At 34.4% G+C, this 72089-nt stretch overlaps 3 protein-coding genes and 2 long non-coding RNA genes across 5 annotated transcripts; 3 read left to right on the top strand and 2 right to left on the bottom strand.

Moving 5' to 3' along the window:
• The first annotated feature begins 7640 nt into the window (after window positions 1–7640).
• LOC123273567 lies at window positions 7641–13533 on the top strand. Its single transcript, XM_044741008.1, has 5 exons — window positions 7641–7860; window positions 7986–8522; window positions 8567–9064; window positions 9155–9310; window positions 13157–13533. The coding sequence occupies exons 1-5, from the start codon at window positions 7641–7643 to the stop codon at window positions 13531–13533; spliced, it is 1788 nt and encodes a 595-aa protein (XP_044596943.1).
• Window positions 13534–21194: 7661 nt separating this feature from the next.
• LOC123273622 lies at window positions 21195–24120 on the top strand. The gene is made up of 4 exons (XM_044741055.1): window positions 21195–22028; window positions 22096–22548; window positions 22613–22933; window positions 23003–24120. Exons 1-4 carry the CDS (start codon window positions 21728–21730, stop codon window positions 24091–24093), a joined length of 2166 nt encoding a protein of 721 aa, XP_044596990.1. The 5' UTR covers window positions 21195–21727; the 3' UTR covers window positions 24094–24120.
• Window positions 24121–24189: 69 nt separating this feature from the next.
• LOC123273628 lies at window positions 24190–36882 on the bottom strand. The gene is made up of 3 exons (XR_006511342.1): window positions 36872–36882; window positions 30473–30478; window positions 24190–24745 (listed from the first exon to the last, which is right to left on the bottom strand). It is a non-coding gene; the product is annotated as an uncharacterized LOC123273628 (long non-coding RNA).
• An 8398-nt stretch (window positions 36883–45280) lies between these two features.
• LOC123273629 lies at window positions 45281–47855 on the bottom strand. The gene is made up of 3 exons (XR_006511343.1): window positions 47843–47855; window positions 46942–46946; window positions 45281–45366 (listed from the first exon to the last, which is right to left on the bottom strand). It is a non-coding gene; the product is annotated as an uncharacterized LOC123273629 (long non-coding RNA).
• Window positions 47856–50839: 2984 nt separating this feature from the next.
• On the top strand, window positions 50840–54625 carry LOC123273568 (the record flags this gene model as incomplete). Its single annotated transcript, XM_044741009.1, has 5 exons — window positions 50840–51338; window positions 51440–52444; window positions 52532–53389; window positions 53480–53652; window positions 53870–54625. Coding segments are annotated over exons 1-5 (3291 nt in total), but the record flags the coding sequence as incomplete, so codon positions are not given.
• Window positions 54626–72089: the final 17464 nt, after the last annotated feature.

A 72089-nucleotide genomic window follows, 5' to 3' on the forward strand; every position in this document is an offset into this window, starting at 1 on the left:
ATTCTTAAAATTACTCGAAATAAATTCAGAAGGATTTAACAGAAAAAATAACAATTTATTTAACAAAATATACGTCGGAGGTCGATATTAACTTTTAACAAAATTATTAAAACGTTTCTCTTAATTTTAATCCCAATTAAAAAAATTTTAAACCAAATTTAAAACGTCGTCACCTCAATTTTATTTCTCACACTCTCATTCATACATCGGCAATCACATAGTGTGCTATGCTAAATAACAGCATTACAAAAAAAAAAAATAATCGTAAATCGTTGAATCCTCGCGTATTATTTTGTTAATCAAAATTTTTTACAAAATTACAACGTTGACTCGAAACGCTGGATTCAACACTGAACAAGAACGTCGGCTTACCAAGCAATTGAGCGTCGTCCTCATCGTAGCAGCTCGGAAAAGCTTCATGCGGTCGACTCGATAAATAAATTATTAAAAAAAAATAAATACTTCAATACAATTTATCAATTAATTTCAAGTGAACAAAATCGCGACAATACTTCGAAATTAACTTTAGGTTGTGGAGCGCTCAAAAGCGCGTCCGAATCCGTCAACAGTCCAGCCTTGAATCCTCTTCCTCATAGAGAAGTACCCGCTTCTTCCTTCGTTGAAGTTGGTGGCGCTAATCTTCATTTTCATTGGAATTGATCCCCGTCGATAGTTGATCTAGGTCCGTATAACAGTCAACGGACCTCCACGACAGTCTTCAGTCACCTCTGCTCCTGCAGTACTGACTAACCAACTGTCATCGATGGTGATCGTCGTATTGGAACGTGCGGCAATGCAGCGTCGATTGTCCTCAGACCTCTCGGGTGCTTACGCCGCTCGGTGCCTCGCTCGCTTCGGTACTCGCTTATTATCGTCGTAGCTCTATCCTTATCGCTCCAATGCATAGCCTCGTACTCGCTCTGACTCCCTCTGTCTTCGTTACTCGCCCAGCGTTACGTATTTATACAAAATAATTCATAAAAATTAGTAAAATTTTCATTCATTCACACATAACATTCACGACGTTGGATTCGAGCCTGGAAGGCTATAATACCCCAAGTATTGGGCGTCAAATAAAAATCTACCACGTTACAATATATATACATATATATATATATATATATATATATATATATATATATATATATATATATATATATATATATATATATATATATATATATATATATATATTGTGACATGGGAAAAATTTTCTAAAATTTGAAATTACGAGTTTTAAAATTATTAGGTTGGCTAAGCTGAGGAAAAGCAGAGATTCGATGCGCCTGTGTCGCCCCAAGCAGCCTCCCGATCAGAATGACAAGCTCGAGGTAAAATTAGTAAAAGAAAACGCGCCGAATTTAAATTGAAAATTTAAATAAAAAGAATACCGGAATGAGTGTGAACTATTGTTGAATGTATGAGTGAGTGAGACTAGACTATAGCGATCAGACGACCCGCGAATTTCTACGAGCCATCGACGATCAACGCGACATCTGGCCGCGAGGATGGAACGACGAGAAAATTTGAATGGACCAATGACGACGGAGAGCGATCAACAACAAGTATGCGAGGTGCCATCTGAACACGAGGCTGATCACTAATCGAAGTATCGACCAATCAACGATCACCCAGAGGAACAAACGCAACCACGACTGACTACGGCCGGCTGGAAAATGTCGTGAGCTGTTTGTGCCGCGCAGATTTTTGGTTGCGCAGAAGAAAAGAACACATGTTGCCGAGGAAGCAGCCATTTTTATGCTATTCTGATCTGGACGCCGTGACTGTGGCATCGTGCAGTTCTCTTTTTGATTATTTTTTGCTGTTAATTTTTTTTTTAAATTTGTCGCTGACGTGAGTACAATTGTGTACATTATTGTGCAATATTTTGCCGAGTTGTTTTGGACACTACGACCCCAGACACGCCATCACCGAGACATCGACGCTCTTCCGTCAGTTTTGCAGCCAACTTTGCCTACTTAGCCAGCATCGCCCGAAACGTCTACGGTAGCTGCAGGGTAAGTCTGGTCGCTGTCTTTATTAGCCCCAGGGTGTCATCACCGCGAATTTCGTCGTGTTAAAATAATTTGTTTATAATTCGAGTTGCACGGAATTAGATAAATTCCGTGCGGTATTTTTGAAGCTTAGTGACGACACTCTGCGGCACGGTACCGTTGAGTCGCGTGTTTGTGTGTGTGTGGAATTTTTGGTCAGGATTATAAGTACTGTTTACCTACCTCGAGCTTCAAATACCCGACAAAGCGGATTAGTAAATTGCTTTGGAAAATAAGTTGACTAATTTGAATACTACGCATAATTTGATTTTTTTTTCTTGTCACTGTTGAACAATTTGGCGATTTGAATTATTTTTGGATAATTTTGAGATCTTTATTAGGTTTTTGCGATTGAATTTATTATATTCTCTAGAAATTTGTGTATTAAAAATTTTGCGATTGAAATTATTGGTTGAATTTTGCGATTGAAATTATTATTTTTTTTAAAAAAAAGAAAGAAAACTTCTTAAATAAATTATGCGGTTGCGATTTTTGATAAAGTTTTGCGATTGAGATTTTTTTATTAAATTTGGCGATTGAAATTTTTGATAAAATTTTGCGATTGAAATTTTTGATAAATTTTGCGATTAAAATAATTATTTCCTTTTTAATTTTTGAATAAATTTGGCGAGTTGAATTAATTATTTGTTTTGAAAATTTTTGAATAAATTTGGCGAGTTGAATTCATTAATATTTGTTTTTTAAAGAAAAGACTTTGTAATTTTTTTTTGGTTACTCGAATACTTTTTTTTTGTAATTTGTTTTATTTTGAAATGTTGAATCATTGCGTTAGCACTAGTTTGCGTTAGAATTATTTTTGCGTTAAAATAATTTTTGTTATTAATGCGACATTGCTGACAGAATATATTTGTTGTTGAATAAACCGTTGCTGGATTAGAAGTGCACGCCTCAATTATTTTTTTTAATTGTTGTTGCTCTGACTGACCGATCCCATCGTCCAATTTCAATTTCTTTGTCCGTCGAATGCCGTTATTCGATTTTTGAATCTCTTCACCACCGACCCGCCACCCAACGAAGATCAACAGCGATATCGACCCGTGGAACATTGTTCCTGGCGCCCAACCAAATCTACGAACCAGGTAGGCCAATTAATTTTTGTTGACCTGATCCGGTCCTGTCGACGCCAGTGCCGGAAAAGGCATCACAATATATATATATATATATATATATATATATATATATATATATATATATATATATATATATATATATATATATATATATATATATATATATATATATATATATTTATAATATATATTGAGACACTGCAAAATGTCCCGATTTTATCAGCCTGGCAAATTACTACCCGAAATTTCCTCGACACTAGCTAAATTAATGTGTAGCCCCCGTGACGTCACAAGACGACACGAGGAGGGGAAAATCTTACATTTTTTTTTACAAATATAAATAATGCTGTGAAGCGGGAAAGAATAGGAGTTACGGTAATTATTACGTAGAATGGAATGGTTGCACCAGATGTTCTGCTTTGGATGGCAGGACAGCTCTGAGAAGCGCCCAATCACGTTCGACGTTGGTTCAATAGGCTGGTCGTCCGTGATCCTGGACCCTCTGGGCTCAATCCTTTCCTACCAATATCCTATTACGTGAATGTGGAACGCTTCACGTAATAATTATTGTAACTCCTATTCTTTCCCGCTTCACAGCATTATTTATATTTGAAAAAATGCAAAAATTTATATAAATATAAATAATGCTGTGAAGCGGGAAAGAATAGGGGTTACGGTAATTATTACGTGAAGCGTTCCACATTCACGTAACAGGATATTGGTAGGAAAGGATTGAGAAAGGAATGTGGAGAGGATCATTTTAATGTGAGTTTATAGAATATGCAAGAAAAAATTATTAGATAGCTCGGACTGGGATTCGAACCCAGAACCTTCCGAAGACATGTCGGCTACTCTACTATTTGAGCTATCCGGTCTATACTAAATTTCCTTTCGCTTATTCTATATACATTAAGCCACACCGACTATCTTTCGGTAAGCATTTTTACAAATATAAATAATGCTGTGAAGTGGGAAAAAATAGGAGTTACGGTAATTATTACGTGAAGCGTTCCACATTCACGTAACAGGATATTGGTAAGAAAGGATTGAGAAAGGAGTGTGGAGAGGATCATTTTAATGTGAGTTTATAGAATATGCAAGAAAAAATTATTAGATAGCTCGGACTGGGATTCGAACCCAGAACCTTCCGAAGACATGTCGGCTACTCTACCATTTGTTCAATTATTTATAACACTAAGTTTAATTATTCTATCCCTATGAATATTTTGTTAAATTACGTAACTGAAATACCAAAAGTTTATATTATAAATGCTTATTTTGTGTAATAAAGTTAAGTTTATTGTTATCACCGCTATACACTATTACTAAACTACCACTATTCACCTATCTATTTACTACGACTATCTATCTAAAACCTGCCAAAGGGTCAATCAAAGACGAAGGGTCATCGTTGCAGTTAAAATTTGTAAGTAAGTAAAATAAATTAACTGGCACGCGTGAGAACTCCTGTCTCAAACAAATAAAATCATCTAAAGACAAAGACACTCATTGGTTCACGGGAGCGGAATATCCCAGAGCAGCGAATCCTAATTTTTAGAAGTTTAGGTGATTATTTCTTATCCGAGAGGTTTAATGGTCTAAATAATTAAATTTTTAAATTAAGCAAAAATTTAGTGTTTAAATATATATCTTCTAATATATAAAATTCTCGTGTCACAGTTTTCGTTGCCATACTCCTCCGAAACGGCTTGACCGATTTTGATGAAATTTTTTGCGCTTATCCGGTATCTATGAGAATCGGCCAACATCTATTTTTCATCCCCCTAAATGTTAGGGGTAGTCCACCCCTAAATTTTTTTTTTATTTTTTAGACAAAATTTTTAATTTCTATTTTTTTATGATACAACATACAAAAATACATACAATCCTCAATTTTCACCCTTCTACGATCAACCCTTATTTTTTAATAGCCATTTTAGTAATTTAATCATTTTTCCTCTCCGGTCGAAAACTGATCAATCGTCATTTAAATAGTTATCCCCGCCAGATGTCTACAGGTATCACTTTTGACCCAGTCAACAGCACGGAGTAGGGATGAGAACGAAGCCGGTCTCCTTTCTTTCTCACTCCCTACACAGTTGTCGGCCATCATTATTGTTTATGCATCAAGTGTAGTAGTAACGTTGACAATTATTACTTTGCTATCTCAGTGTAACTCTCATATTAACTTTTAATCATTCCTATTTTATCAATAATAATTAAATTATCGATTTTGAGTGTATTTTGCACGATTAGTTAATCAAGTGATTTTATAACTTCAAAAGTACTCAACACGTGACACGAGCTTCCAATAACAACGGATTTTGTGTTGTAAGTATACTTTTTTTTATTTATATCGAAAATGTTGTTGATCTTATGAAAATGTAATTTTAATTTAATTTTATTACAAAAATGTAATTGAACAATTAAGATTTCCATAGTTTCCAAAAAATCAATCATTATGAATCTCTATTTTGAAATGTCAATGGAAATATTGGTTGTATGAAAAAATTATAAGAGACAATGTTTTCATAAAATTTAATTTTTTGCTTTTGTTTGAAAAATTTTTCCATAAAACTTATATTTTTGTTATAATCTCATAAATTAAAACTAATCATTTCAAAACTGCGGCAAAAATCCTGGCCCTAATTATACTTTTAACATTTTTCATCATTAAATAATTTCATTAATTCTATTTATGTATGTTTTGTACAGTGAGCAATGCCAAGAAAACGCAAAGGGGCTGATTTGAGCCGCAGTACAAGTAAAGCTCGAAACTTGCGAAATAGCAGATCCGAAAGAACAGAAGAACAAATCCAGCAACAAAATACTGATGCACGTGTCAGAATGGCGCAATTGCATCAAGAAGAGCCAGAAGATACACGAGCTGAACGCAATGAAGTCAGAAGATTAGAACAACGACAATCACGCCGTTTCACAGTCAATAGACGAAGAACAAATGACCAACAACGACAACAGGTACATCGAGCATTTATATCTGATTCATTCCTGCGTCTAGCATTCCAGTATGAGCCCGATATTGAATATTATGCTCATTCAAGAGTGGTAATTGGTGCTACGGACAAGGAATGTCCGCATTGTCATGCTCTGAAATTCAAAAATTAGCCAGCTGGGATGTGTTGCGCGTCAGGAAAAGTGCAACTACCTGTAATTGAAACACCACCTGAACCATTGAACGGCTTACTTATCGGCACGGATCCAGATTCTAACGTATTCCTGAAGTCAATTCGAAGATTCAATTCATACTTTCAAATGACATCGTTTGGAGCAACAGAAATTGTTCGAAATACTAATGCAAATGGTCAACAATTCAATTCTACATTCAAAATCAGAGGCCAAGTTTATCATAAAATGGGCTCACTGCTGCCAATGCCAAACGAACCACATAAATTCTTACAAATCTACTTTATGGGCGGCGAGGATTCCGGAAGCGCACTTGCCAATCGCATGAATGCACGTTGTGATTATAATAACCTTGATTCACTTTATGCCAGGCGCATCGTCAGCGAGCTAGATGCTCTTTTGAACGAGCACAACGAGTTGTTGAAAATATTCAAATCACATATGCACCAATTACAAAGCGATAATTACGCTATCGTCATTAATCCTGATAAAACACCAGCTGGAGAGCATATTCGTAGATTTAATGCACCCGTTGTTGATGATGTTGCTGGAATCATGGTTGGCGATTGTACAGCTGCACGAGAAATTGTGATTCGTAGAAGAAATAATAATCTTCAGTTCATTGCTGACACACATCGTTCATATGACGCTCTCCAATATCCGCTAATATTCTGGAAGGGACAAGACGGATATTGCATAAACATAAAACAACGAGATGCCGTATCAGTTACTTCATTGATTATTAATTTGATCATTAATCATTTAAAGAAACAATTTAATTATTGAACGTAATAAATTTAAATTAATTTTTATGACCAAATATTACAGGAGCTGAAACAAACAAGAACGTTAGCTCAAAGGATTATTATGCGTACCGATTAATGATTAGACGTGGCCTGGACAACGTCATTTTACGATGTCGTGAGCTTTGTCAACAATTCATGGTCGACATGTACGCGAAGATTGAGAGCGAACGACTACGATACTTACGATATAATCAACAAAAGCTGCGTGCGGAAGAGTACATTCATTTGCGAGACGCTATCAACAACAACGCCGACGTCGCCGAATTGGTAACCATGTCATTTTACCATCATCGTACGTAGGCAGTCTACGTCATATGCAAGAATATGAACAGGATGCTCTGACTTTCGTGCGCGAATATGGACGACCATGTTTATTTATCACGTTCACTTGTAATCCAAAATGGCCAGAGATTACATCTTTGCTACTGCCTGGCCAAAATGCAATACATCGCCATGACATTACAGCACGTGTGTTCAGACAAAAGTTGAAGTCTTTAATAAGTTTCATTACTAAATCACATGTATTTGGTCTCACACGTTGCTGGATGTATTCGGTTGAGTGGCAAAAGCGAGGATTACCTCATGCACACATTTTGGTTTGGTTCATCGACAAAATCCGTTCTGAAGAAATCGATAGTATCATTTCTGCGGAAATTCCAGATCCATCCACTGACCAACTGCTGTTTGATATTGTTACAACAAACATGATTCATGGTCCATGTGGTACTCTTAATAGTTCATCGCCTTGCATGGCTGATGGAAAATGTACTAAAAATTTCCCTAAAGATTTTACCAATGATACGGTCACAAATGTCGACGGATACCCAATATATCGTCGAAGAAATCCTGAAAATGGCGGACAATCATTTATTAAAATATCATCAACACAGACATTGATATTGACAATCGTTGGGTGGTGCCATATTCGCCTCTGCTGAGCAAGACATATAATGCTCATATTAATGTTGAGTTCTGCAGTTCTGTGAAGAGCATCAAATACATTTGCAAGTGTGTCCATAAAGGCAGTGATATGGCTGTGTTTAGAGTGGAAAATACTAATGTGAATGCTCCTCCAGTGAATAAAAACGATGAAATAACGCTCTACCAAATTGGTCGGTACATCAGCTCCAATGAAGCTGCTTGGCGTATCTTTGGTTTTCCAATTCATGAACGGGATCCAGCAGTTGTTCAGTTAGCCATCCATCTTGAAAACGGTCAGCGTGTATTTTTCACGAACGAGACAGCGATTGATCGTGCAATAAATCCACCTAAAACTACACTCACTGCATTTTTTGAATTGTGTAATCGTGCGGATGATTTTGGTGCCTTTGCACGAACATTACACTATTCACAAGTACCACGCTATTTCACATGGACTCAAACAAAAACATGGATGCCCCGCAAGCAAGGCTCACCAGTTGCTGCATGTCTCAATTTATTTAAATCAAACGCCTTGGGCGATTATTTACAGTCAATCCAAGACACACGGAGTGCTTTTATCTTCGACTGTTGTTGGTTAATGTTACTGGCCCATTATCATTTCAAGATATACCTAAAGTGAATGGGCAACAATATCCATCGTATAAAGATGCATGCCTTGCATTCGGCTTGCTGGAAGACGACAACCAGTGGGAATGCATGCTTGCTGAAGCTGCATTGAACTGTACAGCAATACAAATTCGTCTACTATTCGCTATAGTGTTGACTACATGTTTCCCAGCCCGAGCACAGATATTATGGAAAAATCACAAAGATTCAATGACTGATGATATATTGCATCAACATCGTATACGGTGCCACAATCTAACCATAACATTCAGCGACGAAATGTACAATGAAGCATTGATTGCTATTGAGGATCTTTGCATTGTCATTGCCAACTTACCACTTAGTAATTTCGGTATGAATTCGCCAAATCGAACTGCATCTGATTTAATGAATACTGAAATGAATCGTGAACTGCAGTACAGTACTGTAGAAATGGCAGCGATTGTTGCCCGCAATGTCCCACTAATGAATGAGGAATAAAGAACCATTTATGATCGCATTATGCTTGCAGTTTCAGCTGGACAAGGTGGGTTCTTCTTTTTGGATGCATCGGGTGGAACTGGCAAAACATTCGTTATTTCACTAATTCTTGCTGAAATACGATCAAATAATGGCATCGCATTGGCCGTTGCATCATCGGGCATTGCAGCAACTTTATTGGATGGAGGTAGAACAGCTCATTCAGTATTTAAGCTGCCACTCAATATTCAGAATAACCCTGACGCAGTATGCAACATTAAGAAACAATCGTCCATGGCCACTGTGCTGAAACGGTGTAAAATTATTATTTGGGATGAATGTACTATGGCACACAAACATTCACTTGAGGCGTTGAACAGGACATTGAAATATATTAAAAACAGTGACAAACTCTTTGGCGGAACTCTGTTGGTCCTTTCAGGTGATTTCAGACAAACACTTCCAGTCATTCCACGTTCAACATACGCTGATGAGATCAACGCTTGCTTAAAATCATCTCCATTGTGGCGTAATGTTGAAAAATTACAGCTAAAAATAAATATGTGCGTTCAAATGCTTCAAGATCCATCCGCTGAAACATTTTCGACACAACTCTTAGATATCGCTGATGGAAAAGTTGCTATAGATGAAACTGGATACGTAAAATTACCGACCGATTTCTGCACAATCGCTGAATCGCAAGATACTCTCATTTAACAAATATTTTCCGATTTACACACACAGTACATAAATCATGAGTGGCTTGCAGAAAGAGCAATTTTAGCGGCAAAAAATGTAGACGTTGACAATTTAAATCTGAAGATACAAATTTTGTTGCCAGGGAACTTGGTATCATATAAATCTATTGATACAGTTTGCGACGACAGCGAAGCAGTAAATTTTCCCACAGAGTTTTTGAACTCACTGGATTTGCCAGGCATGCCACCGCATAATTTACAATTAAAGGTTGGATCTCCAATTATCTTGCTTCGTAATTTGAACCCGCCCCGGCTGTGCAACGGTACGCGATTAGTCATTCAAAAATTAATGAAAAACGTGATCGAAGCCAGGATTTTAAATGGCAAGTTCAGAGGTGAAAATATACTCATACCACGGATTCCTATTATACCTACAGATGTGCCAATTCAATTCACACGTATTCAGTTTCCGATTAGATTGGCATTTGCAATGACTATCAACAAATTCCAAGGTCAAACGATGTCTGTTTGTGGATTAGATTTGAGAACACCATGTTTTTCACACGGACAATTATACGTGGCATGCTCTCGAGTGGGTAAACCATCCAGTTTATTTGTGTTAGCTAAAGATGGACTAACAAAAAATATTGTTTACGCTATAGCATTAAGAGATTGATATTGTTTAATAGTGTTACTGTCGTAATTGTTTAATTAATGATATATAATTTTAAGGAATAAATTATAATAACTTAAAAATAATGTTTGCCTTTTGTTATTTTTATATTCCCTTATCGTTCACAGTGCTCCATGCTTATTTCACGCATATACCACATTCTTACATACATAAAATATACACATTCTAACATACATACATACTTACAATAAGTAAGCTATTTTTTGTCTACACTAGACATTACTAGGAAATTATTCATATGGCAAAACAACGTTTGCCGGGTCAGCTAGTCTAATATATAAAATTCTCGTGTCACGATGTTCGTTCCCATACTCCTCCGAAACGGCTCGACCGATTCTCATGAAATTTTTCATGCATTTTTAGTAAGCCTGAGAATCGGCTACTATCTATTTTTCTAACCACTAAGTGATAAAGGGTGTTCACCCCAAAAATTTTTTTTTTATTTTTTTGATAAATTTTTTTTTTTTTTATTATTTTATTATGTGGCATCGAAAAATACATACAACTCTCAATATGCACTTTTTTATCACCAACTCTTGCTTTTTAATAGTCATTTTCATAATTTTATCATTTTCTATCCCGCTCGATAACATCAATTATTATCACTTAGTAAGTTATCTCCTCCATGTGTCTACCGGTGTCACTTCTCACCCTGTAAACAGCACGGAGTAGGGATATTACCTCTACAGTTTTCGGCTATTATTAGTGTTTATGCTTCAAGCGTAGTAGTTCAACATTTTTACTATCTCAGTGTAACTCTTATATCAAATATATTCTCGAGTAACTTTATTATTTATTTATTAATAACTAATATTATTGAATATAATAAATTATTAATAACTAATAAAATTATTAATTTTGAGTGTAAATCGCACGATCAGTTAATTAAGTGACTTACATAACCTCTGAAATACTCAACACGTGTCACGAGTTCCCGCAAACAACGGCTATTGAGTAGTAAGTATAAATTATTTTTTACGTTTATTATAAAATCAAAAATTATTCTTTCTTATTGTGACGGGTGGGCCTACCCTCCCGTCAATATTATGATGTTCTATATATATTTTCTATGAATCGATAAGCCAACTTGCCCACGTGAATTAGACCCCGAGTTTTCTGCGTATTCTCAGCCTAACTCTGATTACTGAGAATCGCTCCTTGCTCGTGGTGCTTACGAGACACTTTTTCGTGGGAACTGAGTAGACAGGCACGGTTATACAGGAAGCACTTTCAGTGCAATAATACTAATTTATGATGATTAAGGAATACCAAAGCAGTTCCCCGGTCCAGCGCGCGGAACGTTAGGAGTTCCGCGTAGCAATATGGGTGTTCGGCGGCACCCGCGACCGGCCGCCTCCGGAGAGAATCGAGGCAGTCTTTTGTAATCCGTCAACCGTTAGGTTTGTCCGAATCTATGTTGAGTCCGAACTGTCCAGCATCGTAATTAATTGTCTCCTAAGACTCTCATTCTTGTTGCTGTCCCATCTCTCTCAGATATAGAAACAGTAGTATTGCACTAAATAGATCATTGTATTGGATTAGATTTGCTTTCATAGATAGAATTAAGTTGTAAAAGAGACTCTCAGGGCCATTTCGGGTAACTCCCATGCCTTGGGGACGCTCAATAAACAATTAGTACCATAATTCACCGGTATTCTTCATTCACTCAGTAACCCACCCCCTCCCAACACACAAATATATTTTCAGTGAGACGCTGAGCTAGTCCGGAGGTCTGTTTACGTGACAGGTAAATAACCAGGGGTAGGCTCACACGTAACGAAAAAATTGGCGCCCAACGTGGTTGTCGCCCAGCTAAGTGAATTGAGTAAAGTGAATTGTGTGGAAAATTTAGTGGTGAGTACCCAGAAATCGGAAAAACTGAGAACTCTAGAAAATACCCGGGTATAAAAGTAAGAATTATTGAAGAAATTTAAAAGTTAATTGAAAAAAGAAGATAATTGAAAATGAAAAAGTGAGTTGAAATAAAGAAGATAATTGAAAATAGGAAAAGTGAATTGGAAAAAAAGAAGATAATTGAAATTGAAAAAAGTGAATTGAAATAACGAAGATAATTGAAATTGAAAAGTGAATTGGAAAAAGAAGATAATTGAAAATGAAAAAGTGAATTGAAATAAAGAAGATAATTGAAATTGAAACAGTAAATTTAAATAAAGAAGAATAATTGAAATAGGAAAAGTGAATTGAAACAAGAAAAATAAGAGAAATAGAAAAAGTAATCCAGAAAAAGAAGAATAATTGAAAATAGGAAAAGTGAATTGAAACAAGAAAAATAAGTGAAATAGAAAAAGTAATCCAGAAAAAGAAGAATAATTGAAAATAGGAAAAGTGAATTGAAACAAGAAAAATGAGTGAAATAGAAAAAATAATCCAGAAAAAGAAGAATAATTGAAAATATGAAAAGTGAATTGAGATAAGGAAAATAAGTGAAATAGGAAAAGGAATCAAGAAAAAGAAGAATAATTGACATAGAAAAAAAGTGATATAATAAGGAAAGTTATTGAAATAGGAAATTGATTGAAATAGGAAGAATTGAAATAAAGTGCAATTAAGAAATAAGGTAACTGAAATAAGAAAAGTAATTAAAACAAGTGTCCCCGAGGAAATAAGGAATTCAGTGAAACAAGAAAATAAATTGAAAAAGAGAGAGAGAGAGGTCAAACATGTGTCTCCAGAAGTGAAAGAAATAAAGAAATAGAAGGAGTTACTACAAAGAAGAGGAACACAAGCCACGCAGAGGATAAATTAACGGCCAGCGACGAAAGAAAACGTTACCGAAAGGGCTCCAAGGAAAAAGGAAGATCGATCAATCATTCGGAAAGGGCACCGAAGAGTAGTAAATTAGCGTCCAGATCTTCAGGCGTCGCAGTAGGAAGCATGAGGACGGTCATGAAGACAGCTCGGACAATTAAAGGGGTCATAGAAAAGTTGCGACAAAATTCTGGGCATACCGAAGACTTCTTCGCAATATTAAATCGGCTAACAAAATTACTGCAGGAAGAGAATGAGAGCACAGCATAATTTGGGGCACGATTAGAAAGTATGAGAAGCCAAGCAGCCAACAAAATTGACAGGTGTAGATCAAGAGAGGACATAGTTCACCGCAGAAAAAGAGAGCACGCTAGAATCAGGTTGGCAACGTACGGGGAAGAGTTACAGGTCGAAGAGTCAATAAAACAGCCCAACAAGGAGACAATCGGAAAAGAACCACTAGTATTCACCGTTACGAATGATGCAGCCAATATTGACCAAGGTGGCCGAAAATGATATAGATGCGGAGAGGTAGGGCATTTCATACGTAATTGCTCAGTTCAAAACGAAAGACGACAGCAGGTACGGCGAGGATCATACAACCCTCGAGGAACCGGACAGCTGTATGACGGTAACAACAGCCGCAATAACGCCAGTAATTGCGACAATAGAAGATCATATGGTAATAATTACTACGTCAATAATGATCAAGCCGGTCGAGGATATCAAGGTAACTACAGGAGACAAGAAAGAGGCAAAAATTACCAGAACAGAAGATGTCAGGGACAGCAACAACCTGCAGATAGCCGAAGAGATGGATCAATAGGCCCACTGTATCAACAGCAACCATGGCAACAGGATCAACGATCACCCCGAAATCAGCAGCAACAACATCGACAGCCAATATCAAACAGCAACAAAAACAGCGACTACCTCAGAAACAGTGGCAGCAACAACCGCAACAGAGACAGCATCAGCGGAACTATTAACAGACTTGGTCAAAAAGGACACCTCTTTAAAAAATTCAACGAATGAGTACATATCCTACCGTAGATTTATTTATCATGAAATATGAGAATACAAAGAGAGAGAATCATTTTTGCGTCTGTATTACTTCTCCAAACGTGCTGACAGTGTTTCTTTCAATACGTCTGTAAAGCTAGAATAGTCAAATAAGCAGAATCACTAAAATTTTTGCTAAAAATTCAGTGCTTTTTAAGCGCTAATTTAGTGCTGCAAAATCAAATTTTACGCCCAAATAGAATGATCAAAAATTATAAAAATGCTAGCTTATATGTAAGCTAGCATTGTACTCCCGGTTATAACGCTTCTGGTGTTTAGCGGAATTCCGCGTTAGCATTAATAATTTAGCGCTCATTGAGTGCTGACAGTATACATAAAAGAATTGCAGAAAAAAAAATTTTTTTCGATTTTAAGAAATATTTTAGAAAACTGCTAGCTTATATGTAAGCTAGCATTGTACTGCCGGTTATAAGACTTATAGTGCTAAGTGAAACCAAGTGTTAGCAGTAATAATTAAGTGCTCATTGAGTGCTACATATATATGTAAGAGAAATGAATATATGCTTTAAATATATGCAAAAGAAATAGAAAGAGAATTTTTTTTTTATTTTCGAATCGATAATAGAAAACTGTTAGAATATAATTATTTTAACAGTCTACTCTTAGCTGTTACACTAATAGTGCTAAGCAGAAATAGGCGTTAGTATCAATATTTTAGTAACTCTCAACAGTAATTTTTTTTTTGATTATCGAAAACTGCTTGCTTATAATTAAGCTAGCAGTGGTCTGCTGGTTATAATGCTCATAGTGCTAAGTAGAACCAAGTGAACAGTAATAATTAAGTGCTCATTGAGTGCTTCTAATATATGCAAGAGAAATGAAGATAAAATTTCTTTTCGATTTTGGAATCGATTATAGAAAACTGCTAGCTTACAAATAATCTAACAGTCTACTGCTAGCTGTAACACTAATAGTGTATAGCAGAAAAAAATGTAAGCATTAATAATTTAGTGCTCATTGAGTGCTTCAAATATATACAAGAGAAATAAGGAGAAAATTTTTTTTCGATAATAGAAAATTGCTAGCTTATAATTAAGCTAGTATTGTTCTGCTGGTTATAACACTCATAGTTATAAGTGGAATCAAGTGTAAGCATCAATAATTAAGTGCTTATTGAGTGCTTTAAATATATGCAAGAGAAATATAGAAAATTTTTTTTGATTTTGGAATCGATTATAGAAAACGGTTAGCTTATACCCTGGCGGATCTGAAATACCGTAGAGTTACGGTATTATACGGTAAAAATACGGTCGATATACTGTATGGCTACCGTAGATTACAGTAGCATTCTACTTGCACGGTAGAAACCGTAAAACACCGTAACGTACAGTAAATATCGGTGAAAATACGGTATAGAACGGTAAAATTACGGTATAGAACGGTAAAATTGCGGTAGGGTACGGTGAAAATACGGTTGAATACATACTTCTGAACTTTCTGCACTACCGTATTCCAATGGTACCCTACCGTCAAATATACCTTATTTTAGCGATAAGGTACCGTACAATTACAGTACATTACCGTACAATTATGGTACTTTAGCGTACAAAAACAGTACTTTTTTACCGGATAATTATAGTATCTTACTAACAATTACGGTATTTTACCGTACAATCACGGTATCTTACCGTACAATAACGGTAAATTACTGTACAATCACGGTACTTTGCCATACAATCTCCGTAATTTACGGTGTCATACTGTATTACAGTAAATCACTGTACGTACCGTACCCTACCGTAAATTTGCCGTACATTACCGTACTCTACCGTACTTTGGATCCGTCAGGGTAATTAATCTAACAGTCTTCTGCTAGCTGTAACAGGTGTTATCAGCAATATTTTAGTAATCCTCAGCAGTAATTTTTTTTTGATTATAGAAAACTGCTAGCTTATAACTAAGCTAGCATTGTTCTGCTGGTTATACCGCTCATAGTGCTAAATGGAACCAAGTGTTAGCAGTAATAATTAAGTGCTCATTGAGTGCTTCAAATATATGCAAGAGAAATAAAGAGAAAATTTTTTTTTCAATTTGGAAATCGATCATAGAAGAGTGCTAGCTGATAATTAATCTTACAGTCTACTGCTACACGGAAAGAACAAAATTACATTAGATATCCTCTCATTTCATACTCAATGATATCCGTGGTGAAAAAAAATTTCAGATAGTAGCAAATACGATCTAGATTAGACTAAATTATTTTTGGATTATACTTAGTGTAATCTCCGATCTTACCCATTCATTTTTCTTATTTTACCGCGTAAGATTAGACTGAATATAATCCGTAAAAATATCTCGTATCATTTGAATTATACTACGTAGAAATTTGGGTCATACCCTGCGCGTGAAGTGCTGTCTTTAATTTGTGAGTTATAGTCTATCAGCATATTGAACATTAATAAAATATAATCATTGAATTATGTTAGTGAGTAACCATTCATCTTTTTTGCTTTGTAAAAATATTTTCTTGCCGTTACAATTATCCTATATAATGAAATTGATGATTGAACTGAAGTTAGTTTTGTTTCGAAAATCTTGAAAATCTCAAAAGAATGGTTACTGACTCCTTATTGGTTAGGATTCAAGCACACGTGTATGCGTGCAATATGAATTTTTAGTTACAATTACAAGGTATGTGAATATAGTGTACAAGACGTATGTTTTCACGTTTATACTTGTGACAACAAGATCTACCCTATTTATAGTCAGGCTTGAGTTTTATATTGCTCATATTTCGTTTTTCAATATTTATTTTTGTGCTTTACCAATTATTATGGCAGAGTTATCGTGGGTATAATCCAAATTTTTACCGAGCATAATTCAAATTATACTCGGTAAAAATACTATATTATATATGGGATATTTTTCCGGACTATACCCAGTGTAATCTTACGCGGTATAACAAGAAAAATTGCTGGGTAAAATCGGATAGTACACCAAAAGTTTTTTGCCTATCATCTTAAAAGCTTCTCTAAGGCATAAAAAAAATTCCCTTCAAAGCGCAGCTTGATATCTCAATTCTTCATGAAGCTCAATGAATTTTCATTTTCCCATTTAAATAACACGTAAAAAAATTTTATTTACGTTTTCATTCGGTAAAACTACGAAAAAAAATTTTTTTTTGTATTTTTCGTCAATTATTCTTGTAGGAAATTTAATTCTCTACAAAAAAGTACTGAAGTAGTTTTTTCGTAATCTTAACGAGTAAAAAGTTATTAAGCTTTCAATACTTGCAATAAAAAAAAATTCAATCAGATATGATTTTAAAATCCATGTTGTATCACATTTTCTGTTTCAAAGTATTTGATTATGTAATTTAAATTTTTTTTTTTTAAAACATGGTATACAGTCTGATATTGGTAATTCAGTCTGGAACAGTGACAACAAATGATAATTTAATATATCGGTTTATTTATTTGAACCACATGTAAAATGCACTGAAGGAGAATACCAGACTTTGTAAATACTCTAACCACTGCTTAAAAAAATTTAACTAGATAATTTACTTTTAGCACTCTCTTGCGGCCTACATGAAGATATATAGTAAATTAAATTTTTTGTTGGCAATTAGTTTTTACCCTAACCTAGCTACATTTTAATAATTATGTCTTATAAGTTACATAAACTAAAATAAGAAAAAACCAAAAAATTAAATCAGTCTCAAAAATTATATTGGTTGTAAGTTTATTAGCAATTTCTTTATAGTCAAGCTTATTTACTTAAATATGTGATGATTCCTTAGATAAGGCAGTTTTACGCACGAACTCTACCTGTTTATTTATCATTTTTTTTTTTTTAATGATTAAATTCAAAAATAAAAGAATCAATTCACGAAGGACTTCTATTTACGTACTCCTGCAAAGTTTCATGATTTTTCATTCGGTCGAAAAGTGTCCCAGCATCATGTTCAAAATTTAAATATTCACCTGTCCTACAAGTTCTTAAATAAAAAAATTAACTTCAGTATACATCCGGAAGTACTAGCTTGCTCTTGATTCAGATTCCGTAATGAAATTCAAGTTCAATTTTAAAAAATCACTACTGATAGGAAAAAATATCCAAATTGTAATGAGAGAAATTATTCATAATTCTTAGTTAATACTTTACCAAAAGACATGTGTTAATTATATTAGAAACAGTTTAGTTTAATAAATTTTGAAATAAATACATGCAGTTACCAAAAAAGTTTTCGAAAAGTTGCTTTGAAACTATCTTCGTTTAAATTATCTTTTGTGCAAGTATATAAAGCTCAATAACTTTTTACTCGTTAAGATTACGAAGAAACTACCTTAGTACTTTTTTGTAGAGAATTTAATTTCCTACAAGAATAATTGACGTAAAATACAAAAAAAAATTTTTTTCGTAGTTTTACCGAATGAAAACGTAAATAAAATTTTTTTACGTGTTATTTAAATGGGAAAATGAAAATTCATTGAGCTTCATGAAGAATTGAGATATCAAGCGATGATATCCGTACGTCTGTGTGTGTGTGTGTGTGTGTGTGTGTGTGTGTGTGTTTTTTCTTTTCTTTTTTTTTGTAGGGGGGGGAATCCTTTTTACGGATTCTAGGCATAGCTGTTTGGCCTGGATATGTGGCGACTCGACGCAGCGTCATACTAATTCGACACTAACGCCCCTACCCACTAAACCCTAAACCCCTTTTCCTTCTTTCCTCTAATCCCTCATGGAAACCGCCGTCAGGCATTACTTCGTGAAGGGAGGATCTAGCTACTGCTCTTCCTTCTGGTGGCTAAGGTGTTAACTATCTTCCTTCTATCTTCTGCTATTTGCTCTTTTTCTTTCGGTGGAACGCAAGTCTTTAAGGACTTCTGTTGCAAACGTGTTGGTAGCGTTCCAGGCAGCTTCTGATGACAACATTGCTTCTACTAGTGAATCTGGTTGCATTCTCTGGTTCAGGATCCTCTCCAGTTCTTCACGCTGTGGATCGAAACGAGGACATACAAAGAAGACGTGCTCCGCGTCTTCAGCAGCTCCTGGGCAGGACGGGCACTCCGAAGAGTCATCGTGCTTAAAGCGGTGTAGATACTCTCGAAAACACCCATGTCCCGACAATGTGTGTGTGTGTGTGTGTGTGTGTATGTATGTAACCCTTTTATTATAAATTTTGAACGGCTTGACCGATTTCATCGCGGTTGGTGTTATTCGAAAGGTCTTCGCCAAACTTAGATTTCTTGTAAGTTAGAACCGATTCGGACCAGTAGATTTCGTGAAATCGCAAAAAAAATGGAAAAAAAAGTTCTTTTTTTCATTTTTTTTAAATATCTCCGATTTGGCTGAACCGATCGACCTCAAAAACTAATCAGCTCTTAAACTTGAAAACCCGCATCGATCGCCACCAAAAGCGTCAAAATCGGTTGATGCGTTCGTGAGATATCGTTATCGAAAAAAGTGTTTTTTTGTAATAACTGCGAAATTTTTCATCAGATCAATTTTTTTGTTCAGAATTATTTATAGAGCTCAAAAAACTACATCGATTGCCGCCAATCGCGTGCAAATCGGTTAATTAAAAAAATTGTGTTTTATCGAACTTTGATAAGATTTTTGAGCTCGAAGAGCTCAAAAGCATAGGAAAGCTATCTCTCTAAGCTCGGAGAGCTCAAATAATACATTAACTTGTGATGGCCTTCAGGGTCAACCGTTTTCCTAATCTCTTTTTCTTTGTAAGTAAACGTTTATTTGTATCATTTCAAATAATAAATATTATAAACCAACTATCGAAGATATGATCTCAAGGTTTATATTAGTATTGATGACTGATTGAATTATTACATACTGTGTTTGCTTTTATGAGTTTATTATTTATGATTTAAAAATTTTGCGTTTACAAACAAAACTTTCAAACGTACCTGGAAAAAAATTTTTTCATGAAATTTGAAAAAATTTCGTAGAATTTCATAAAATTACATCAAACGCTTCAAAGATTGCATAAAAATTTCCCATAAGTATAAGGAAACATTTTATAAAATTGTATTAACTCTGACAAAATTGTACGTATTCTCGTAAAATTTTATCAACTCTCACAAAATTTATGAAAGTTCATAAAGTTTTATGAAATAATTGTCGAGACGTGAGGAATTATTAGCATGGGGTTTACACATATTTAATATGATTTGAAAATTATCTTTTGATCTTGAATAAAATTTTTTATTTTTTTATAAAAATTCATGAAATTTTATAAAGAAATATAAAATTTCATAGCAAAACTTTTGAAACCATTATAAAAATTTGTAAAATATTATAAAACTTCATAAAACTTAGAAATTTGTATGTAATTTCATCAAATATTTTGTAATCTTAGAAAATTTTATAAACATTAATACTTCGTTTCAGATGAAATTTTACAGAATTTTTATAAAATTTTATACAAATATTTGTAAAAATGCTTACCGTAAGATGGACGGTGTGGCTTAATGTATATATACCTTAATGTATATACCGGATATATATGGGGTATTCCATGTCAAATCGACCACTTTTGAACTCGACCCCTTCAGATTTCGCTGAAACTTTTTCATTTTTTTCTACCCTTTGAAAAACGCTTTTGAGAATTTTTTCAAATTTTTTTGACCAACCCAAAAAAAGTTATGAATTTTTAAAAAAAAATGGCTCTTTTATTTTCAAATAGCCATAACTTTTTTTGACATTGACTTTTGGGTACTTTTTTTTTTTTTTAAATTTTTGTTTTTGAATGAACTTTTTGAAAAATTACACAAAAAAAATTAAATATGTTAAATTTAACGAAATAATCGGATTTTTCGAATAAAATCGTGATTTTTTCAAATCACGTCGAGTTTTTTTTTTTTTTTTTATTTTTCAAAAAAAACTTCAATTAATTTGACAACTATTTCCGTGAAGCCTGGAATGGGCCAAATTTTTTTTTATTTTTTTTTTAATTGAAAAAAAAAATGTCAAATTTTCAAAAATTGACAAAATTTTTTTTTTTCGTAAAAATTACTTCTTTAACTAAATAAGTCCTATTAATCGATTTTAAGGTATTATATTGTCCACTAATAAGCTTAGTCTGCGATTATGCTGCCTACGATTCAAATTTTAATACATCAATTCGATCGATAATCTAGAATATGATAAAAATAGCTTTACCCATAGTCAATTAAGCAGATGTTACACGGTAGTATGATTTCATTTGTAAGTGAAACTTTTGCAGTTTAATATTTTAACTAACCTATAAATCTGTTGTGCAATCTATTGTTTAATGGAAGATTCTAGTTGGTGCATTTGTTAAATAAAAAAATTATTCCTCTTCTTTATACACACTTTTCTGTTTTAATCTTTCTTGAAGGATCAGTTATTTAAATAATATTAAAATCTCTATTTGATAAAATAAATTTATCTAAACATTATGGAGTCAAAAACGCAAATCTCTCGGTGTTGTAATCCATTCAAGTTAAAACCACATAATAAAACAAGTGGTTTACGTCATGCGACTGATAGTGTAAAATTATTGTTAAGTTTAGATGATTGTAGTTTACTATGTAGTTCGTGTCGAAAAAAAGCTTCCGAATTAGTTAATCAACAAACGAACACTGTTGATGTAAATGATCATGAAGGCAATAACTCTAGTGACAGTAATGAATCTAATGATCAGTCCGACAATGATAGCAATACAACTGCCACAGATCTCCCTTTATCTACATCATTCCGTAAGTTATTTAATTATTTATACTCAAATACTTTTCTAGCAACTATATGTTTTATTATATTTTTAAGGTTCTTTGTCCTTCAGTAGCGAACCCCAAGGTTCTCAATCAACATCTGCATCCCAGGTTAGCGCTGCAACTCAACTACCCATAATAAACCAAGCCTTACAACTGTTAAATCAATCACCAATTCCATCAAGAAAATTGAATAATAATCGATTTCTGAACAACAAAATAAATCGAATATCTGACAGCTTGAAAAAAGTTTTGCTCTCTTCAACCGATGAAGAGTCGATCGATGATGATGCTGCAAATTTTCGCTCTTTAATTGAAAAGTTACACGACAAATTCAACGATAAAGACACAGAAAAATCTGTAAAAATACAAATTTTAACATTGCTACCTGAAAATTGGAGTGAAAGACATATCTGTGAAGTTATGAATACATCAAGACATTGGTCAAGGGTGGCTAAAAATTTGGTTGAAGAAAAAGGTATACTGTCAACACCTGAGTCAAAATTAGGTATGTATAGCATAAAATCAAAACCAACTAAAAACTTAATTACTTAACATTTTTTTTATCATAGGGAAAACAATTACTAATGAAGTGAAATTAAAGGTTGAGAATTTTTATAACGATGATGAGTATAGTGCGCCGATGCCCGGGATGAAAGACTTTGTTTCGATTCGGAGTGATGATGGTAATCGAATCCACGTCCAAAAACGACTCATTTTATCTAATTTAAAAGAACTGTACCAATGTTTCCATGAAACTAACCCTACAGAAAAAATCGGATTTTCCAAATTTGCTTCTTTGCGACCAAAACATTGTATATTAGCTGGAGCAAGTGGAACACATACTATTTGTGTATGTACGATCCACCAAAACGTTAAATTGATGATGCTTGGTAATTATCGAACTAGTTAATAATTATAAATGCATGAATTTTTAGTTCACTTATGTCCTTTCATTTTAGGTGCAAATGTTTACTCTTTAACAAGAAATACAGAAAATCCTATGAAACACTACAGTGATTGCTTGAATATGATTATTTGTAAGACTCCATCGTATCAATGTTATTTGGGTGGATGTAAGAACTGTCCGGGGGTAGATGAGTTGAGTAACAATTTATTGACATGTTTTGAGGACCAAGAAATCGAAAATATTACGTATAAGTATTGGATATCAAAACCAAGATGCAGTTTAGAAACTTTTATTAAGCCAGCAGAAGAATTTGTCGAAAATTTTTGTGGCGAATTAAAGACTCTTCTTCCTCACACATTCATCGCTAAGGAACAAGCAAAATTTTTAAAAACATTGAAAGAAACATTACAACCAAATGAATTTGTTGTCATTTGTGATTTTGCAGAAAATTATGCGTTTGTAGTGCAGAACGCAGCATCTGGTTTTCACTGGAATAATGACCAGGCCACTGTTTTTCCGGTGGTTATTTACTATAAAGTAAATGACAAACTTGAACACAAGAGTTTAGCGATTATTTCAGACTGTAATAATCACGATGCTGTAGCTGTTCATGTTTTCATCAAATTAATAACCGACTATATAAAAGACCTTCCTGAACGCTGCAATAAAATTTATTATTTTTCTGATGGGGCTCCTCAACAGTTCAAAAATTTCAAAAATTTTGTAAATTTATACTATCATGAAGAGGATTTTGATATTCCTGCTGAATGGCATTTTTTTGCGACTGCCCATGGTAAAGGGCCGTGTGATGGGATTGGAGGCATCCTCAAACGATTTGCAGCAAGAGCGAGTCTCCAACTTGCAGTTGATAAGCAAATAACAACGCCTATCGGATTTTTTGAATGGACTTCTGATTCGGACAACTTGCCAAATATTATCGTCAACTTTTCACCAGAAGAGGATTATAATACAGCAGTTGATGATTTAAATGAACGATTCTTAAAAACCAAACCAATTGTAGGCACTCATCAAATACACTGTGTAATTCCGGATAAAAATGGTTGTTTGATAGTTAAAAACTTTTCAAACTCGAATGAATACAGAATTTGTAAAATATTTAAGCGTCAGAGAGAAAATAAATAAATAATTGATGCATTATTTTCGAAATCATTGAGAATTAACTGTATTAATCATTAATCCCAGTCATTATAATGGCACGTAAAGCTTGTAGGTAAACTATATAATTTATAAAAATCGATGGATCGGACTTATTCAGTTATAGAAGTAATTTTTACGAAAAAAAAAAATTTTGTTAATTTTTGAAAATTTGACATTTTTTTTTCAATTAAAAAAAAAAATAAAAAAAAAATTCGGCCCATTCCGGGCTTCACGGAAATAGTTGTCAAATTAATTGAAGTTTTTTTTTGAAAAATAAAAAAAAAAAAAAACTCGACGTGATTTGAAAAAATCACGATTTTATTCGAAAAATCCGATTATTTCGTTAAATTTAACGTATTTAATTTTTTTTGTGTAATTTTTCAAAAAGTTCATTCAAAAACAAAAATTTAAAAAAAAAAAAGGTACCCAAAAGTCAATGTCAAAAAAAGTTATGGCTATTTGAAAATAAAAGAGCCATTTTTTTTTAAAATTCATAACTTTTTTTGGGTTGGTCAAAAAAATTTGAAAAAATTCTCAAAAGCGTTTTTCAAAGGGTAGAAAAGAATGAAAAAGTTTCAGCGAAATCTGAAGGGGTCGAGTTCAAAAATGGTCGATTTGACATGGAATACCCCATATACTTAATGGGGTATTCCATGCCAAATCGACCACTTTTGAACCTTACCCCTTTAGATTTCGCTGAAAATTTTTTACCTTTTTCTACTCGATGAAAGACGTTTTTCAGAATTTTTTCAAATTTTATCCAACAAAAAGTTATGAAGCTTTCAAAAATGGCTCTTTTATTTTCAAATAACTCTCTCAAAAATTGACCTTTCGGGACGTTTTTCAAAATTTTTGTTTTTAATTGAATTTTTCGAAAAAATAAATAAAAAAAATTTAACATGATCGCTTCTATGAAATAATCGCGTTTTTTTGTATAAAATCGTTATTTTTCGAAGTTCGTCATTCTCAATTTTTTTTTTTTTTTTTTCAAAAAAAACTTCAATCAATTCTACAATTATCCCCGTGTATCCCAGAGTGGGCCGATTTTTTCTATTTTTTTTATTTAGTTGAAAAAAAAATTTTCAACATTTTAAAAATGCAGAAATTTTTTTTTTCATAAATATTATTTATATAACATAATTAATGTAATTATATGATTTTAAGGTATTATATTCTCTATATATTGTCCAAATTTACCATTTCAACGATTAAGATTCAAATTTTAATACGTCAATACGATCGATAACCTAGGGCATGATAATTACAGACTTACCTACAGCCAGTTTACTAGAGTATGTTCTAATTTATAAAATATATACGGCTCTTTTATATTGAGATCTAAAACATAACCTATAAATCTTTTGTGCTTTATAGAGTTGAATAAAATATTTTTGCCATTACGTTTGTTAAGTAAAAAAAATCTCTAGTTTATGAACATTTTCCTGATCTATTCTTTTTGAGGGTGTTTATTATTTTGATTGTACCAATCTACATTTATTGAGATAATTTGATCTCCACATAATGGCATCAAGTAAACAACGCAGCCGGTATAAAAATCACGATGCTGTTGCTGTTCATGTTTTCATCAAAATAATTACTGATTATGTAAAAAGTCTTCCTGAACGTTGTAACAAGATTTATTATTTTTCTGATGGGGCTCCTCAACAATTTAAAAACTTTAAAAACTTTGTGAATTTATATTATCATGAAGATGATTTTGATATTCCTGCTGAATGGCATTTTTTTGCGACTGCCCATGGCAAAGGCCCGTCTGATGGTATTGGTGGCATCCTCAAACGACTTGCAGCAAGAGCAAGTCTCCAACTCGCGGTTGATAAACAAATAACGACACCTGTAGGACTTTTTGAATGGACTTCTGATTCGGACAACTTGCCAAATATTATCGTCAACTTTTCACCAGAAGAGGATTATAATACAGCAGTTGATGATTTAAATGAACGATTTTTGAAAACAAAACCAATTGTAGGAACTCAACAACTACACTGTGTAATTCCCGACAAAAATGGTTGTTTGTGCGTTAAAAACTTTTCTAACTCGAATGAATACAGAATTTGTAAAATATTTAAATGCCAAAGAAGAAATTAATAAATAATTTGTTGCATTATTTTTGAGTCATTAAATGTTAACTGCATCAATCATTAATCCTAGTAATTATAATGGTAAATTAGGACAATATATAGAGAATATAATACCTTAAAATCATATAATTACATTAATTATGTTATATAAATAATATTTATGAAAAAAAAAATTTCTGCATTTTTAAAATGTTGAAAATTTTTTTTTCAACTAAATAAAAAAAATAGAAAAAAAAATCGGCCCACTCTGGGATACACGGGGATAATTGTAGAATTGATTGAAGTTTTTTTTGAAAAAAAAAAAAAAATTGAGAATGACGAACTTCGAAAAATAACGATTTTATACAAAAAAACGCGATTATTTCATAGAAGCGATCATGTTAAATTTTTTTTATTTATTTTTTCGAAAAATTCAATTAAAAACAAAAATTTTGAAAAAAAAAACGTCCCGAAAGGTCAATTTTTGAGAGAGTTATGGCTATTTGAAAATAAAAGAGCCATTTTTTTGAAAGCTTCATAACTTTTTTTGGGTTGGATAAAAAAATTTGAAAAAATTCTAAAAAACGTCTTTCATCGAGTAGAAAAAGGTAAAAAATTTTCAGCGAAATCTAAAGGGGTAAGGTTCAAAAGTGGTCGATTTGGCATGGAATACCCCATATAGAAGTATAAAAATATATATTGAATATATATGAAGGCTTATGTCGAAAACAAAAGAGTTCTTGGAAAGAACGAGTGCTCAAGTCTTCCAGGAACTGCCACTGTTTATTGTGTGATTCGCGACGATCGGCCGGCTTAGATGCTGCGTCACAAAATCGACTGTATCTTCGAAAATAATTCGAATTTTGAAAAATCCATTTAAGGACATATTTTTAAGGGTCTAAACTTTGAAAATATGCAAAAAAAAAAATCGATTTTTTCAAATTTCTAGACCAGAATACCCCCTTAATACCTCTGAAATTAGGACTTTTACATCTTTGGACTTTTATATCTTATATCGTTAAATACAGTACTTATTATTTATGAATATAAATAATCTCGTTAATTGACGAAATGTGTATATTTTTGCCTAAAATATATTAATTAACAGCAGTATGAACGTAATCAATTAAATGAAATTGAGATAAAAGTTAATTAACTGACTCTGACGCTTATGAAGATTTTATTTTGATAATCATAATTCTTAAAGGAAAATGGTTGATTTTTTTTTCTTTTGAATAACAAATAAACAAATTTTTAAAATGCAATGTCAATAAGCAATACTCATTGCGTATTTAATGTAGAATAAATGAAATTATTCACTGTTCAAAGTAAATTAATAATATTAACTCAAATAGAGAATTACAAGTTTAGAGTATTTGATTTTTTATTACATTTAATTTTTTGAGGTGTTGATAATAATCGAACCCATTTTTAAATCCATCTTACAATTCAAGAAATGAAAAAAAAATTTTTCGATTAAAAATGTTTACTATTTCTGATTGAAACGTATAAAGATTTCTTGTTTATTATATTTTATATCATAAATAAACTTTGAAAATTAATTAAAAAATAGCACAATAATTAAATTTAACCACTTGTAAGCATATTTTATTTATTTTCAATTTAAACGAAAAATTACGTCTATTTATTAAGGGCATCAATAATTGATACAACGATACTTCAATATTCGGATTATTTCTTTTTTAAATTCGCCAATAATTGGTGTATCTGAGGAATCCATTTTATTACTTAAATATAATTAAAGTAATCCGCATGAAAAAGAATTAACTTGTTTAAAAAGTCACTGAATGATGCATCATCGGTTTGAAATGTTTATTTAGCTTTGTAAAATTAGAAATGAATTAGTTTATTTAAGGGGACCCGGTAGTATAGCGGCCTAAAATTTAAACTATTTTAAAAAATTTTATTTTTATATGACGTAATAACTAATGCATTTAAATTTTTATACACTCACTTTATCACTTTCAAATACACAAAAATGAAAATTTAGACAGAAAAAAATTTTTTTTTAATTCGAAAAATGTCGCTTAAGTTCCCTCCCCGAAAAAAATGAAGCTGACTGGTGGATGGTGATGTATCTCTCCCTCTGATCTGAAATAAAAAAAATTGACGGATTTTTTATTATTATAAGTATAGTTATCGCAGGAACTAGAATAAAAAAAAAAAAAATTGATTAAATGGCGCGTAGTTAAAAATACGAGTCTGAAACTCGTTTTTAGAAAATACTTTTAACTACGCAACATTTTGTCAAATTTTTTTTTTTTTTTTCATTCTAGTTCCTGCGATAATTATACTTATACTAATTGAAAATTCGTCAACTTTTAACTTCCCGCTAAAAAAATTGAAAATTTTCAAGAATCGGGAAGTTATTGGTAATACCCTGTTTTTCGAAAATCGAATTTTCATCAGGTCTCGACGTTTTGAGGTCTTAAGAAGCTTCCCTGACTATTACTATTATACTATTGTAACGTTCTAGCGAATTTCGAAATTTATTTGACGGTTCTCAGAAATTATTTTTATTAAATAAAACCTCGATCATTCCGTTGCAAGAATTATTTAACGGAGTGACGAGGAGATAAAGAAATTCTGCGAACGCCATCGCGACTCGAATTCAAAACTCATGACGCTTCATGAGATTCGGGCCTCGATGGTGTTCACTAGGGTAACCTGAGATGCGGCGTTGCGACATTTAATTATTAAAATCTATTGTACTGGATGCAAATCCAGAGGAGTCTGCCCTGAGCAATCAAGCGACAATCATCTTGGGGCTCCGGACGTATGTCCGGTGCCATCTGGCCCAAATTATATAATTAATTAAACAATTTACCTTAATTTTATATAATCGTGTGTATTATTTTAAATATAATACCCTTAATAATTATTCTAAAAATTTATAGAGTATCGAAGAGCAGGGTGCGCCTGGAATCTATAGATCTCCTATAGACACCTGCCTGGTAAATTATAAAAATATGAGCTGGAAAATCCAGAACGTAACACTATACTGTATGTATATATATGTATGTATATGTGTGTGTGTGCGTATGTGTGCTAGGGTGTGCAAAAATTTAATTTCCCTGGAGGACCTTTAAAAATTGAAATTTTGAGTTCTGCTTTTAACAAAAGCTGTGTTTGGACATTTCCTGGAATGTTTTAAGGTGAGACAATTTATTTGATTTTTATAGAATTTTCAACAGGAGCTTTAGTTGGGCACTTTCAGTCAAATTTTGAAATTTCAGCGGAAATGCCCAAACAAAGCTCCGGTTAAAAAATTCTATTAAAATTAAATAAATCGTCTCACCCTAAAATATTTCAGAAAATGCTCAAACACAGCTCCCGTTAAAAGCAGAACACAAAATTCCAATTTTGAAAGGTCCTCCACGGAAATTAAATTGTGGCACACCCTAGTGTGTATGCATGTATGTAAACCTCTCATAACTTTTGAATGGCTTGACCGATTTGAACGAGATTTGCGGCAATCGAAAGAATTTTTCTGCCCGTAGATATTTTTAAATATTTGAGTTATTTCGGGCCGGTAGATTTTGAGTAACCTCGAAAATAAAATTTTTGAAAAATGGTTTTTTCGAAATAACTTTCAATATGTTTAGTCAATCGATTCCAAAAAAATAATCAGCTCTTAAGCTTGAAAATCTGCATTAATCACTGTGAACGCGATCAAAATCGTTTTATTCGTTCGTGAGATATCGTTGACGAAACATTTAGGAACATTTTTTTTTTTTTTTACATAACTCCGACATTTCTTTTCAGATCATTTTTGATCTTATGATATAACTATAAGAGCTTAAAAAACCACGTTGATCTCCAATATCGTCAAAATCGGTTGATTGGTTCGTGAGTTATCGTTGAAAAAATTCAGAAAAAGTGAATTTTTAAAATTTCTCTAAAATTTTCGGTCAGATCAATTCGTATTTAATAGTAAATAATAAAATTAAAAAAAAACTGCAAACGGCATGGAAATCGGTTGCTTCATTCAAAAGAAATTGCAGTTTGAAAATTTTAAGAATAGTGTTTTAATAATTATTCATCAGACTTTTGAGCTCGAGCATAAACAGCTAACTCTTTGAACTCGGAGAGCTCAAAACAACAAATAAATTATATTTTTGATCTCGAAGAGCTCAAAAATGTCATAAGTGCAGTTTTAAGCGTCTCGGTATGGATATAGCGGGAAGTTGCAGGGATGGCCTTCAGGGTCAACCGTTCTCCTAATTTTCTTTCCTTGTTCGATATAATAGAGAGACAGCACTTACTAAACACTTTATCTCAATCGGACCTTAATAAGCGAAAATTAACATTGACATCAGTTTTTCGCAAGCTACTATACTTTAGCTATAAAATCAGAAAGTTTATTTTTTTTTACAAAAATATTTTATTTGTTCATTATAGATGTAGACAGTTTTTATTGATTGGTACTCGATAATAATAGATAATTATCAATAAATAATAATAACGACTATCGGTAATATGTAAGGCTTTTCTGCTTCAGCTGCAGAATTGAAAAATTCATTTTAATAAAATTTTATTAGATTTATTCAAGAACAGGACAGTACTTATTCAACACTTAGTTATCATTCAATTTTATAACTAATAACATAACTCTAGTAGATACCAGTATTTATCAAGGCACTTTGCTTTAGCTGTGAGAAAAAAAATAGAGTACATTCCAGGTGAAGACAGCACTTAATTATCATGTAAATTCATCGGGTCATGATTCTAATAGATGAGAAGTTTTTTAAAGGCACCATGTATGCATGTTGCTGTATAATCCAAAAGTTCACTAAAAGAAAAAAAAATTATTTTTCCTTCTTGATGTGGGATGTAGACAGCAATTATCGAGCACTTAACTAATTTTTGATTTATCAGGTATTAACTATTACAAACGTTTGTTATTCGTGAGGAGCTATGCTTAAATTGTAAATTTAAAAAATTCATTTGTTTCGAAAAAAAAATTTTTTTCTATAATTCTCTTAGGATACAAACGGCACTTATTAAGCAATAATTATTGCTTACCAATAAATAATAACTTGGAGGAATAAAGGGTATACGGTAGCCCTATTTGCTTCAATTTTGAAACTAAACTTTGAAGTGCTTTTTTTTTCGATTTCATCTTATACGTAGATAGCACTAAGTACGCGATGAATAGTTTTTGTATTAACAAGAAATTACTCCTTCAGATAAATCGTTATACCATTTCGTACAATGCTGGAATTGTTGAATTAGCGAGATACGGTTTTCGAGATCGAAGAAAAAAATACTTTCCACAATTCATTTACGTGTATTAATAACATTCAATAAGCACTTAATTACTATAGCTCAAATTGAAGACTGTTTATCGTCATTAGTATTATCTTTGCAGTACAATGCTAGCTTAATGATAACGTAACAGTTTTCTGGAATGGTTCACCAAACCAAAAACGAAATTTTCTCTGTGATTCTTTTATATAAATTGGAAGTACTCAATGAGCAATGAAATATTAATGCTACCAATGTAGGAACTGCCAGAGTGAATGACGGGGCCTTGCCTGGCCCAGTAATAGGGAACCAAGCTTAGCGCACCGATATAGGCCAGTCTTGGTAACCAGGCTTGGGCCAGCGTTGAACGGTTTAAACTTGCGTTATAGCTCTACAGTAAAAATAAAATAAAAAATAATATTTAAAAAATTCCTCTTTTATTATTTTTTATCAAATGGCATAGGCCAGACTTGAAAATTAACTATATATGGCCCAGTCCTGGTAACCGGGCATAGCTAGAAAATTAGCTGTGGCCCAACCCTGGTCACTAGGCATGGCTAGAAAATTAACTGTAGCCCAACCCCGGTCACTAGGCATCAGCCAGTCCTGGTAACCGAGCTTGGGTCAGCGTTATCATTCCAGACTTAAACCAAGACTAGGCCAACTCTGGTTTACAATCCAGACCCAAAGTTGTACATAGTTCGGCCAGGCCTGGGCCAAGCTTGGGCCCGTCATACTTTCCTACATGGGTAACACTTAGTTCTGCTTAGTACTTTGAGCGTTCAAACCAAAAGTACCATGTTAGCTTAAAGGGACCCGGTGGTCTCGCGGCCTAAAATTTGAGCTATTTTCAAAAATTTTATTTCTATATGAAGGTAATGACTAATGCTTTCAAATTTTTATTACACTTATTCTATTATTTATCAACTACACGAAAATGAAAATGAAAACAAAAAAAAAATTTTTTTTAACTTAGAAAAATGGCGCTGAAGTCCTCCTCTCCAAAAAAAAATGGGCCATACTGTCACAGGTCGATTGACCTCTCCCTCTGATTTGAAATAAAAAAAAAGACAGATTTTTAATGAGCATAAGTATATTTATCGTCGGAGCTAGAATGAAAAAAAAAAAATTAAAATTATTTAACAAAATGGCGCATAGTTAAAAGTATTTTTTGAAAATAAATTTCAGATTCTTACTTTTAACTACGCGCCATTTTGTCGAATAATTTTTTTTTTTTTTTATTGTAGTTCCGACGATAACTATACTTATACTAATTGAAAACCTGTCATTATTTTTTTTATTTCAGATCAGAGGGAGAGGTAAATCGACCTGTGCCAGTAAGGTCCATTTTTTTTTGGAAAGGGGGACTTCAGCGCCATTTTTCTAATTAAAAAAAAATTTTTTGTTTGTTTTGATTTTCATTTTTGTATAGTTAATAAATGATAGAAAAAGTGTAATAAAAATTTGAAAGCATTAATCATTATCTTCATTTAGAAATAAAATTTTTAAAATAGCTTAAATTTTAGGCCGCTAGACCACCGGGTACCCTTAATATTAGGCTACACGGAAAAAAAATATTGTTAAAATGACCATCTAACGTATCCTCAAATGACGTTTCCTTAAAATAACGATCCGGAATTCTGATTTAAGGATTCATTTGTTTGACTTAAGCATACAGAGAATAGCTCTTGTAAATATATGTAGTTTCGTCAAAACAGGCAACTGTTTTTTGTTAACGTGAGGATCTGCATAGTTGAATTAACCAAATGTAACGCTAAAACAATGATATGGATCGTCATTTTGATGATCCGCTGTATAGCTGAATTGGCTATACAGCGTATATCTCTAAAAAAAATGACTATATGGCGTATAGTCAGAATAACGATACGTATCCTTATTCTAACGATATTTTTTTCTCCGTGTAGCAGATTTCTATTATCGATTTTGAAATCGAAAAAAAAATGTTCTCTCTATTTCACTAATATATGTGTGGAGCACTCAATAAACACTTAATTATTACTGCTAACACTTAGTACTGTTAAGCAGTATGAGTGTTATAAACGACAGAACAATGCTAGTTTAGTTATAAGCTAGCAGTTTTTTATAATCAAAGAAAAATTACTGCTGAGAATTATTAAAATATTGCTGCCAACACCTATTTCTGCTTAGCACTATTAGTGTAACAGCAAGCAGTAGACTGTTAGAATAATTATATGCGAGCAGTTTTCTATAATCGATTCCAAAATCGAAAAGAAATTTTCTCTTCATTTCTCTTGCATATATTAGAAGCACTCAATGAGCACTTAATTATTACTGCTAACACTTGGTTCCACTTAGCACTATGAGCATTATAACCAGCAGACCAATGCTAGCTTAATTATAAGCTAGCAGTTTTCTATAATCAAAAAAAAAAATTACTGCTGAGAGTTACTAAAATATTGATGCTAACGCCTATTTCTGCTTAGCACTATTAGTGTAACAGCTAGCAGTAGACTGTTAGAATAATTATATGCTAGCAGTTTTCTATAATCGATCCCAAAATCGAAAAAAAATTTTCTCTTCATTTCTCTTACATATATATGTAGCACTCAATGAGCACTTAATTATTACTGCTAACACTTGGTTTCACTTAGCACTATAAGTCTTATAACCGGCAGTACAATGCTAGCTTACATATAAGCTAGCAGTTTTCTAAAATATTTCTTAAAATCGAAAAAAATTTTTTTTTCTGCAATTCTTTTATGTATACTGTCAGCACTCAATGAGCGCTAAATTATTAATGCTAACGCGGAATTCCGCTAAACACCAGAAGCGTTATAACCGGGAGTACAATGCTAGCTTACATATAAGCTAGCATTTTTATAATTTTTGATCATTCTATTTGGGCGTAAAATTTGATTTTGCAGCACTAAATTAGCGCTTAAAAAGCACTGAATTGTTAGCAAAAATTTTAGTGATTCTGCCCATTTGACCATTCTAGCTTTACAGACGTTCTTTAAATGCGTTATCTATTCTGGACCCCGTGGTCCCTACTTGCATTTAATTGTTTAGAATACATATTGTACTCTTAGTGATCACATCCCTAGTAGTGACAGTTTAATAAGTTAAAAAAATTTTTAAGAAAAGGAAAAAATTTTTTTCATTCGACATGTCCAACTATATCTCGACTTCCTATTTCCTTTGATGCTTATAAGTCTCTGATAAGACTGACGGGGTAAGTTATTATAAGATGATATCTTTTTTGTTTTATTTAAACGAATTGTCATAACTAATTTTGAGTTCCCCCCTTTTTTTTTGATTTTTTTTTTCAGGAAATTTAAAAAATCTGTCACTTTCTGAAAACACTAATTGATGAATAGTTCAGATTGTTGTTCTGTTAAGAGGAGAGGAGAGAGAAAAAAAAATTTGCTTTGTGAGCCGTAAATGTGCGGAATATATATGATCTAGTGAATTTAAAGTTCCCGTGAGCATAATTATTTTTCAATTAGTGAAATCCCAAAAAAAAATTATTTCATAAAAATTTCCTTTACAAAAATTTTCCTCAATTAACCTTCCTAAAAAAAATTATTTTAATTTAGGAAATTTGAAAAATACGGAAAGAGAAAAAAAAATCATGAAATTCCTTAAGTCGATTCCCTTTTTTTTTTTCAAAAAAAAATTCTTGAAAAGAGGTTTCCTAGAATTATTCTCTAAATTCAGAAATAACTTCCGTACCCTTTAATTTTCCTTTCGAATAAAGGAATTCCTTATTATTAATTAGTATATTTTATCTTAACTGAATTAAGTCAGGTAAGTATAAATGGTGTTCATAAAATACGGTGTTCATAAAATTTTATGTCCGGTAATAATTTTTGGAGTTATTTCGAAAAATAAACTTTTTCTTACTGAGTGCTCGAACTTAGTTTTTTTTTTTTTTTGTATTCACTAGTTTCACTGTATCACTTCATATTCTTATTCAATTTTACTGAAGCTTTATTATTTAATATATATATTTTTTCATTTGACTAATTATAATTTTGCGTTTCCAGGTCACCATGTACGTTGATGGTGAGAGTAATTACGGGTTTACAACCTTTTTCCAGTGGGCAGCAGTCGATTGCAGCCCAGAGTTAAAAATTCGTGAGAGAGGAGAGAAAAAAAATATGGGTAGGGCGAAGGGATTTTCCAAAAGATTTTTTTTGAGAGAAAAAAAATTTCTAGGACATGTTGCGTCTGGCCGTTATGGTCGCACTCGTGGCCACTACTGATTAACCTGCGGCAGCTCTAGATGCAATCCATGTGATCGAGGAGAGGTGTGGTTTCCTGCCACCTGAGCTGAAGTTGGCTAAGGCCATCCTCCAGATGCCTTCGCCTGAGTTCGAGCCTTTGAGATTGTCCAACATCGCTGACATTGAGGTCCTGTCAGAGAGCCCTGTGAGCATGGCTCGATCCATTTCTGCTCCTACGGTACGTATTTTGGTCCCACATGTTATCCTTTGGGTAGTCCTACCAATTTCTATATTTTTTCTTCTCTTTTTTTTCAGGTAGCTACATTTTCTCGTGACAATTGATAAGAAAAATTAACCGAGAGAGAGGAAAAAAAAATATAAAATTTTCTTAAAGATTTTGTCTCCTCTGTCTACATTTTTTCTTTAGAGACCCCTTTACCAAGTAGGGTTCCCTTCTGATGTCTGTAATTTTCCTTGTCGTTATTGATTCCTTCCGGTTTTCCTCGATGACTCCTTCGTGGTTGGCTGTCACTGCTGTTGTTCCTGCCGCTGGTCAATGCCGTTGCCGCCGATGGCGTTGCTGTTACTGATGCTGTTGTTAATTTTCGTGATAAATGGTGAGTTTATTCCTTTCGTCATTTATTAATGTTCACTTGTTTCATTAAAAAAAAATTTTCAGGTTTTATTTGCTGATGGCTGAATGGTGTTGATCCTCTTCGTCACTGCTGCTGCTGTTGGTAATGGCCATTCCACTGTTAGAGCGCAATAGTGGTGCTCTGACGCTTGAGCATTTTCTTTTTACTCACAGTTCTGGGTGGTATCTACCACACAACCTAATCGTATCCTTTTAATTTTTATTTTCAATAATATTGGTATTATTTTGCATGCCTTAAGCGCGAAGCGCTTTTTCATAATTTTCGTAATTTAAACGAAAAAATTATGGATAAAAAGCATATTGAAATCAATAATAGTAACTACAGAACGCGTTAAAAAAAATTCTTATCGATTAAATGAGATTTCTCAGAAAACTCGTTTTTTTTCTGATGAATTTGGATGAGAGCGTGGTATTCATGGGGGCTATGGGCTTGATAACACGACAACTTTGCAAAAACTTGTGAAAATTGCGTGTCAAAATAATTCCGTTTTGATACAGTTAATCTTTTTTTTCGATCTTAAACAGAATTGAAATAACTATCCACAAGCAGAAACTATACATATATGATAGTATAATTTCTAACCCCCCATATTCCTACAGAATTATCATTTACGGAATTTCAATCTTTCAAATGTGGGTCAGTAGGGATTCTCGCTGCTAAATTAGTAATTTTCAACATATTACTATTTTAAAGTCAGGTCCTATTGCTGGCCCTTATCGGTAGATACAGAAAGAAAAAGAAAAATTTATTTCGAGCATTAAATCCCGGTTTTAATGCAAAACCCCCATTTTTACCTTCTCTATGGAGAAAAATTTTCACACATATCTATGTGTACATGTGTAACTTATTTTATTTTATATCGATTTCCGTTCTGGAAGGAATTACATTTCGCAAATAATGCGTTAGTATATGTAGTTTCATTTTAGTATAAGCTTAAAGAATATTTATTATTTTATACGTGAAACAGTTACCGGCCGGATTTTGAGATGAGAAAAATGAAAATGAAACATAGTGTGTACGAAGAGTAGTGTTCCTAATTAGCATGCTGTATTATTATAGTTTGGTTATGTAATTATCTTCCAGCACGGAAAAGAGAGAGAAAGGAAAAATATATCTGATAAATATATATAACTACAAATATAAATATAAATATATCTATGATATATTATTAAAACTTATAGTATTAAGATTTAATAATGATTTCCTGATTACATCACCTATGCAGTTATTTCACTTGTCGTTTCATGCTCTGGTATTGTTGGTATTTTTGTCTCTCACTATTCTTCTTCCGTAGTTGAGATGTTTTTCGGGTTCACTATTTTTACCAAATCTTCTATTTCCAGGTAGCTCATGACCCTATCTAGTTCATGTCCTTGTAGATGGCGTAGAAACATGACTTCTTCTAATTCTTCTCTTGCAGTACCAATCATCTTCTTTCTTTGTAATGCCCGTTTCACTTTCTCTCTCAACTCTTCTCTGAAGTTGTTTGTATTTCCTAACCTCTCCTCTAGGATGTTCAGGAATCCCGCGTTCCTGCAGTAAACAATCATCTGCTCCTCTGAAGCCCTCCAGATGTCGAACAAGGTTATCGACTGTTTTGTCGTAGGTTTACTCTTTATAATCTCCATTTCGTTCAGTACTTCGCGTTCGTAGTCTTCGAATTTTTCCTCAACACATGCTATTTCTGATTTTAATTCTTCCACTATTTCTTTGCCTCCTGCCCGCCACTTCAAAAGTCAGCATTTGATTAGGTCGTGTACTTGTATCTGACCGCGGGTTCCGTGGTTCCTTGTATTCCTCGGGATGCCAGAGTCGTAACCCGTTGGCATGTCGGCTACTTCTCTGTGATACCTGCTGAACTGTGGGACGTACCTTCCTTTTTTTGTCTTAGCATTGATGTCTGCTCCATTGATTAGCAATATCCTGGTTATTTCTTCATATCCTCTGCGTGTGGCCATGTGCAGTGCTGTGATGCCTTTCTCTGTGGTACACCGGTTCACTTTTGCTCCAAAGGTCAACAAAATTTTTACTATATTGAAGCATGTTGTGTACTCATTGCTCCAGCCATCTCTTATTGCGTGGATGTAGTCTACCCGTTTGTTAAAGACCATCATCAATGGCGTCAATCCTTGGTTATCAGTGTGATAACTCCAGCCCCCATCCGAAGTAGTTTATCCACTTTTCCCTCTTGTCTTCCTTCTACTGCGTAGAATAATGCTGTTCTTCCATTGTCGTCTTCTAGGTTGATTGTTGAGCCTTTCTCCAGCAGGACGTTGAATAAGTCCCATATACCTTGCTTTGCGGCTAGGTAGATTGCTGCTTGACCTTCTCTATTTTTTGCTGATAGATCCACCCCTTGTCGGATCATGTGGTATAACATTCTTCTGCTCGTGACTCTTACGCGTCTTGATCCAAAATCTCTGTCTAGTATTAATTCGTGTATTGGCCGGTTACCACTGTCATCATTGTCGGCATCCAGTCGTGCTCCTCGATGTATAAGAAGCCAGGCTTCCTACATCATTTCTCGGCCTAGGGCTCTACACAAGGGCACTGTTGAATTTTTTTGATCTGCTTCATCTATTTTGGCTCCTAATCTGATTAACTCACTCGCCGATGTCTTCCTCCATTTTGCCAAGGCTTTCCCTAGAAGTGTATATCCGTGGTTCCATTCTGGTACGTATCCCAGGCCGTAGTCCTGCACGATGTTGGTTATTTGCCTGATGTCTTCGTCCATGTCTCTGGAGTATCAGTGATAACCATAGGCTTTTTTGGTTTTACACGTACTAGTTTTCGCTGTTGACAAATAAAACAAGTCTTGATATAGTTCCTTACATCCTGCTGCATAGTTCTCCAGTAGAATTGGCTTCTTATGCGGCGATACGTCTTCGTCATGCCCTTGTGACCTCCTACAGCTGATGTATGGTGATCTGTTATTAATGATCTTCTATTGGTAGCTTTCGGCACTTCTAATTTTCCACTGCATACAATTATTTTTATTTCCGTATTCGAAAATATCTCTCTCAATCTTGATACGTAGTATGCTTGCATCGTTTTACTGAGTAACTCGATCCCTGTAGGCATTCGTAGTGTTTTGCATTGTTTTTGTTCAGCCAGCTGTTTCAACGATGACGCGACCGTGTTCAGCACTTCTTCATCTGTTCTACCGATGGCGTTGGCTGCATATATCATTCCAAATCCCCATCTTTTTCTTTTATTTATTATTAACACATCGCCTTTTTCTAGATTATCTTCTTGTATATTCCCCATATTTACCCACTTCATTTCTAAAAGTACATCGACTGAGTCCGAGTTTATCTCTCCACTAGCAGGTAGGAAGAATACGAAGTTGTCGTTGACATCTGTAACGTGCTGCCTAGTGTATTTTGCATTTGATTCTTCTTCTGGATTCGTGCAGTATCCTTCTGGCACGTTTAACTCGCGATGCGTTGGATTCACGGTGTCGCTGTCATCTGTACTCGTTGTTTCGGGATTTTCCGTTAATAACTGCCCCCATAGATCATCCCAATTCTCTACTTCCTTGTCCTGCATTCCAGATTCTATTACTTCATCGTCGCTTTCGTTAATCACTGCTTCTTCTCGTTCTGATGGCTGGAGCCTGTCTCCTTGTGTCTCCGGTGCCGAATCCGTATCTTTGTCAGTTTCCGAATCTTCTAGTGGCTCGTTCATTCTATTTTTAGCTGCAGCATCTTTATTTCTTGTTTGATATTGTCGCTGCTTATGAGTGTTTTCCGGTTGCAGCCCTGGTGTTATCTTGGGTTTGTTTTTGCTTCCTTTTGGACGTCCTCTCTTTCCTTTTTCTGTCTGCATTCCCGAGGGTCCCGCCACTGCTGATGTCAGCTCCATATCTACGTCGGATTCTTTTTCGAATTCAGAGTCAAATGTCGAGTCGTCGCCGGAATGCTCCCTTCTGTTCAGCATTCGTTTTTTTCTACGTGCTCTTTTCCTTCGACCGCACTGCTCCGTTGATGATGGTTCTGTGTTTTCCTTCCTCCCTCTTTTTGCCATGTCTACTTCTGCTAATGGCAGAAGCTGACCGTTTTCGTCTCGTACTGGGTTCCTGGAGAGCGCGTCTGCATTTCAATTGCTCTTACCTGAACGATGTACGATAGTGCAGTTATATTCTTCCAATCGATCGACCTATTGCCGTAGATGTTCACCAAGACTCTTCGTTACCAGGACTTTAGCCACGCTAATGGTTGATGGCCAGTGACTAAAGTGAAATTCCTGCTATAGATGTACGGCCTAAATGTTTCTATAGCGCACATTATTGCGAGTAGTTCCTTCTTCGTCACATTGTAATTTCGCTCAGCTGATGATATTGCCCTTGAAGCGTAACATCACTCTATCTTTTCCAAGCTTATCTTGACTTAATACTGCCCCCACTGCATATTCTAACGCATCTGTCGTGACAATGAACGGTGTTCTGAAATCGGGATATTGTAACGTAAATCCTTCGCATAATTCTCCCTTCAATGTTTTGGATGAATTTTTCTGAGCTCCTTTCCATACAAAAGAGATGTCCTTTTTGACCAAGTCTGTTAATAGTTCCACTGATGCTGTCTCTGTTGCAGTTGTTGCTGCCACTGTTTCTGAGGTAGTCGCTGTTTTTGTTGCTGTTTGATATTGGCTGTCGATGTTGTTGCTGCTGATTTCGGGGTGATCGTTGATCCTGTTGCCATGGTTGCTGTTGATACAGTGGGCCCATTGATCCATCTCTTCGGCTATCTGCAGGTTGTTGCTGTCCCTGACTTCTTCTGTTCTGGTAATTTTTGCCTCTTTCTTGTCCCCTGTAGTTACCTTGATATCCTCGACCGGCTTGATCATTATTGACGTAGTAATTATTACCATATGATCTTCTATTGTCGCAATTACTGGCGTTATTGCGGCTGTTGTTACCGTCATACAGCTGTCCGGTTCCTCGAGGGTTGTATGATCCTCGCCGTACCTGCTGTCGTCTTTCGTTTTGAACTGAGCAATTACGTATGAAATGCCCCTACCCCTCCGCATCTATATCATTTTGGGCCACTTTGGTCAATATTGGCTGCATCATTCGTAACGGTGAATACTAGTGTTTCTTTTCCGATTGTCTCCTTGTTGGGCTTTTTTATTGACTCTTCGACCTGTAACTCTTCCCCGTATGTTGCCAACCTGATTCTAGCGTGCTCTCTTTCTCTGCGGTGAACTATGTCCTCTCTTGATCTACACCTGTCAATTTTGTTGGCTGCTTGGCTTCTCATACTTTCTAATCGTGCCCCAAATTATGCTGTGCTCTCATTCTCTTCCTGCAGTAATTTTGTTAGCCGATTTAATATTGCGAAGAAGTCTTCGGTATGCCCAGAATTTTGTTGCAACTTTTCTATGACCCCTTTAATTGTCCGAGCTTCCTTTTTCCTTGGAGCCCTTTCGGTAACGTTTTCTTTTGCCGCTGGCCGTTAATTTATCCTCTGCGTGGCTTGTGTTCCTCTTCTTTGTAGTAGCTCCTTCTATTTCTTTATTTCTTTCATTTCTGGAGACACATGTTTGACCTCTCTTTCTCTTTTTTAATTTATTTTCTTGTTTCACTGAATTCCTTATTTCCTCGGGGACACTTGTTTTAATTACTTTTCTTATTCCAGTTACCTTATTTCTTAATTGCACTTTATTTCAATTCTTCCTATTTCAATCAATTTCCTATTTCAATAACTTTCCTTATTATATCACTTTTTTTCTATGTCAAATATTCTTCTTTTTCTTGATTCCTTTTCCTATTTCACTTATTTTCCTTATCTCAATTCACTTTTCCTATTTTCAATTATTCTTTTTTTTCTGGATTATTTTTTCTATTTCACTTATTTTTCTTGTTTCAATTCACTTTTCCTATATTCAATTATTCTTCTTTTTCTGGATTACTTTTTCTATTTCACTTATTTTTCTTGTTTCAATTCACTTTTCCTATTTTCAAATATTCTTCTTTTCTGGATTACTTTTTCTATTTCACTTAATTTTTTTGTTTCAATTCACTTTTCATATTTCAATTATTCTTCTTTATTTAAATTCACTGTTTCAATTTCAATTATCTTCTTCATTTTAATTCAGTTTTTCATTTTCAATTATCTTCTTTTTCCAATTCACTTTTAAATTTCAGTTATCTTCTTTATTTTAATTCACTTTTTCATTTTCAATTATCTTCTTTTTTCAATACACTTTTTAATTTCAATTATCTTCGTGATTTCAATTCACCTTTTTCAATTTCAATTATCTTCTTTTTTTCAATTCACTTTTCCTATTTTCAATTATCTTCTTTATTTCAATTCACTTTTTCATTTTCAATTATCTTCTTTTTTCAATTCACTTTTCAATTTCAATTATCTTCGTCATTTTAATTCACTTTTCCTATTTTCAATTATCTTCTTCATTTCAATTCACTTTTTCATTTTCAATTATCTTCTTTTTTCAATTAACTTTTAATTTTCTTCAATAATTCTTACTTTTATACCCGGGTATTTTCTAGAGTTCTCAGTTTTTCCGATTTCTGGGTACTCACCATTAAATTTTCCACACAATTCACTTCACTCAATTTACTTAGCTGGGCGACAACCACGTTGGGCGCTAATTTTTCTGTTACGTGTGAGCCTACACCTGGTTATTTACCTGTCACGTAAACAGACCTCCGGACTAGCTCAGCGTCTCATTGAAAAATATTTAGATGTTGATAAGAGGGTGGGTCGCTCAGTGAATGAAGGATACTCGTGAATTACGGTACTAATTGTTTATTGGGCGTCCCCAAAGCATGGGAGTTGCCCGAAATGGCCCTGAGAGTCTCTTTTACAACCTATTTCTATTTATGAAAGCAAATCTAATCCAGTACAATAATCCATTTGATGCAATAGTTTTGATTCTATAACTGAGAGAGAAAGAGATGGGACAGCAACGAGAATGAGAGTCTTAGGAGACGATTCATCACTATGCAAGACAGCTTGGACTCGACATAGATTCGGACAGACTAAACAACTGTATCACTGTGCGGAACTTGTATTATTCCGCGGTTGAACTCAAATTATTCCGCCCTTAGGAACTAGGTGGTTATTGTCAAGTTCCCTAGTCAGCAGAAAATGGTATCAAGGCGCCGAAAGCGGTTCCCTGTGCTAGAGTACCTGTTCGCTCGGTTCCCATCAGAAAGCGTCTCCTCAGCAACACGTACAAGCAGCGATTCTCGGTAACCAGAGTCAGGCTAGAAATACAACAGAAATTCGGTGTCCAATTCAGGTGGGCAAGTTTGCCCATCGATTTATAGAAATATATATGATTTATCTCAATATTGACGGGAGGGTAAGCCCACCCGTCACATGCTCCCCCGGCTAAAAAAAGAAAGCCATTCTCCTGAATGGTATTAGGAATCTATTACCTTTAAGTCCCGATTTATTTAACGCGTTTTTTTTTCTTATCTAAATTGCTGTACCATCCTCTGCTCAGACTAAATAGTTGGAATCCTAAGAGACTTCTCTACATTCTAGAATAATAATGAATATATAGATAATAATGAATATATAGACAATAATGAATATATGCTAACATGCGTGTTGATTACAATACTTATGTCCCGACAATATAACGGTTTTGCGAAGATCTCTGGTAATGTCTCCTTCCTGATTGGTTCTTGTGTCCTTGGATAATGTTAATTACTCTTAGGGTGATCCTAGATGGTCCCTGTAATAAAAAAAAAAAGGTAGGTGGGATTTTGGGAGTGTGTTGAAAGGATTAATAGGATTGCAGATCTTCAATTAAAAGCGCTTCAAGTAAATCCACTTGCAATCCCTTGGCAAATTTTTCCAGTTCCTCGTCTATTCTTGGCCAAGTTAAAATCTCTTCAGATATTTTCGTAGCGACCGTCGTTTCATGTGTGGTTGTGAATCTTCTTTTTCCTGTCATTCCTTCGCAGCCAGGAGCCATCCAGACTACTCCAGTTCGGCGCCATTCTAATTCCAGTGATTTATTTGGTTGACACTTAACTTTTACTATGTCAGCTTTCTGAGTTGCGAACAACCATGCACAACCCTTAAATCACAATTTTGTAGATTGATATCTCGTGACTTCTTCCACAATGCTACTTCACATTCTTCCGTCTTGCTGGTTGTCCTCACTATCGCCGTCCGGGTGGCAAAAAATCGTCCTCTCATCACCTGACATAGTCTTATTTCTTCCTGAGTCAGCAGAATGTATCCTTGATCTTTGATCGCCGTAAAGGGGGTAGTAGGCTTGACAATTGAGCCAAATCCTGGTGCTGAGATGATCTGTGTCAGGAAAGGATAATGCCTAATTAGTCTGTAACTTGTTCTCTGTATTAATGGAATTACGTATTTGTAAATTATTTGCTGATGAAAAATTATCACTTCGATGTCTATGATTCCCAACAATAACCTTATACCGTTGTTGCTCATTTCCGTCAATAGATCTGAGTTGCTATTTTCTTCCAAAATTTCTTCTAATCCACGTTTTATAACAGCTAGCGAATATACGTCACGAATTGCTTGATCTTCGTATGCTGCTAGAGCAGCAAAAAATGCTGTCACAGTGCTTTAGTCCATTAATACATTTTCAGCTTCTATTTCCTCCCAAGTGGTTCCATTTCCTATTTTTAAACTTTCCTGATTGGTATTGATAATCCATTCGCCTTTCTCTGTTCTTCTTATCTTCTCTCCATTTTCCTTGATTTTAAAGATTTCCTGATGGTACTGCAGAATTTCAGGAGTGGTAAATGCTTCCCGTATACTGCAGCGGTGGATGCTATCGCGCATTTGGGTCTTCATTCGTCTGATCTGTTCTCTCCATTCCCTGTATTGGCTGCTCGATTCTTCTTTCGCTACCTCGTTTATCTTATCTTCCAAAATTCCGATTTTTCTTTCCTCGTCCTCGATGTTCATAAAGGTTATAATTGTTTTGTTGCGGGCGAATGGCCGATACTCTTCTATATCCTTTGAGTACAATCCCCTCCTGTTGTCCAAAGCGATGACCCTAGACAAGGATCCCCGAGTTGGCTCCATCAAGGTACTGGAATAATAATAAACATGAACAACTCACACCCTTTCCCCGTTTTTTTTTTTTTTTTTTTTTTGTGTTCGATTATGCATATTTATGTGTATATGTGTATGTATTGTGGCTTAATGCTAAAGTAAATACCTTTCTTTTGGAATCGCGACTCTTCTTCACTGGTTTCCTCCAGATTTCCTTTTTGTCGCCTCTTTTTTTCTTCTTCGTTGTTTCTCAGAGGCTCCTTGGCTAGATGCAACAATAAGTGAGTTATGGAGGATAATATTGCTCCTAGCAGATCTAGACTCCAACCGTAGGCTCTGTGTAGCGTATATCCATGAACTACCGTATCGATTATTATCTTTAAGAATTTTAATACCATGATTACTCCGATTACTCCAGCACTAGCTGTGCCAAATACCAAGAATCCCCAAAATTTCTCCCACTGTTTTTTCGTGAAATTTTCGATGTCTGCCTCGTCAATGAACTTTGCCATGGATATTTCCGAATTTCCTGAAATTGTCCTTTCGGTGGCTCCTCTTACTATGTTGTTTACTGTTACCGGTGTTTCTACTGGTAGCATTATTCTGTTTCTTAATTTTTCAAGATTTTTTTCCGTGTATATTCCACTCGTTGCCAGATGTTTCAGATCTTCATAACTCCAAGTTGGTGTCGTTAATGGGCTCAAGGTTTGTGGTCTCACAGTATCTTCGAAGTCGGGTTTCATTGTAATCCATGCTCCGTCTATTTCGTATCCTACTGCCAACAGCTGATTACAATCCACCATCGTTCCCTCTTTGATCAGCATCCTAGACTTTGGAGTTAGAAACCAACTCTCTATTTTACCGGTAGTTCTTGGTAACAGTCATGTGTCTTCCTTAATGTCACTTCCACAGCTACGCATTTTATTAAATATATTATTTCTCCGGCGAGACTAGCGTAATATCCTGGGCCCTTCATTATAGCGTAGGCAAACTTTTCTGGTTTAAGTCCCGAAAACATGAGTGCATTGGAAATTACTTGCCTCTTTACTTCAAATTTGTGTAGCAATATGTCCCTGTACAAAGCTTTTATTTGACGTTTGATATGTTTTTCTACATATATAAATTTCGAATTTATGTATGTGAAAATATCTAAGTCTTGCGTTGCAATTGGTCGTGTTCTCGCTCCCCGTTCTCCTGGTTTTATTATTCTGATTAATAATTTTGGGTGCTCTGTTTGTATTAATTTGTAGCCGCAAAGTTCTTTTTCCATTTTCTTTGATAGCGCGAAGGTGGTCTCCTCCGTGTTTAACGTATAAATTTCGGGTTCTCCTGGTTCACCCGATAGGATTAGTCCTGGACCCTCGTATAGTGTGAGGTGATTTGCCGTTCAAGAATTAAAAAAAAAACGAAAATATTTCATTAAGAAAAAGCCATTAAATCGTTCTGATTGTATAAATAAATTTAATAATCTATAGTTGACATTCCGATACCATAATCATTAAACTTGTTGAGTTTTTTTCTAGTTACTGTACATTAATTATTGCTGCAACTAAATTAAATAGTCCTTTCGATAAATTTTAAAAATATTTTTTTTTGCAATTAGATGTGAAACTTTATCTTGTCGGAGATGAAAGACTTTATGTTGCAGTGATACTTGTGCATTATTACATTGTTATTATTAATTGTCATAAATTATTGATTTTATTATAATTTTATTGGATGTATAAAATCTATATTTGTTATTTGTTATTTTATGAATGTATAATAGTTTTATGTTAAAAGATTATTAATAGTTATTAGATAATGGTTTTTACATGGGTATTTTATTTGCGTCTTTGGATTTTTAGTTTTATTATTATAAAATTTTATTATAAGTAAATATTAAATTAAGTTAGAAAAATAATGTACGTTAATGACTACGAATTTAAAAATGATAAAAGAAGTAATAATTAAAAGCATTGTTATAATTTTATTAGTTGCGTAATCAGGGTGAAATCATTAGAAGGTATTTCAAATAATTATAATACTGTTTAAATTTAAAAAATTAGGGAAGAAACTAAAATAACTTTCTATATATATATTCCTTTGAGGTATAACTTTAATTCTCAATTATCATTGAAGTGTTTTATGAGTGACGGATTACCAAAGTGACCTTTCAACATTTTATAAATAAATTTCAATTAGCTTTGTGCTGGGTCAGACGAGGTGATTGTCGCTTAATCCGTTTCTTTAACACAATATCACACCTTTACACAAATCACACGTCAGAATTGTCAACTCCACTTAAACACGTCTAGCACAATTACACGTCTGTTTCCACAATTTTTTTCACATGATAAAAAAAAAATAAACACGTCAGTTTCCACACTTTGCACACAAAAGTATTTCACAAATTTTTCTTCACAAGATTTTGACATAAAGTCAAGAAAAAAAAACTGAGAAACAAAAGAATTTAGGAATAAGAAAAAACTGAGAACATAAAGGCAATTACCATTTAGCATCCATGGGGCAACTGAGGAGTTGAGACGCTGTGGAAGAAATCGGAGCTTATCAAAATGAGATAAGCCATGCAGTTGCAACTAAGTAGTAAGCGAATGAAATTTAGCATAGGGAATACGGAATATAAAAATATAAATGCAAAAATGACAGTAACTCCTAAAATATCAATTTTTCAGAAATTTATAAGAATCCGAAATTGCAGCTTAGGAAATTTCCTATGAATAATATTTTTATACCATAAGCCTATCTCCAATATTTAAGGAGATATAGAAACTTAGGAAGTATTATTAACATATCGAAAATGTAAAATCATGACATAGGAGCTATAAAATTGGCTATAAGTCCTAAAATATTAATTTTTTCAAAAAATAATAGGAATTCGAAATTGTAGCTTAGAAAATTTTCTATCAAAAATATATTTATCATGTAGGTCGATTTTTAATATTTTGAGAAATATAGTCACTTGAACAATATTTGCATGGTGAATTTTGACAAATCACTTCCTATTCATTATAAAAATAGCTATCACAAAAAAAAATCATTATATTTATGGAGAATTTCAATTATGGCAACAAATCAAGTCATTAAATTAACAAAAATAAATAAATCGACTATGAATTTTTTTAAATACGGATGAATTATTTGAATAAACGGAGCATGCGCAGTAGCCACTTGACAAGGCATAGAAATACACCCACACGCCAGCTGACACGACAGGAACTTCAATAACAATTAATATTGCAAATCTCTATTTTAGCATTTTTTTTTCTTCTCTGTCTCTCTCTGTTTTCCTTTTGGAAACTTCATTTTGTTGAAAATTAACATTAGTATGGATATAATTGTAACTTTATAAAAGAAAGTATCGCTATTCAAAAGTTTAAACAGGAATGCGCGACACTGGCTGCGCACTCGTTCGAGACAAACATATATAGATATACACATAAGTACTAAGTATGATTTCTAAGCGTTAAGAAACGTACGATGGGTATATATATATATATATACTGTTTATAATATTCATATATACACATATATACATATATATATATATATATATATATATATATATATATATATATATACTTTTTATAATATTCATATATACACATATATACATATATATATATATATATATATATATATATATATATATATATATATATATATATATATATATATATATACTTTTTATAATATGCATATATACACATATATACATATATATATATATATATATATATATATATATATATATATATATATATATATATATATATATATATATATAATATATAAAATTCTCGTGTCACAGTTTTCGTTGCCATTGATGAAATTTTTGAAATTGAACATTGAAAATTGATGAAATTTTTTGCGCTTATCCGGTATCTATGAGAATCGGCCAACATCTATTTTTCATCTCCCTAAATGTTAGGGGTAGTCCACCCCTAAATTTTTTTTTTTATTTATTAGACAAAATTTTTAATTTCTATTTTTTTATGATACAACATACAAAAATACATACAATCCTCAATTTTCACCCTTCTACGATCAACCCTTATTTTTTAATAGCCATTTTAGTAATTTAATCATTTTTCCTCTCCGGTCGAAAACTGATCAATCGTTATTTAATTAGTTATCCCCCGCCAGATGTCTACAGGTGTCACTTCTGACCCAGTAAACAGCACGGAGTAGGGATGAGAACGAAGCCGGTCTCCTTTCTTTCTCACTCCCTACACAGTTGTCGGCCATCATTATTGTTTATGCATCAAGTGTAGTAGTAACGTTGACAATTATTATTTTGCTATCTCAGTGTAACTCTCATATTAACTTTTAATCATTCCTATTTTATCAATAATAATTAAATTATCGATTTTGAGTGTATTTTGCACGATCAGTTAATCAAGTGATTTTTTAACTTCAAAAGTACTCAACACGTGACACGAGCTTCCAATAACAACGGATTTTGTGTTGTAAGTATACTTTTTTTTATTTATATCGAAAATGTTGTTGATCTTATAAAAATATAATTTTAATTTAATTTTATTAAAAAAATGTAATTGAACAATTAAGATTTCCATAGTTTCCAAAAAATCAATCATTATGAATCTTTATTTTGAAATGTCAATGGAAATATTGGTTGTATGAAAAAATTATAAGAGACAATGTTTTCATAAAATTTAATTTTTTGCTTTTGTTTGAAAAATTTTTCCATAAAACTTATATTTTTGTTATAATTTCATAAATTAAAACTAATCATTTCAAAACTGCGGCAAAAATCTTGGCCCTAATTATACTTTTAACATTTTTCATCATTAAATAATTTCATTAATTCTATTTATGTATGTTTTGTACAGTGAGCAATGCCAAGAAAACGCAAAGGGGCTGATTTGAGCCGCAGTACAAGTAAAGCTCGAAACTTGCGAAATAGCAGATCCGAAAGAACAGAAGAACAAATCCAGCAACAAAATACTGATGCACGTGTCAGAATGGCGCAATTGCATCAAGAAGAGCCAGAAGATACACGAGCTGAACGCAATGAAGTCAGAAGATTAGAACAACGACAATCACGCCGTTTCACAGTCAATAGACGAAGAACAAATGACCAACAACGACAACAGGTACATCGAGCATTTATATCTGATTCATTCCTGCGTCTAGCATTCCAGTATGAGCCCGATATTGAATATTATGCTCATTCAAAAGTGGTAATTGGTGCTATGGACAAGGAATGTCCGCATTGTCATGCTCTGAAATTCAAAAATGAGCCAGCTGGGATGCGTTGCGCGTCAGGAAAAGTGCAACTACCTGTAATTAAAATACCACCTGAACCATTGAACGGCTTACTTATCGGCACGGATCCAGATTCTAACGTGTTACTGAAGTCAATTCGAAGAGTCAATTCATGCTTTTAAATGACATCGTTCGGAGCAACAGAAATAGTTCGAAATACTAATGCAAATGGTCAACAATTCAATTCTACATTCAAAATCAGAGGCCAAGTTTATCATAAAATGGGCTCACTGCTGCCAATGCCAAACGAACCACATAAATTCTTACAAATCTACTTTATGGGCGGCGAGGATTCCGGAAGCGCACTTACCAATCGCATGAATGCACGTTGTGATTATAATAACATTGATTCACTTTATGCCAGGCGCATCGTCAGCGAGCTAGATGCTCTTTTGAACGAGCACAACGAGTTGTTGAAAATATTCAAATCACATATGCACCAATTACAAAGCGATAATCACGCTATCGTCATTAATCCTGATAAAACACCAGCTGGAGAGCATATTCGTAGATTCAATGCACCCGTTGTTGATGATGTTGCTGGAATCATGGTTGGCGATTGTACAGCTGCACGAGAAATTGTGATTCGTAGAAGAAATAATAATCTTCAGTTCATTGCTGACACACATCGTTCATATGACGCTCTCCAATATTCGCTAATATTCTGGAAGGGACAAGACGGATATTGCATAAACATAAAACAACGAGATCCCGTATCAGGTACTTCATTGATTATTAATTTGATCATTAATCATTTAACAAAACAATTAAATTATTGAACGTAATAAATTTAAATTAATTTTTATGAACGAATATTACAGGAGCTGAAACAAACAAAAACGTTCGCTCAAAGGATTATTATGCGTACCGATTAATGATTAGACGTGGCCTGGACAACGTCATTTTACGATGTCGTGAGCTTTGTCAACAATTCATGGTCGACATGTACGCGAAGATTGAGAGCGAACGACTACGATACTTACGATATAATCAACAAAAGCTGCGCGCGGAAGAGTACATTCATTTGCGAGACGCTATCAACAACAACGCCGACGTCGCCGAAATTGGTAACCATGTCATTTTACCATCATCGTACGTAGGCAGTCCACGTCATACGCAAGAATATATACAGGATGCTCTGACTTTCGTGCGCGAATATGGACGACCATGTTTATTTATCACGTTCACATGTAATCCAAAATGGCCAGAGATTACATCTTTGCTACTGCCTGGCCAAAATGCAATACATCGCCATGACATTACAGCACGTGTGTTCAGACAAAAGTTGAAGTCTTTAATAAGTTTCATTACTAAATCACATGTATTTGGTCCCAGACGTTGCTGGATGTATTCGGTTGAGTGGCAAAGGCAAGGATTACCTCATGCACACATTTTTGTTTGGTTCATCGACAAAATCCGTCCTGAAGAAATCGATAGTATCATTTCTGCGGAAATTCCAGATCCATCCACTGACCAACTGCTGTTTGATATTGTTACAACAAACATGATTCATGGTCCATGTGGTACTCTTAATAGTTCATCGCCTTGCATGGCTGATGGAAAATGTACTAAAAATTTCCCTAAAGATTTTACCAATGATACGGTCACAAATGTCGACGGATACCCAATATATCGTCGAAGAAATCCTGAAAATGGCGGACAATCATTTATTAAAAATATCATCAACACAGACATTGATATTGACAATCGTTGGGTGGTGCCATATTCGCCTCTGCTGAGCAAGACATATAATGCTCATATTAATGTTGAGTTCTGCAGTTCTGTGAAGAGCATCAAATACATTTGCAAGTGTGTCCATAAAGGCAGTGATATGGCTGTGTTTAGAGTGGAAAATACCAATGTGAATTCTCCTCCAGTAAATAAAAACGATTAAATAACGCTCTACCAAATAGGTCGGTACATCAGCTCCAATGAAGCTGTTCGGCGTATCTTTGGTTTTCAGATTCATGAACGGGATCCAGCAGTTGTTCAGTTAGCCGTTCATCTTGAAAATGGTCAGCGTGTATTTTTCACGAACGAGACAGCGATTGATCGTGCAATAAATCCACCTAAAACTACACTCACTGCATTTTTTGAATTGTGTAATCGTGCGGATGATTTTGGTGCCTTTGCACGAACATTACACTATTCACAAGTACCACGCTATTTCACATGGACTCAAACAAAAACATGGATGCCCCGCAAGCAAGGCTCACCAGTTGCTGCATGTCTCAATTTATTTAAATCAAACGCCTTGGGGCGATTATTTACAGTCAATCCAAGACACACGGAGTGCTTTTATCTTCGACTGTTGTTGGTTAATGTTACTGGCCCATTATCATTTCAAGATATACCTAAAGTGAATGGGCAACAATATCCATCGTATAAAGATGCATGCCTTGCACTCGGCTTGCTGGAAGACGACAACCAGTGGGAATGCATGCTTGCTGAAGCTGCATTGAACTGTACAGCAATACAAATTCGTCTACTATTCGCTATAGTGTTGACTACATGTTTCCCAGCCCGAGCACAGATATTATGGAAAAATCACAAAGATTCAATGACTGATGATATATTGCATCAACATCGTATACGGTGCCACAATCTAACCATAACATTCAGCGACGAAATGTACAATGAAGCATTGATTGCTATTGAGGATCTTTGCATTGTCATTGTCAACTTACCACTTAGTAATTTCGGTATGAATTCGCCAAATCGAACTGCATCTGATTTAATGAATACTGAAATGAATCGTGAACTGCAGTACAGTACTGTAGAAATGGCAGCGATTGTTGCCCGCAATGTCTCACTAATGAATGAGGAATAAAGAACCATTTATGATCGCATTATGCTTGCAGTTTCAGCTGGACAAGGTGGGTTATTCTTTTTGGATGCATCGGGTGGAACTGGCAAAACATTCGTTATTTCGCTAATTCTTGCTGAAATACGATCAAATAATGGCATCGCATTGGCCGTTGCATCATCGGGCATTGCAGCATCTTTATTGGATGGAGGTAGAACAGCTCATTCAGTATTTAAGCTGCCACTCAATATTCAGAATAACCCTGACGCAGTATGCAACATTAAGAAACAATCGTCCATGGCCACTGTGCTGAAACGGTGTAAAATTATTATTTGGGATGAATGTACTATGGCACACAAACATTCACTTGAGGCGTTGAACAGGACATTGAAATATATTAAAAACAGTGACAAACTCTTTGGCGGAACTCTGTTGGTCCTTTCAGGTGATTTCAGACAAACACTTCGTCATTCCACGTTCAACATACGCTGATGAGATCAACGCTTGCTTAAAATCATCTCCATTGTGGCGTAATGTTGAAAAATTACAGCTAAAAATAAATATGCGCGTTCAAATGCTTCAAGATCCATCCGCTGAAACATTTTCAAAACAATTCTTAGATATCGGTGATGGAAAAGTTGCTATAGATGAAACTGGATACGTAAAATTATCGACCGATTTCTGCACAATCGCTGATACTCTCATTGAACAAATATTTCCCGATGTACACACACAGTACATAAATCATGAGTGGCTTGCAGAAAGAGCGATTTTAGCGGCAAAAAATGTAGACGTTGACAATTTAAATCTGAAGATACAAATGTTGTTGCCAGAGAACTTGGTATCATATAAATCTATTGATACAGTTTGCGACGACAGTGAAGCAGTAAATTTTCCCACAGAGTTTTTGAACTCACTGGATTTGCCAGGCATGCCACCGCATAATTTACAATTAAAGGTTGGATCTCCAATTATCTTGCTTCGTAATTTGAACCCGCCCCGGCTGTGCAACGGTACGCGATTAGTCATTCAAAAATTAATAAAAAACGTGATCGAAGCCAGGATTTTAAATGGCAAGTCCAGAGGTGAAAATATACTCATACCACGGATTCCTATTATACCTACAGATGTGCCAATTCAATTCAAACGTATTCAGTTTCCGATTAGATTGGCATTTGCAATGACTATCAACAAATCCCAAGGTCAAACGATGTCTGTTTGTGGATTAGATTTGAGAACACCATGTCTTTCACACGGACAATTATACGTGGCATGCTCTCGAGTGGGTAAACCATCCAGTTTGTTTGTATTAGCTAAAGATGGACTAACAAAAAATATTGTTCACGCTATAGCATTATGAGATTGATATTGTTTAATAGTGTTACTGTCGTAATTGTTTAATTAATGATATATAATTTTAAGGAATCAATTATAATAACTTAAAAATAATGTTTGCCTTTTGTTATTTTTATATTCCCTCATCGTTCACAGCGCTCCATGCTTATTTCACGCATATACCACATTCTTACATACATACAATATACACATTCTAACATACATACATACTTATAATAAGTAAGCTATTTTTTGTCTACACTAGAAATTACTAGGAAATTATTTATATGGCAAAACAACGTTTGCCGGGTCAGCTAGTATATATATATATACATATATATATATATATATATATATAATATATATATATATATATATATATATATATATATATATATATATATATATATATATATATATATATATATATATATATATGTATATATATATGAATATACACTTACCTCACTTAATTCAGTTAAGATAAAACACTAATTAATAATAAGAAATTACCTTATTCGAAACTAAAATAAAAATTTTTATATAATTTAAGAAATTAGAGAAGTCAGGTGAGGAGAATTTTATGAGGGAAAATTTTATGGAAAATTATTCCCACTAATCAAAAAAATAACGATACACACTGGAACTTTAAATTCACTACATATATATTCACTTGTTTTACACAAATTTTAATTTTAACCAATTAAAAAAAAAACAAATTACTCCTCACTTGAGCTCACCAAGTCTGAGAGACTACAACACAGCTCATCAATCAAAAAAGTGTCCTGAGAGTAATGGTAAGGGTCATTGAAGTGCTATGCAGGTGCTCCACGGGAGAGATAATCGTGGATCCGTTGGGAACGAGCCGTATTGTACTTGGTAATCATGCCTTCAAGAACGATGGGCATGGGAAGTCCTGAGATGCGCCGAAACTCCACCAAGAGAGCAATCCCTTTCTTAGGCCTCGGGCTGTCCTCAATTAGCATTTTCAGAATGTTACACATTCTTAAAATTTCCTGAAAATAATAAACAAATTTTAGGGAGGACTCAGAATTAGCTATGATAATTTGTTTAAATCAAAACAAAAAATATATAATCTTATAATAACTTACCCCGTCAGTTCTATTGGAGACTTGTAAGTATCGAAGGAAATGAGAGGTCGAGATATAATTGGACATGTTGTATGAAAAAAAATTTTTTTTTCCCCCCTTTTCTTTGAAGATTTCTTTAATTATTAAACTGTCACTGCTAGAGATGTGATCAGTCGGAGTGGATGAGTATTCTAATTAAGTAGACGCAAGTGGGACCACCGGGTCCAGCATAGATAACGTACTTAGAAAAGCACTGCCAGCACGTCTGGAGAAGCGATACAGATGAGAAAAGAATAACTCTATCCTTGTGTTCTCATATTTCATGGGGAATAAATCTACGGTGGGATAAGTACTCAGTCGTTGGAAAAACGATGAGGATATAATATATTCTATATTATTCTATTCTTTTCTATATTATATTAAGATAATAATAATAATTGGTAGATTAAAATGCTTTTTTTTTCATAACTAATAATTTTAAGAATAGTTAATTAAGTAGTTCGCAATTGTCGTTTCACGCCCAATGATAATGTTTACCAAGTAAAATATAGATGAAAGGAAATCCTGTCGATCAAAAAAAAAAAAAAATACAGATAAAAAGTTATAAATTAATGCCATAAAATTTTTGCAGAATGAGTAAAGCGATAAAAAGATTATTACTAGTGATGCTGCTGATCATCCAGATAACACAGGCATTAATAGGATATGACTGTGGAGGAATTTCAATGAACGTGACAACGATGTCAGCGGTCGCAATAGAAGAGTGCAACATCCCTCTCAGGAACCCGAGAGAAGAAGCTGTAACTTTACAATTGCTGCAACTAGCGGAATTCAAAAATACGGAAGTGCGGGAGTGTAGAGTAGAAGTGAATCGAGTGATAACGTATTGTGGATATTGGTATCACACTTTCGCGGTAACGAATGGAAGACAAGAGTACATCTATGAGCTTGATTATAGACAATGTAAAAAATTACAAGAAGATGAAAGCTTAAGGATGGGCGATTCAGAATTTATAGAAGGAGTAAAAAGGAATAGTACTGATTTTTGGACTATAATGCTAGCAGGAAAAACAACAGTGGATGGAAAATGCACGAGAGTTTCATACAGCGATCCATTTGGCACATAGGACGGAGTTATCGTGGAGGCGACCGTAAAAATTACAATCAAGAACTATTATGCGACTATTGAACGAGCCAGTAACAAAATAATTTTAGGAAGCGGATCAAGATGCGACTGGGCAGAAGGAGAGTGTATCGACCAATCAGGGAATTATGTGTTTTGGGAAGTCATCAGGGATGAAGCCAACCATCTCACACTATATGAGGATCCGGGATTGATTCTATCGGGTGAACCAGAAATTTATACTCTAAACACAGAGGAGACGACCTTCGCCCTGTCACAGAAAATGGAAAAAGAAGTTTGTGGTTACAAATTAATTCAAACAGAACACCCGAAACTATTAATCAGGATATTAAAACCAGGAGAATACGGAGCGAGAACGCGACCAATCGCAACGCACGATTTAGATATCTTCACATACATAAATTCAAAATTTATATACGTAGAAAAACATATCAAACGTCAAATGAAAGCTCTGTACAGAGACATATTGCTACACAAATGTGAAGTAGAAAAGCAGGTAATTTCCAATGCACTTATGTTCTCAGGACTTAAACCAGAAGAATTTGCTTACGCCATAATAAAGGGCCCTGGATATTACGCGAGTCTCGCCGGAGAAATAATATATTTAACAAAATGTGTAGCAGTAGAAATGACATTAAGAAAAACAGGAGTGTTATCAGAACTACCAGTAAAATATAAGAATGAGAGTTGGTTCCCAACCCCGAAGTCGAGGATGCTGATCAAAGGAGGAACGATGGTGGATTGTAACTAGCTGTTGGCAGTAGGGTACGAAATAGACGGAGCATGGATTGTAATGAAACCCGACTTCGAATATATAGTCAGACCACAAACATTGAGCCCATTAACGACACCAACTTGGAGTTACGAAGACCTAAAGCATCTGGCAACGAGTTGAATATACACGGAAAAGGATCTTGAAAAACTAAGGAACAGAATAATGCTACCAGTGGAAACACCTGCAACGGTAAATACCATAGTAAGAGGAGCCACCGGGAGGACAATTTCAGGAAATTCGGTAATATCCATGGCAAAGTTCATCGACGAGGCAGACATCGAAAATTTCGCGAAAAAACAATGGGATAAATTTTGGGGAGGATTCTTGATATTTGGCACAACCAGTGCCGGAGTAATCGGAGTAATCATGGTGTTAAAATTCTTGAAAATAATAATCGACACGGCAGTTCACGGATACACGTTACACAGGGCCTACGGTTGGAGTCTATATCTACTAGGAGCAATATTATCGTCCATAACTCACTTACTGTTGCATCTAGCCAAGGAGCCACTGAGAAACAGTAATGAAGAAAAAATGGGACGACAAAAACGAAATCTGGGAAAAACCGAGGGAGAAGACTCGCAATTCTAAGAAAAAAAAAATTAGGAAAACGGTTGACCCTGAAGGCCATCTCTGCAACTTCCCGCTAATTTCATACTTAGGCGCTTAAAATTGCACCAATGATGTTTTTGAGCTCTTCGAGCTCAAAAATACAATTTATGGGTTATTTTGAGCTCTCCGAGCTCAAAGAGATTGCTTTCCTATGCTTTTGAGCTCGAAGAGCTCTTTTGAATGAATAAACCGATTTTCACGCGGTTAGAAGCATTCGACGCAATTTTTCAAGCCTCACAAAGAATCTCAAATTTTGAATTGATCGCGCTAGGAATTTCGAAGTTATTCCAAAAAAACACTTTTTTCGGTTTTCTTTCGTTCACGATATCTCTCGAACGAATCAACCGATTTTGACCGGACTGGTGGCGATCGACGTGGTTTTTTGAGGTTAAGAGCTGATTAGTTTTTGAAATTGAACCATTGAGCGGTTTGAAAGTTATTCCAAAAAAACCACATTTGAAAAAAAATTTTTTTTCAGTTTTTTGAAGATTTCTCAAAATCTATTGATCTGAATTAGTCCAAATAGTTTTCAAAATCTAAGTTTGGTCAAGCCCTTTCGAATGGCACCAACCACGATGAAATCGGTCAAGCCGTTCAAAAGTTATAAGCGGTTCACATACTTTCACACACACACACACACACACACACACACACACACACACACACACACACACACACACACACACACACACTCACACACACACATACACACACACATACATACATACAGACACCGTGACAACCTCGCGGGGATATTCAGGGAAGCTTCCTGTGACCTTCAAACGTCGAGATCTGATGAAAACTCGATTTTTGCAAAACGGGGTGAAAACAATAACTTCCCGATTTTTGAAAATCTTCGATTTTGTTAGCGGGAAGTTAAAAAAAACATTAATTCTAGGATGAAGTCACAATATACACATATATACACAAAAAAATGCATAATCATAACACAAAAACATAAAAAAAACGGGGAAAGGGTGTGAGTTGTTTATATTTATTGTTATTCCAGTGCCTTGATGGAGCCAACTCAGGGATCGTTGTCAAGGGTCATCGCTCTGGACAACAGGAGGGGATTGTACTCAGAGAATATAGGAGAGTACCGGCTGTTCGCTTACAACAAAACAATTATAACCTTCTTGAGCATCGAGGACGAGGAAAGGAAAGTCAAAATTCTGGAGGAGAAGATAAACGAGGTAGCGAAGGAGGAAGCAAGCAGCCAATACAGGGAGTTGAGAGAACAGATCGGACGCATGAAAGCCCGAAGGCGTGACAGTATCCACCGCTGCAGTATACGGGAAGCATTTACCACCGCTGAAACCCTACAATACCATCAAGAAATCTTTAAAATCAAGGAAAGTCGAGAAAAGATAAGAAGAACAGAAAAGGGTGAATGGATTATCAACTTCAATCAAGGAGGTCTAAAAATAGGAAACGGAACCACCTGGGAGGAAATAGATGCTGAAATTATACTAATGGACAAAATCACCGCGAGAGCATTTTTTGTCACTCTATCGGCATACGAAGGTCAAGCAATTCGTGACGTATATTCGCCAATTGTTATAAAACAAGGATTAGAAGAAATTTTAGAAGAAAATAGTAACTCAGATCTACTGACGGAAACAAGCAACGACGGCATAAGGTTATTGTTGGGAATCATAGACATCGAAGTGATAATTTTTCATCAGCAAATAATTTACAAATACGTAATTCCATTAATACAGAGAACAAGTTACAGACTAATTAGGCATTATCCTTTCCCGACACAGATCATCTCAGCACCAGGATTTGGCTCGATTGTCAAGCCTACTACCCCCTTTACGGCGATCAACGATCAGGGATATATTCCGCTGACACAGGAAGAAATAAGATCATGCCAGGGGATAAAAGGACGATTTTTGGCTATGCGGACGGCAACAGCAAAGACAACCAATGGGACGGAAGAATGTGAAGTGGCACTGTGGAAGAAGTCACGAGATATTGATCTACAAAGTTGTGATTTAAGGTTTGTGAAAATTAAGGAAACGATTTGGACAAAATTAATGGGAATAAATGCATGGTTGTTTACAACCCAGGAAGCTGACGTAGTAAAGGTCAAGTGTCAAGCGAATAAATCATTAGAATTGGAAGTGCGCAGAACGGGAGTAGTTTGGATGGCTCCTGGTTGCGAAGGAATGGCAGGAAAAAGGAGATTCACAACCACACAGGAAATAACGATCGCTACGAAAATATCCGAGGAAGTTTTAACCTGGCCAAGGATAGATGAGGAATCAAAAAAATTTTCCAAGGAAATGCAAGTCAATCTAACCCACGTTCTAAAAGAAATCAGCGAAGAAAATGAAGTACAACTTCCGGAAGGTATAAAATTTCATCGAATCTGGAGTGCTATCAAGCAAAAAGGGTTGAACCAGACCATACACTCCGCGTCTTACGGAACAAGAGTCCCATTAGTGTATGTCTGTGCTGCTGTTGCACTTTTAGGCGCGACTGTACTCTGCGACCTAGTACGGCGTTTAATGAAAAAGCGTAGTCTAAGGAAAAACGACACCAGTGAGGACGATGGAAGAGATAACCCATATTGCGAGGTGGAGGACGCAATCCCGGAATCCAGTCAGCCGATTGAAGACATCAGGGAAACCAACGACGGAAATTCACGACCAAGGGACGGGGTCGGTAAACCAGAGGTCATTGAGATGACCAGTCGACCCAGTAAGATCATCCCGAGGAGTAAGCAGCCAACGACGGTCGTCGACAGCTGGGACTACAGAGCAATGCGCTTTTAACTGGAAAGCTACCCTGTTGAACCTTCCTACCCACTCCCGAAATCCCAACTACCCTTTTTTGTTACAGGAACAATCCATGATCACCCCAGAAGGATTAAATTGGCATCATCCAAGAACGCAAGGATCAATCAGGAAAGGAGGCACCTCGAAGGATCTTCTTAATTCGTTATATTGTCGGGTCGTAATTATTGTAATCAACATACATATTAGCAGATGTATTCACCTTTTATGTGTATACATATATCATTATTATTTTAGAATGTAGAGAAGTTTCTTAGGATTTTAAGTATTTAATCTGAGCACCGGGAGGTACAGCAATAGAGATGAGAGTAATAACGTGGTAAACAATTTTATTTGGACTTCAGAGTCATAGATTCTTGATACCATCCGGGAGAATGGCTTTCTTTTTTTTAGCCGGGGGAGCATGTGACGGGTGGGCCTACCCTCCCGTCAATATTATGATATTCTATATATATTTTCTATAAATCGATGGGTCAACTTGCCCACGTGAATTACACCCCGAGTTTCCTGCGTATTCTCAGCCTAACTCTACTGAGAATCGCTCCTTGCTCATAGTGCTTACGAGACACTTTTTCGTGGGAACCGAGCAGACAGGCACGGTTATACGGGAACCACTTTCGGCGCAATAATACTAATTTATGCTGATTAAGGAACACTAAAGCAGTTCCCCGGTTCGGCGCGCGGAACATTAGGAGTTCCGCGTAGCAATATGGGTGTTCGGCGGCGCCCGCGACCGTCCGGTTCCGGAGAGAATCGAGGCAGTCTTTTGTAATCCGTCAACCGTTAGGTTTGTCCGAATCTATGTTGAGTCCGAACAGTCCAGCATCGTAATTAATTGTCTTCTAAGACTCTCATTCCCGTTGCTGTCCCATCTCTTTCAGATATAGAAACAGTAGTATTGCACTAAATAGATCATTGTATTGGATTAGATTTGCTTTCATAGATAGAATTAAGTTGTAAAAGAGACTCTCAGGGCCATTTCGGGTAACTCCCATGCCTTGGGGACGCCCAATAAACAATTAGTACCATAATTCACCGGTATTCTTCATTCACTGAGTGACCCACCCTCTCCCAACACACAAATATATTTTCAGTGAGACGCTGAGCTAGTCCGGAGGTCTGTTTACGTGACAGGTGTAGGCTCACACGTAACACTTATTTATAACGAAAATATTGTTGGGAATGGTGAAAAACGAATTCGGTGTAAACTAGATTTTTATTACAATTGGGAAATTTTTTGTTGTGTTTACTTATAAGAGCTCTAACTTCGACAGAATTTTTTTTTTCACTATTTCTAACAATATGTGTTTTTGATATAATTAAGAAACATAAAATTTTTCGCTTTCGTGAAACTATCTAATTTTAACATGTATATTTAATGCAATCAAAGATAAAATAAATGATTAATATAATAATTAAATAATTCAATCAGTTCTTTTCATGTGTGTTTTGTATTGTACAGTGAACAATGCCAACAAAACGCAAAGGGGCCAATTTGAGCCGTGATACAAATAAATCTAGAAGCATTCGGAATAGAAGAGCCCAAAGAACTGAAGAACAAATTCAGGAAGAAAATACTGGAGCGCGTGTGAGAATGGCGAAATTGCGTCAAGAACAATTAGAACGATACACGAGCTGAACGCAATGAAGTCATGAGATTAGAACAACGACAATCACACCGTTTTACTGTCAATAGACGCAGAGCGAATGACCAACAACGCCAACAGGCACATCGAGCATTTGTAGCTACATCATTTCTGCGTCTAGCATTCCAGTATGAGCCCGATATTGAATATTATGCTCATTTAAAAGTAGTAATTGATGCTATGTATAAAGAATGCCCGTATTGTCATGCTTTGAAATTCAAAAATAAACCAGCCGGGATGTGTTGCACGTCGAAGAAGGTACAACTACCTGTAATTGAAACACCACCGGAACCATTGAACGGTTTGCTTATTGGCACAGATCCAGATTCTAACGTGTTCCTGAAGTTCATTCGAACATTCAACTCATGCTTTCAAATGATATCGTTCGGAGTAACAAAAATAGTTCAAAATACTAATGCAAATGGTCAACAATACAATTCTACATTTAAAATCAGAGGCCAAGTTTATCATAAAATAGGATCATTGCTGCCAATGCCAAACGAACCACATAAATTTTTACAAATCTCCTTTATGGGCGGCGAGGACTCCGAAAGCGCACTAGCCAATCGGGTGGATGCACGTTATGGCTACAATAACCTTGATTCATTCTTTGCTAGACGCATCGTTAGCGAGCTGGATGCTCTATTGAATGAGCATAATGAATTGTTGAAAATATTCAAATCCCACATGCACAAATTAGAAAGCGATAATCACGCTATTGTTATTAATCCTGATAAAACACCAGCTGGAAAACACATTCGTAGATTCAATGCACCTGTTGCTGACGTCGTTACTGGAATCATGGTTGGCGATCGTACAGGTGCACGAGAAATTGTGATTCGTAGGAGAAATAATAATCTTCAGTTCATTGTTATGCGTATAGATTGTTTATTATTATGCGTATAGATTGATGATTAGACGAAACTTACGATATAATCAACTCAAGCTACGTGTGGAAGAGTACATTCACTTGCGAGACGCTATTGTCAACAACGCCGACGCCGCCGAAATTGGTAACTCTGTCATTCTACCATCATCGTACGAAGGCAGTCCACGTTATATGCAAGAGTATATACAGGATGCTCTGACTTTCGTGCGCGAATATGGGCGACCATGTTTATTTATCACGTTCACATGTAATCCAAAATGGCCAGAGATTACATCTTTGCTGTTGCCTGGCCAAAATGCAATACATCGTCATGACATTACAGCACGTGTGTTTAGACAAAAGCTGAAGTCATTAATAAATTTTATTACTATATCACATGTATTCGGTCCCACACGTTGCTGGCTGTATTCGGTTGAGTGGCAAAAGCGAGGATTATCTCATGCCCACATTTTGGTTTGGTTAATCGACAAAATCCGTCCAGAAGAAATAGATAATATAATTTCTGCAGAAATTCCCGATTCGTCTACTGATCAATTGCTGTTTGATATTGTTACAGCAAACATGATTCATGGCCCATGGGGTACTTTTAATTGTTCATGGCCTTGCATGTCAGATGGAAAATGTACAAAAAATTTCCCCAAAGATTTCACTAACGATACAATCACAAATGTCGACGGATATGCAATATATCGTCGAAGGAATCCAGATAATGGCGGACAATCATTTATTAAAAACATCAGCAACACAGACATTGATATTGACAATCGTTGGGTCGTGCCATATTCACCCCTGCTGAGCAAAACATACAATGCTTATATTAATGTTCTGCAGTTCTGTGAAGAGCATCAAATACATTTGCAAGTATGTCTATAAAAGCAGTGACATGGCGGTGTTTAGAGTAGAAAATACCAATGTGAATGCTCCTCCAGTAAATAAAAACGATTAAATAACGCTCTACCAAATAGGTCGGTACATCAGCTCCAATGAAGCTGTTCGGCGTATCTTTGGTTTTCAGATTCATGAACGGGATCCAGCAGTTGTTCAGTTAGCCGTTCATCTTGAAAATGGTCAGCGTGTATATTTCACGAACGAGACAGCGATTGATCGTGCTATAAATCCACCAAAAACTACACTCACTGAATTTTTTGAATTGTGTAATCGTGCGGATGATTTTGGTGCCTTTGCACGTACTTTACTCTATTCACAAGTACCACGCTATTTCACATGGGCTCAAACAAAACAATGGATACCCTGCAAGCAAGGCTCATCAGTTGATGCATGCCCCAATTTATTCAAATCAAACGCCTTGGGGCGAGTATTTACAGTGAATCCAAGACAGACTGAGTGCTTTTATCTTCGACTATTGTTGGTTAATGTTACTGGCCCATTGTCATTTCTAGATATACGTCAAGTGAATGGGCAACAGTATACAACGTATGAAGATGCATGCCTTGCACTCGGCTTGCTAGAAGATGATAATCAGTGGGAATGTATGCTTGCTGAAGCTGCATTGAACTGTACAGCAATACAAATTCGTCTACTATTCGCTATAGTGTTGACTACATGTTTTCCAGCCCAAGCAGAGATATTGTGGGATAATCACAAAGATTCAATGACTGACGATATATTGCATCAACATCGTACACGGTGTAACGATCTAGCGATAACATTCAGAGATAAAATTCTGGGATGAATGTACCATGGCACACAAACATTCGCTTGAGGCGTTGAACAGGACATTGCAAGATATTAAAAACAACGACAAACTATTTTGTGCCACTCTGTTAGTTCTTTCAGGTGACTTCAGACAAACATTTCCCGTCATTCAACGTTCAACATACGCTGATGAAATCAACGCCTGCTTAAAATCATCGACATTGTGGCGTAATGTTGAAATAGTACAGCTGAAAGTGAATATACGCGTTTAAATGCTTCATGATCCATCCGCTGAAACATTCTCAAAACAACTCTTAGATATCGGCGATGGAAAAGTCACTATAGCTGAAACTGGATACATAAAATTAGTGAATGATTTCTGCACAATCATTGATTCACAAGATGCTCTCATTGAACAAATATTTGCCGATGTAGCTGCAAAAAATGTGGACGTTGACATTTGAAATCTGAAGATACAACAGTTATTGCCAGGGGACTTGGTATCATATAAATCTATTGATACAGTTTGCGATGACACTGAAGCTGTAAATTTTCCAACAGAGTTTTTGAACTCACTAGATTTGCCAGGCATGCTACCACATAACTTACAATTGAAGATTGGATCTCCAATTATTTTGCTTCGTAATTTGAACCCACTACGGCTATGCAACGGTACGCGATTAGTCATTAAAAACCTAATGAAAAACCTTATCGAAGGCACCATTTTAAATGGCAAGTTTCGAGGTGAAAATATATTGATACCACGAATACCTATTATACCCACAGATGTGCCAATTCAATTTAAGCGTATTCAATTTCCGATTAGATTGGCATTGGCAATGACTATTAATAAATCCCAAGGCCATACAATGTCTGTTTGTGGCTTAGATTTGAGCACACCATGTTTTTCACACGGACAATTATACGTTGCATGCTCTCGAGTGGGTAAACCATCAAGTTTGTTTGTATTAGCTAAAGACGGGCTAACAAAAAATATTGTTCACGCTGCAGCATTAAGAGATTAATATTATGTAATTAATTAATTATATAAATAATTATTACTTTTAATAAATTAAAACAATTAATGTTTGGTGTTTTGTTATTTTCTAACAACATTTCCTCATCGTTCACAGCGTTCCAGGCCTTTTTCACTCATATTCCACATCCTTATACACTTCCAATAAGTTAGTAATTTTTTTTCTACACTAGATATTCTCTAGAAATTATTCACATGGCAAAAGAACGTTTGCCGGGTCAGCTACCCTCATCAATTTTTCATATATTTTATATATTTATATATATTATATATATGTATATATGAAAAATATATCAAAAATGCATGTGGGTACTCAAACGAAAGCTCTTGATGAGTGTATCAACACGAGCTTATATTTTTAAAAATATCAATAATTAAGAAATGACCTTGTATCTTGTGAATTATTGACATTTTTAAATATATAAGCTCATCCCGATATTACACTCATCGAAATCTTTCATTTGAGTACCCACATCAATTTTTCATATATTTGATATATTTATATATATTATATTGTTATGTCCGAATTAATTATAATTAAATAATTATTGGTCGAGTGGGCCTTGAGGAGGCTCGGACACGCTTTTAGATAGATTTTCTCTTGTAGATAAACTACAAGAGTTTTATTTTTAATGTGGATTTCGAACGCCTCCCGGTATCCAGGAGTTCCAAACGGCGAATTTAAAGAGAAGTCGATTACAGGAACCGAACTTACCTTCGTCCCTTATGAATTCAATTGTTGATTTAAATTTGAGTTGTCGATCGGTAGATCCTGGATTGGTTTCTCTTCCTTCTCTCGTGGTTGAGATCGATGTAATGAAAGAGGTTCAGGAACTAATCTTAGAAATGTTGGGTTCCACGATATTCGGAGTTTTACTGTTTATTCAAAATTTTAGCCCTACGGGCGAGACGCACTCAATGCACAATATTTCACTTAATAACTATTCACTTATAACTATATTTAGTGATTTAGAATGTTTAATTATGACTTCGTGAACAGAGTAACGACTCCGGCGAATACTTAGATCCACCCTTAATTAAATAACAGATCGAAAAGTTGGAATTTAGAGAAAGATATCACTACGGACAACGGGGCCCTCGATCCTGCTCGAAGAGCACACTGGCGCGATTCGTAGACGATATAATTTAAAGAATCAAATAGGACAATAGTGAATTTAGAAGTTTGTATAAGCGACCTAGTGCTTTATACCGCCTCGTACGTAACGCAATACAGGGACACACACGGGTTCTACGAGGATACCTTCCCTCGTCTTCTTTGATAAAAAATTGAACGCGCGTGCCGCGGTGCTTAGGGTTTTTAAGCATTCCGGTCGCGACTTTTTGGGAGGGAATTGAATTTTGTTATTGGTCTAAAATTGCAAGTTTGACAGAACGTGGGCATGGTGTGCTCAAGGCGTGATCGAGGTGTTGTCCGATTGTCCTTCAAAGTGCAAGCGCTGCACTTTTCGTCGTGAGGCAGAGACCCCGAGTGTTATATGAGGCGACGCTGGATATAACAATATATATCTATGTATGAAAAATATATAAAAAATGCATGTGGATACTTAAATTCAAGCTCTTGATGAGTGTAACATCAGGATGAGCTTATGTTTTTAAAAATGTCAATAGTTTACCAGATACAAGGTCATTTCTTCATTATATATCTAGACACAGAGCATTTTCGAATGCAGCCTAAATTCTTATTATAATAAATTGACTATTAGTGAGAATGATATGAAACCTTGAAAAGGCATGACTCCAAGCAAAAACCCATTATATCACATAAATACAGTTGCCACAAAATTTTCCTTATTCTCTTAATAATATAGATTATTACTATTATGATTATTTTTATTATTATGAATATTATTATTATGATTATTATTACTATTTAATTATTATTGTTGTTTTATCTATTATTGCTTACAACATGAAAATCATGCTGCCCAATTTTTTTTTTCCGTGTATATATTTTAGGAATCATTTTGAACTCACTCCGCATGAAGATTTTATCTTTATTTTATTTTGAGAATGATTCCCATAATATTATAGGAATGATTTCTAAAATATTCTAGGAATCCCTCCTATACCATTATGGGAATAGTTCCCATAATGCTATAGGAACCATTACTATATCATTATGGGAATATTTCCTATAATATCATGGGAATGGTTCCTATAATTGTATAGGAATCATTCCTATAATTATAGATACCATTCCTATACCATTATGAGAACCATTCCATCATTATGCGAAATATTCCCATAATTCTGGGAAAATTTCCTATAATTATGGGAACAGTTCCCATAATCCATGGGAATAGTTTCTATAATTGCCTGGGAACTGTTCCCATAAAATCATGGGAATAGTTCCCATATTTTTCTTTCCGTGTATATGAATATTCAATGTCACAACATAAAACAATTATGATATCTGCTAACATTATGCTATTATTAGTTATTTTTTGTAACACTTGCGCAGTTATGCATTTCTTTTCAAGTTATTGAATATTTTATATTAAAAAAAAAGTATATATTTGAGGTAAGTTATTTCTACGTGTACCTCGAATTTATTGAAAATATAATAACAATTTATATCAAGTAAGCAATATCTGAAATAATCCTATTTAAGAAAGCTAATTTGAAATGATTTAAACCAATGGAAATATTTCAAAAGCATCTCATTTAAATACTATAAATATTCAATAGGGAAGTGATAGTTTCAAACTTTATTCTGAATCAGGTAAATGACTAATCTTCTCCACTGTTAGACAAGTAAGACTGTTCCTTACTTAAAGATGAATTCTTCTTTAGAAAATGAATTTTTCCAACAATTAGCACCGGGAAGTTACTGATTATCAATCTGCCAACGTAAGACGTACTTTAATAAAAAAAAAAAGTTTTGAATCAGGAAAATAATTTTAATATTTTTAACGTCGTAAATCATGCAGGAAAGTGTTTTAATCAACTTAAAATTACTTAATCGAAACTATTAGTTATTTGCTTTATTCAATTTAATAAGAACATTTAAAATGATTTTTTTAATGTGAGACTCATTAAGGTACACTTCTCACAAAAATTAAGGGAGCAGAAAAAAAATCCAAATTTTTGGGGGATTTTCAACAGGCTGTAACTTATACAAAAATGGTCGTACAGCAAAAAAAAAAAAAGCAAATTGTAGCTCTAAGTGTTTAGTTTTCGGATCTGAGTTTGAAAATTTTTTTTTGAAAATATTTTTCGAGTAATCATAAGAAAACCACCGAAAAAAAAATTTTCGAAATTTTTTTGGTTTTTTTTTTTAATCTACGGACGTGGAAAAAATTTTTTCGACTCAACCTCCATATGGACCGGATAGCTTGTTTATTCAGCTTTAATTTCGTTTTTTTAAAATCTCGATACGAGCATTTCTCGCTGAGATATCGATGTTTGAATGGAAAAAGATCATTTTGTCTTTGATTACCAATATCTCAGCAACCAATGATCGCACAGAAATTTTGAGGTTGGTTTTGAAAACTTGAATAAATTCTCTACAAGGATTGGCAATTGAATTTTGAAAAAAAAATTTTTTTCCAATCATTTCATGAATTTGAAAAAGCATCCAAAAAAGGGCTTTTTGTCGTTTTTTGGAAAATCAAGCGCCCAATCAAAAATATTGCGGAAACCACTAACGTTAAGTGTGCCTTTTACTGTTCAATATACCCACAAAAAAGTCTCAAAAATCCTACAAAGTTTCAATTCAATCCAGCCAACCGTTTTTTTTTCCCACTTGATCGAATTTTTGAAAAAATTAAAGGAGCAAGAATTTCGCTCTGAAAATGTCATAATTTTTATCAAAAATGAAAAAAATTTTTTTTTTTCATTTTTCTCTCAATTCTGTATTAGTGACTTGAAAAATTTAAGGAAAAAAAAAAAAAAAAAAAAAAAAAAAAATTTTTTAATTTTTTTTCAATTGGCCCAAATCAAAAAAAATGTAGCGACTCACTTTCTCACCGATTTTACTCTTCCGCACTTTAATTTTCCTAGTCACAAATTAATTGAATAAATTAAAAGTTGAGTCTTTTTTGTGGGTATATTGAACAGTAAAAGGCACACTTAACGTTAGTGGTTTCCGCAATATTTTTGATTGGGCGCTTGATTTTCCAAAAAACGACAAAAAGCCCTTTTTTGGATGCTTTTTTAAATTCATGTAATGATTGAAAAAAAATTTTTTTTTCAAAATTCAATTTCTAATCCTTGTAGAGAATTTATTCAAGTTTTTAAAACCAACCTCAAAATTTCTGTGCGATCATTGGTTGCTGAGATATTGGTAATCAAAGACAAAATGATCTTTTTCCATTCAAACATCGATATCTCAGCGAGAAATGCTCGTATCGAGATTTAAAAAAAACGAAATTAAAGCTGAATAAACAAGCTATCCGGTCCATATGGAGGTTGAGTCGAAAAAATTTTTTCCACGTCCGTAGATTAAAAAGAAACCAAAAAAATTTCGAAAATTTTTTTTTCGGTGGTTTTCTTATGATTACTCGAAAAATATTTTAAAAAAAAAATTTTCAAACTCAGATCCGAAAACTAAACACTTAGAGCTACAATTTGCTTTTTTTTTTTTGCTGTACGACCATTTTTGTATAAGTTACAGCCTGTTGAAAATCCCCCAAAAATTTGGATTTTTTTTCTGCTCCCTTAATTTTTGTGAGAAGTGTAGTTAGGCCCAAAAAGCAAAAATTCAAGAAATCTTCCAAACTTCGTATAGAAGTATTTAAATACATAATACATACGCTTTTAAAATTTAGAGACAATTTACCACGTCTAACCGAAGATAATTGCAATTGAAAATAACATTTTTACACAGGTGGTATGGGAAAAGAGAGAGAAAACCGCGGAATTTTTAATTTTTGTATTAAAGAAATTTTAAGAATTCCACGAAAAACTAATATTACTTAGATTAATACATGTATAATTACCCTACAAAATTTTGGGATTCGCTACCACATAGTTTTTGAGAAATCATTGATAAACTGGTAAAGTAAACAAATAAAGTCATGCGTGGAAGTAAGTGAGCGATAGCCCGTAAGAGAGGCGACACTAGCAAATGAAAAATGTAGCAGTAGCATAAACTATAGCTTGAAAAAGAACTACCTTAATTAATCAAGTTAATTTTATTATGTAAAGCTGATGCCATTTATAGTATTATTTGCTAATATATACAATAAAGATTCGTAAAATTCATTGGACCAACAATATTAAAGTAAAAGCGAAACCTCGAGCTGCAATAAGCGCTACAATCGCTGTTAGTTTTTGATTTCTTGGTTAAAATTTCATTTATTACTTTTCTTTATAATTATTTATTTCGTAGACAATATAAAGATCTAAATTGTTTATTGTAATCGTTAACAACAAACAATACACGAAATCAATAAATACTTCGCTTTAAGTTTCCAAGAGATCAAAAATTTTCTTCAAATGTTTTTAAAAAATAAAAACTTTTTGCTTACTTACTTAGACTATTTATAACAATAAAAATAAACAATGTAAATAACAATATTACGAAAAATTAGAGAAAAAAATTGTTGTATTAGACTGGATAGTCAATAAACTGAAAATTTAATGACTTACGTCAGGAAATACCTACAAAGTATTATAAACCAGTGTTTAGAAAAAATAGATTTCAAAATAATAATAA

This window comes from Cotesia glomerata, unplaced genomic scaffold (assembly GCF_020080835.1).
Source record: "Cotesia glomerata isolate CgM1 unplaced genomic scaffold, MPM_Cglom_v2.3 scaffold_11, whole genome shotgun sequence".
Taxonomy (NCBI): domain Eukaryota; kingdom Metazoa; phylum Arthropoda; class Insecta; order Hymenoptera; family Braconidae; genus Cotesia; species Cotesia glomerata.

What these genes read in the sequence shown, in the direction of transcription:
- LOC123273567 (XM_044741008.1), top strand. Translation starts at nt 7,641, where the DNA reads ATGTATTCGGTTGAGTGGCAAAAGCGAGGATTACCTCATGCACACATT. An exon ending in GAATCGTGAACTGCAGTACA is followed by an intron (nt 9,065 to 9,154) that starts GTACTGTAGAAA and finishes TTATGCTTGCAG; the next exon opens with TTTCAGCTGGACAAGGTGGG. An exon ending in AGCAACTTTATTGGATGGAG is followed by an intron (nt 9,311 to 13,156) that starts GTAGAACAGCTC and finishes AAATTGAAAAAG; the next exon opens with AGAGAGAGAGAGGTCAAACA.
- LOC123273622 (XM_044741055.1), top strand. Translation starts at nt 21,728, where the DNA reads ATGGAGTCAAAAACGCAAATCTCTCGGTGTTGTAATCCATTCAAGTTA. An exon ending in AACACCTGAGTCAAAATTAG is followed by an intron (nt 22,549 to 22,612) that starts GTATGTATAGCA and finishes TTTTTATCATAG; the next exon opens with GGAAAACAATTACTAATGAA. An exon ending in CGTTAAATTGATGATGCTTG is followed by an intron (nt 22,934 to 23,002) that starts GTAATTATCGAA and finishes CTTTCATTTTAG; the next exon opens with GTGCAAATGTTTACTCTTTA.